The sequence below is a fragment of the Prinia subflava genome, chromosome 1 (assembly GCF_021018805.1).
Source record: "Prinia subflava isolate CZ2003 ecotype Zambia chromosome 1, Cam_Psub_1.2, whole genome shotgun sequence".
Taxonomy (NCBI): domain Eukaryota; kingdom Metazoa; phylum Chordata; class Aves; order Passeriformes; family Cisticolidae; genus Prinia; species Prinia subflava.
This window is the reverse complement of record NC_086247.1, coordinates 141,765,361-141,837,449: the sequence shown is the minus strand read 5'-3', so window position 1 is coordinate 141,837,449 and position 72,089 is coordinate 141,765,361. Positions and strand designations below refer to the sequence as shown.

The 72,089-nt window shown below is 37.0% G+C and overlaps 1 long non-coding RNA gene across 2 annotated transcripts; it reads right to left on the bottom strand.

Annotated features, from left to right (window-relative positions):
- Positions 1–19,347: 19,347 nt before the first annotated feature.
- LOC134559964 (uncharacterized) lies at positions 19,348–52,229 on the bottom strand. 2 transcript variants are annotated; one of them, XR_010082654.1, is made up of 3 exons: positions 51,858–52,229; positions 40,359–40,489; positions 19,348–20,316 (listed from the first exon to the last, which is right to left on the bottom strand). It is a non-coding gene; the product is annotated as an uncharacterized LOC134559964 (long non-coding RNA). The 2 variants fall into 2 exon arrangements; XR_010082652.1 differs by lacking the exon at positions 19,348–20,316 and adding an exon at positions 33,469–35,770.
- Between the last annotated feature and the right edge of the window lie 19,860 nt (positions 52,230–72,089).

Here is a 72,089-nt window from a genome sequence, read left to right as displayed (position 1 = left end):
GGCACCTCCAGGATTTTTTTTTAGTCATTAACAGTGGAGTCTATCACACCTGACTGCTGAATACTTCAAGCAATATCTGAGGCTTTCTAACCTTTGCATTGCAGTTTTCCCTTCCCTCAACGCCTTCAACTGCTTTTCTGCTGTGTCCTCTCCTGTTTTACTCCTTAGGCTCTCCAGTTTTCCAGTAAAGATAATTATTCTCCTACATCTTCACCTTCTTTTATAACTTGGGCAGTGTCAGCTCCCTTTCTGTGCTGAATAATGCAAGCCCTGCAATTCCATCTTTAAATGCCTGTCCGTAACCATTCCCCTAAGCATCTACTAAGTATCACTCAATAAGCTTTTGCATATTCCATCCTCCAGTGCTTCCTTTCTCTAGATGCTCCATTAAGAAATGATTGCTCTGATCTTACAAACTCATTGATCATTCATGACCGCCCTGTGTGGCTGTGACTTTGCAGAAATGGTGCTACTTTTGAAAATCTACAAGAGGAAATCCGGACAAGTCGCTCTAGTGCCAAAACTGTAATCCTCATGCCCTGGGAAATGTGCCTGCCCTGACTGAGACAAGCTTAAACCACAGGCTGTTAGAGGAAATTCAGGCACCGTGTGTATTTAACATTAGACACTTTTGTAGGAAAGCCTGCCAATCATATTGATTTGTGTGAAATTAGGTGCAATGGGATTTTTTTTTTTTATCTATGTGGACAGCTTGGAGGCAGGAAATTAAACAAACCTTTTTCAATAATCATCTTGGCTGAAACTAAATTGTGGTCTTAATAATCAGAGAGGGACAATCATGTTATAAAAAGCTATCCCTCAGGTGCTCACCAAAATTAAACTCTCATAAAAAACAGCAATAAGAGAGGCAACTTAACAGGCGTGATCTTTACAAACAATACTCTAAAATTAAGGGTGAATTCCACACATTCATTGGGTTTCAATGAAGTTTTGTATCACCTTGTACTATTGACTAATTATTTTTAGAGTTCTCGTGACTGAGGGAAATACCCTAATTTTAAAGAAATATATATCCCATGTTTTTTGGGTTTCACAAGTCTATCAGGTTCTCACTTCAGTACTAAATTCTTCAAACACCCTTTCTACTTATTAAAAAAATACAAAAAAAACCCCTGAAAATACTTCTCTGCTATGAAGTATTGTTTTAAATGAGGGTAAAGTCAGCAGTAACATTGTGTATATTTTGCACAAAATTACCAATGACTTAAATCAAGGGGATACATCTGGAGATTTCCAACACAGAGCTTTTGGGACTCAGAATTGCACATCCTATGAAGGTGAAGACAAAGACATTTCAACTTTAAAGTACATTACCATCAGAAGTCCTACTGGAAGTATTATGGATGGCAGCATTTCTTTCCCTCTTCTGTACTATGCAGTTTAGATTTGGGACTGCTACATGACTGATGGCCAGTTTTGATACCCAGAGCAGAGAGCAGTACATCATTTGTATGAGCTCTGAGGGCTGGCAAAATCCCCACTTGCAGTGATTGGAGAGCACTCAAAGGAATCTTTTCCATTCCAGCTTACTGGGATGTAGAATGGCAACACTCTTCACAGCCTCTCTTGCTAAGGTGATAGAAAAGGAAAGCTAAATCACAGCTAATCAAGTATGTTCCAATAAGAAATAGTAATAAACTTTTCCATATATCTCATCTTTCCATGAAAGAAGTGTCAGAACTTTGCTTACACTCGTGATTAATAGAGGTGACCTGCACCCAGCTTTACTTAAAAGCAAATTGAAGAGGACAAGAGAGCCCAAGAAATTCCTCACAAAAATAAACATTTACTGAAGGTGAAAAGCTAAGACATCAAGAGATGTCTCAGTATTTGCTGCCAAGAAGGATTTTTCTGAGCTTTACACATTTACATGGAAATGATGACACTGTAAGCTTATTTTATAGTAAATTTGGTTCTAAGGCATGATTAATCTAATGTCTTTTAGGCATTTACTTTAAGATAAATAAATTGGGTCTTAGACACAACTTATCCTTCTGATCTGATGTTCAGAGACAGCAAGGATAGTTGAGGGTGACTATATTGGACATCTTTACATCCAGTGAGATGAATCCCATCTTGGCTTGCTGCTGAAGTCAATATAAAAATATCAGGAATATTAAGGAGGTTTTCGTCCTTCTTTTGCTGCACATGAGCTCACTGCCTGTGGCCACACATTCCACACTAAAAGTGAAAACCAAGAATAGCCTTGAACATGAAATCACTTTTCCGTGGTGCATGGCGTTTTCTGATTGTCACAGTTGAAATCCTTTGTCTTTCAACCACTCTGAACAGGTATGAGAGTTTCCCTGGTGCCCCCTCAACTCTCAGGGAAAACAAGTAACAATTCCAGAGGGACAAGGACACTTCTAAATGTTCCCTTCTTAGATGACAGACTACTATCTCAGTCCCTGCCATCAAACACTTGTCACCATTTTTTATTAGAAAGACACTGAGATACCTTGCCTGTGTAAATATTGTGCAAAGGGAAATCTTCCTTTTAGGAATGTGTTTCACTGCTGGTTTTTGTGCATCACATAAAGTATAATGACCTATCTTTGAGTGTGTATCTAGACCTGTGAAGGACTACTTCCCATGTTGCATTATTGAGAATTTTGTCAGATATAGTTTCTACAACAGCATTTTCTTGTTTAATTTCAAGAACATATTACACATACTCTATTCACAATTAACCTTTTGGAAGTTCTGCTTAGATGGATATAATTAAAGGCTCTTTGGTGACTTTGGCTGGTTATTGCTTTGTATAAGCTTAATTTGAAAATGTTACTGAAATATCCAACTGGTTTTTTTTGTAGTATCTGAGGGTTTACTTAATTTTAGCCTAACTATTCTACAGTTACATCTTAGAATTCCATTTCTTTCCCCTTAAGAAAAGCATACATATGTATATATTTGTCTTTGTCATTATATATATTTTGATGTATTTTTATATTATTCACACAGAAAGTGTCATGTTGTCAGAGGTTTATAGACATTCTAGATTGAGGCCTTCATAACTTTCTATTTAGTCTGCCTTCATGTTAATACAGAGCATATGTGTTTCTCTCCAACAAATTTCTATACTGTGTATTTTCCATGGCACAGCAATCTTCAAGATGCATACATTTTATTTTCTTGAAGTGGATTTTGATCTGATTCTCCCTGCAAAGTGATCATATTGCCACTGATTTCATGTAGCACCTCTGCTGATACAAGATAAGACAGATTTCTCTGTGTTGTGGCCTTTTCTCAAATCTGTAAAACTCACTGGTCATGAACCTTCCTGCTGCTGATAGGGCACACACCATCTTTAAAGGAAAACTGTGCCACAGGCTAATGACATTTGCTAATGAAACACTGGTAAAACTTACCCAGTTAGATGTCTGGCTCTACTAATACACTGTCAATACATTATAATGGTTGCTGGGGGGGGGGGGAGGATTGTTTGGTTTGGGTTTTTTTTTTAATGGTTTATTTTTGTTTGGTTGGGGTTTTTTTCATTTTATACTGGTCTCCTGAGTGTCAATGACATTTAGTGCTCCTTGTGCTCAGTACTACTTGAGATGAAGTAATGCCAGTGGACAGATAATATAAAAATTGTGTAAGCTATTTTAAAAGATATCTGTCAAATCTGAAGGCAGGCTGCCCTGAGAGTGTGCTAGGTGTCTCTGCCTCTTGTCTTAAACAGACAGGTCACAAAAAGCATTTACCTCTTCTGTGTAACACCAGGTGCAGCTATCCAGCATTTCTTGTTGCTCCAGAGAGCTTTTTGCTCAACTTCCCAACTGCTGGCTGCAGAAATACTCCAAGTTCTCCCCAACCCCATCCCAATGCCTTAACCTGGCCAAAGCTGGTTGTCCCCTCTGCTGAGGTGCAGTCTGGCTAACGTGGAGGAAAAGCCTTTCTATCATTATTCTCAGTACCAATACCAAGTATAGCAGAGAGGAGGCTTTGTCCCTGATATCATCTTTTCTTTTAATCAAGACCGTGACTTCTTCTCCTCACAACTTTATAAATAGATCCTAACATATAGAAAGTTTGTTTTTAAATTCTACACACAAATACATTTTATTTAAATCCTTTACTGTCTCTTCCTTAAGGGTTTAGTTATGGTCTCTCTTTCATGTACACCATAGGTAGATTACTTGTACTCATTACAGTTTATATTTCAATAGAAACAATCTCATTTCAGATCCTTTTAGTCTTGAACATCCTGCAGTGTTGCACTAACACTTTAAAAATAATAAGTTCAGGTCTATGCAAATGACTTGTGTTCCTAGCCCAGCTAACACTGAGAAAGACTAAAGTGCTCAACAGCAACAGTTTCAGCCCTAAGCCATCTGCAGGCTTATTTTTAGGATTTGAAATTTTAAAATGAGCACTTTGCTAATCAAAAAAATCCCCTTGAATGCTCTTCAATATTACCAGGTCTTGCAATTTTACCATAAAAATAGAAGCATTTCAGTGAAGTCAAAACTTTGTGTTGACTTCCACAGGGTATAGCACTTGCTAGTGCTGTCATTTTTCTACAGCCCCAGATTTTGGCAATATTAAACTGTAAATGGAACTCAGCTTTTATTTTTTCAAGTCAGTTTTTACAGACGCAGTTCTTGCAATGAAATCCAAATGTCCAAAACAAATAAAAACAAACAAACAAGATGGCAAACAACCATCTCAAGGCAAAATAAAACAAAAAAAACCCTGCTCCTCAAACAAAAACCAGAATGTAATTGGAGGGGATTAAAGTTGCATAAAATTTCATCAGACCCATTTTTGGGAGCCTGGCAGAAAACACATGAACACTTCTACTTTTCAAATCCGTATTTTGAAATATGTTTTTAATCTTACATTTGATTTTATTCTTATTCTTATTTTGAAGTAGACATTTCATTTTATTGATGTGCTTAAGGTATTTACTGTATCTCCCCAGCGTTTTCTTTTCTAAGCTATTTTGGTTTTTATTGCCTTCTTACATTTTTATTGATTTCCCTGTTCCTCTTTTCATAAATTTTTTCAGTTTATGGTTGATTCTTTGTTCACATGACAGTGGTTTATAGAGCAAAAAAGATGAGAGGTGATAACAGGGCTTTTGAGTGGTCACCCCATCTAAGCCTGTTTGCTATCTGCACAAATAGATCACTAGCAACATATTGACTGAAGTGTTTAAGCTTCAGGAGTTTTATCTTGCACCACTGACATCAATGGAAGTTTGCAACTGACACAGTGGATGGTGAATGAGAGTTTGTATTGCTACTGTATTGTACCAGTCCAAACCAGACTTCAATCCCTTTTCTCTTACAGTCATAATCTGCTTGATTGTTTTTATGTAATGATTTCAATACATTTTTTACACCCTCATCACAGAATTAAAGTTTTTCTGCAATATTTATTCAAAGAAAGGCAAAACCCCAGCTCACAATAATTTGCATTCATCTATTTTTGGAATTTCCACAAATAATTGTCAGTACACAGTTACATTTTTTTACTACATTTTGTAAGTTTTGAAATACCTATATTAGAATTCCTGTGGATACCTGTTTGATATTCATGTTCAGTGTGAGCAGCTGTGTATGTACCCCTGAGAATAAGATCTGAGATGAGCTTTCAAGTACTTGATCATGCTTTGGCTTCTACTTCTTATATTCCTACCCAACTGAAATGTCTGTTTCCTAAAAGCACGCCAGTCACTTTAAACGTTAGAGAAAAACAAACATCACTGGATTACCTGAAGAAATTTGGAGTATTCATATTATACACAAGAAATCCAACAAGCAGACACTATATGCCTAGAAGTATTAATATATTTAGATAATCTGTATCCTTGAGCTACTCTAGCATTTCAAGGGTTAAAAAAAAAAAATAAAAAAAAAATTAAGAAAATAAAAAGGGTGGGGGGGGAGGGGGTAGAAATACCAGCATCTAAATATTTACTTAATGGGATTTAATTACAAAAATTCCATTGCCATTTGAGAAAATAGAAGGGATTTTTATCTGTTTTATTTCTAGTACCCACTGACAAGATATTTTTATAATATTCACAAAAATTAATGTTTAATAAGATAGGAAAACTTGCATAGACAAAATATACACAAGTAGATAGAATTTACCCTCCATTTTTAAATATGTGGAGGAAAAGTTGTGTTTGCAATAAAGAAGGATTTTGCTTTGATGTACTTCATTGTACTTCAGGTTGATGCTTTAAACATGGCATAAAGTTTTCCAAGTTCAAGAGGGCACTGATGCTGTTGTGTGTCTTTCCATTCACGTCTGTGTGTCTTTTAACCTTCTTATGACTTTCTGACAAGCCACCACTGATCTGGAGAACAATCATGTTTATAATATATATGTTTCCTAACACCAATACATCTTGCTTCTTCCTTTGGTGAGGATATGTTGGTTTCCCATCTCTTCATCCTCCAAGTGAACAATGGAGAAAATTATTAATCTTGGTCTTAGCTGAAGGTTCTTTAGTAAATTAAATGTTTTCTGTATCTCTAGAAGCATTAGGTTCTCATTCATTGAATTCTTGCTCTTCATATTCCTGAAATATTATCTATCGTAACCACTTTGTAATAATCTTTTTGTTCTCCTTCTGCTTTTGTTATCTATTTTAACTGCTTTTTCCCTTTTTCAGTGTTTTAGTCTTTCAGCAAACATGATGTTTTACATCTCACATTTTCTGCTGCCTCATATTCTTGATCGTTTTTGTGATGAATCATTCTTTTGTTATGAAATATATTTGTCATAAGCATGTACTCTATTTTTTCAGTCAGGATATGTGGAAGCCATTTCCTTTGGAATGCACAGCTCTGAGAGAGGAGGAAATAAGGACTTTAAAAATTGTTGTGTCCTTATCTATGGGTATAGCATTAATTTTATCTTCTGGATTAAAAAGCACATTTCCAAAAATGTCTAAATATACAAATGAAGACACATAAATAAACTTTATAAATTATGTTGGCATATGCTAGGAGGAAGCAAATAGAGTCAAGTACTCAGTAAAAGATGCACCAGACCCTGTATTCTGGGAGTTTGCTGAAGTCTGAGAGCTGGGCTTGCCCTGTTACAAGGTCTTTGGACAGGAAAGCCTCTGAGTTTCTGTGGTTCAGATGTTACTTCTGTTGCTGGAGTTCTTCTGTTTCTATCTTCTCAGAGCAAAGTCAACAGATGCGATTTCAAATGGGCCATTTTTTTCAGAAGTGGGACTTTAAAACACGTAAATCCAGAATCAATCACCTATACAAGAGCAGGCTGGAATAATTCTTGTTTATTTTGGAGCTCCTTCTCAAAGATGCTGCAGAAAAATACAACAATAGAATGTATTTTCTATTGTGCTCGACGTAGGTGGTTTACAATGATGAGTGCACATACCTTTAATGACATGAGAATCTTGCTGTGAAATCTATAATATGCCTCTGAAATAAGTACAGCAATATTTTAGAAGTTTTTGAAGGAAATTACAAAGGCCAATAAACAAAGGGGCATATTTTACAGCATTATTCAGTATTCATAGAGATAAATCTTCTTTACCAGTTGGTAGCTCAAACTCATTGTTGTAAGGCACAAAGAAAAGGTGAAGGAATCACCCTGAAAATTACATATGTTGTATTTTTTAACTGTTTCCTGTCTTTTCTAAGATCCTTTCAGCAAGTCTGCTTTCCAAAATTAAGCACAACCAGATGCAAATTAGTTTAATAATCCTATCCAGTTAACTTGGAGGTACCAGGCTTGTTTGTGCAGAAAACTGAGAAAGAAATGTTTTGATGCTCTGAACAGTCAAAAGGGTATTTAATAAACCTCTGACGTATGCTTAAATTCAACAATATAAAAAATTAGTTTTTCAAGACACATGAGTTTAAGCTCTTGCTTTAATTTAATTCTTCAATGACATATTCTTTCAAATGAAGGTTTAGAACTCTGATTCTGATCCACTTGCTTCAATGGTATTATTCATAAACTCGAAAAAAATCAGGACAGGAAACTAACCTGAATAAAAAGTGACAACATGGAAAAATATTTGAAAGGTTTAGAACATAACAAAAGCTGAAGCCCTTACATTTGAGCATCTCCTCATGAGTTTATTCTTCCATTTCCTCCTAGGTTTTCTTGCCAGCATATCCATTCTCAACTCAGGACATACAAACTATCACAAGGCAAGGAAAGACAAATTAAAATATATATGTGAGTGAACTGAAACAAATAATATTACTTCAATGTATCTTCACTCTCACAAAAAAAAAAAAAGAGAGATTAGCCTGCATTAGCCATTAAAGTTAATATTTTTAGGGGCTTTAGTATAGCAATAATTAACTATTTTTTACTACCATTTGGCTTTATTAGTTTATTTTATTATTAGTTTTATTAGACATGTGCAAGTATATAGATCCTGTCTGCTTTGGGACTTGTATTCAATAAAAGGGAAGAGGTCAAGACATCATGAAAAAATGTGCTGATCTGAATGACTCCTGCAGTTGGTCATATCTTTTATAAAAAAGCATAGGAGAGATTTCTATATTTAGAGGCTCAGAACAACTTTTTCTTTTTCCTGTCCTTCAGCAATTTAGTTCTCCTAAGCCTCTATTTTTCTTTTGATTGAAAACAGCAGACTCCACTCTAGTTGTCACATATTGACCTAAAATATGACATTTTTGTCTGTTTTTTATTTGATTAATAAATCATGCAGCTCACCTGATTGTGATTTTACCTTGCATTCATACTTTTATTTTTTGCTGAATACACTCGATGAAAAAGTTTCAGTTCATCCCCTATTGAGAGCTCAGATAAGAGTTGAGGACTGGAAAAATGAGACCAGCACAGGCTCCAGGAGGTGGCTGTGGAGATCTGTTAACATTTGCAGTTGTACTAATGGCTTCCTATTTTTCCTGTTCCATTGTGAATTGCTGGATTTCTCATTCATTAAAACACTCTCTGTTTAACATTTTTTGTTGGTTGTCCACCATATTACAGTATTGGGAGAACTCAGCCTTGAACAGAAAGACACAGCTTGTTTTAAACTGGAAAAAGAAGATTAAATATAATCACAGAGCTTTTCCATTACTGTCAAAAACTTTAAATGCTGGATGTATTATGAGTATTGTTAATTGTTTCTCCTAATTTTTTTGGTATGTTTTCCCTATTTGATGTAGTTGGTTTGAAACAATTTAGTCCATCTTTTTCTTCTGGAAGAAACCTGAGCAGAGAACTTGTATTGTTTCATTATTCCACTTCTGCTTCACTCCCCTGCACATTATTTGATTTTTTTTTTAATCCCTATTATATCATTACTTCTGAGGAAAATAACTGGAGGATATGTTCTCCTTTTAATCTTCCTTTGCCATGTAATAAGAGGGTGGTTAGAGACTGGGCAAGGAAGAACAAAGAAGATATTGTAACAGCAGGAAAGTCTTATTCAGATCCTTAAATGAACAGAGAGAATTGGGCCAAGACTTTGCTAACATTTTCCATCACTTTTTATTGACCTCAGCTTTGAATCAGAAAACACCACCTGGACACACTGTCTGCAGCATATCCCAAAATAAACATTGCCAGTTACCACACACTCAAGGGATTCCCTCACCTCTATAAGAGGAAACAAAAGCAATAGCAAGTGCAGAAGAATTTATGTGGTGCTGTAAATCTTCCACTCCCAAAGTCTGGAATCCGCACTGTGACATTACAGCTGTGGTTACTGATTATCCAGTGTTTTGTAGCTAGGGCAATTGTCAGCCTCCAGCCAGAACTGCATTACTTTTGTCTGATTCTTATTTATGTTGACATTTTCTAGCTCATTAAATGTAGTCATGTGGTCTTGTAGCCAAAGTCTACAGCAGGAGGAGGTACACAACTCCAGAAACAGAAGTTACTTCTTTAGAAGTTCACGGATATAACACTAAAATTCAATGTGAGATGGTTCCTAGTCAATGATTCTCTTACAAGACTTGGCCAAGAGAAATGGAACTCAGGGGGCATTCAGAGACCCATATTGAGAAGACATAGTCAAATAAAGGCCAAGCCATTCTTAAATGGAGCAGCAAGCAGACATATAGGTAAATATGTCTGTAAATAAGTAAAATTCTGCTTTATGCTTGGACTGATCATCCAGATTTCCTCTTTGTTTTTTTTTCTGGGATCTTTAAAATATTCTTTGAGAAGGCTATAAGGCTATGTGATTAGAAATACACTGAACGTATTTAACTGCACGGTTCTGCCAACCTTTTGTATAACAGCCCTCTGATTAGGGAGTTCAAGATAGAGAGCAAAAAATTGGAAATATGAGTCAAAAGGGAAACCTGAACTTTTCTTCCAGATTATGTAGGTAGGAAATTACATCTCTTCCGAGGGAGATATTATAAAACACAATTCAAGAGGGCCTTTTATCAGTTCAGTTTTTCAGGTTATGAAGTTTTCATAGCAAAGTCAAGAATACAAAAATACCAATATTTTAGAGACTTTCAGCACAAGATATATTCCTTGAATTCAGGAGTATTTCCTGGTGCTCTTCAGATGCAGCCTGGGGACCAAAACTCTCATCAAATCACACCAGAGATTCAGTCCAGAACAACCTTGGAATTAGGCCAACAGAAACTGCAGGAGGTTCAAAAATAAAAGTACAAGGTTCTGCATATCAGAGAGAGTAATCCCACAGAGTAGTAAATGCTAGGAAGTAACTCTGGGAGGAGATTCTGGGAAGAGAGGGAATAAGAAACAACCTTGTGGAAAAGGTCCACTTCATAGTCTTAATGGAAGACAAGCTCCTTACCTGTCTCATCTGTTTGCAGTGGTTTTACATTAAAGAAACATTGTTTTAACTTCTCATCCAGAGTGGACAAGGCTCACTACGGAATATCCTTGCCCTGTTAACTGTATTTTAATGCTTTGTATTTTATAGGCATGTCTTTATACTTAAGTATCTCTCGCCACTAAGTGGAATCCTCCAGTAGAAGTCAACAAGAAAATTTTCTCCCAAATCCAAGTCTCATTATCAAGGTATTGAAATCTTCTACTATGAGCTTGGAGACAGAAATTTAAATCTCTAAGTGCACAGAGAAAATGCATATACTCAGTACACTTATGTATCTGCAGGTGAATGTCTCTTGGTTTCTCCCACTGGGAATATTTCATTTTGCATGAGATGAATTTTGTTCAGAGAGCAAGAATGACCCTCTCAGCCTACGATTTCCATTTGTGATGTGAAAAACTGTGGTTCCTCTTTCTACTCTCAAAAATCATTCCAGGAAAAAGTGAACATCTTTAGAAGGAGAGCCTGAGAGCACACTTAAAAATATGCTAAGACAGAGCAAAGACACAATTCTGGGAGAAAGGGGAGATATAAAATCCATCAATCAGAAAAGGCACTAAATCTTTACTCTCCTTCACCTTAATTTATTCTTTCCATTCTGGACCGCTGCTTCGGAGAATGACACCACCCACTGCTTCTGGCCCATTTGCAAATGTAACCTAAACGTGCAGAAACTTTTTCTGAAATTCAAAAGTGTAGTTGACATTTTTTCAGTCAACTCTAACTGCATTTCACTAACAAATGTCACAGCATGCTGCTTGAACAGCCTTGTTTCATGAAGGAAACAAGCAGAACCATCATGCTCAGCAACCTCAGGAAGAGGGATGCAAAAGGAAAGCAATTTCTTTTTATTGTCCATGAAACTCCATGATAAAAACATGTCATTCAACATGCAACTTACATATGTGCCAACACTCAGATTGACAAACAGCAGTATTTAGCAGTCCTGTTAATATCTTAAACAGGCAGAGAAGGGGTTAAAAGGGCTCCAGTACAAGTATTTCTCATTTACCCATCCTGTTGATCTCTGAATCAGAGATGATGTCTTGAGAAACACCAGTGGGTTCCTCTGTTATTTCTCTCTATATTCATCTTCACAGTACAGACATTATTTTCACCTCAGACAGTATCAATCATTACAGTCTCACAATACCATTTTATAAAAAAAGACACATTTTTGTTTTCTTAGCTAACTCACAGAATGAAGGCTAGTCTTTTTTTTTTCCTTTTCTTCTTTCTTTTTTTTCCTTTCTCTTTTTTCCCTTTTTCTTCTTCTTTTTCTTCTTTTTTTAAAATTTTTTTTCTTTTTCTTTTTCTGTGCTAGATGTTGCTACCAATATATTTAACTGACTTTGAAGGAATCTGTAATAGTAAATATTATGGTTTATTATGGTTTCTTCTAACATTTCACCTATGAAAATAAACTGCATAAAATGGAGTTCACATAAAAGATATCAGGGTCAAAGACCATTGGAGTAGGCATTGTAGATCCATTACAATACAGTACCCATAGGCAGTGATTATTTATTGGAATATGTTATGAGTCATGGCAATTCATAACACTACAGTCGCTGGAAAATTCCATTTTCCACTCTGAGCCAACATTAGGCTTACAGTACACACATTTTGATTAACTGAGACACAAATGCATCCCAGCAATTACAGGAGAGTTGTTTCCTTTCTTTCCTAAAATTGAGAGATACTTACTATTTCCAGGAAAATAAATAAGGTCATGTGGAATGAAGCATTTGTAATTCTTGGCAGGACACTTAAAATGAATAAGATTGTACATGAAAGCTTGTTTGACTGTCTATTTAGTTTCATTTTAAAGATTTCAGTCTTATCATTCATGATTTATGCACAACATGTACTGCCACTTGCTGGTCTGTTCTATAAATACCTTCATAATTTGAATTAAGATAATCTGTTATCTGTGCTCGGTAGATGTATTACAGTTTTGTACTCACTTAAAGTTCCACCAAACCATAAAGCCTTTTTGCATTTCAGATTTAGCTAAAAATATTCACCCATTAAAATAGCAATCATCATTAAAATTAGTTCCCTGATTCTACTGATTAATTTTAAAGCAACAAGCAAAGTTTCTGAAAATTTACAATTAAACATATTTTTAGACAAAACCTGTCAATTTTTAAGAGTCTTAGAGAAGCAATTACCTGGCATAAAATCTGCAGGACACATTTAGAGGGAAGAGGAAGTAATTTGAAATAAATACATATATTAATATAGACATGTCATAAGAATATTGCCAGAGGCAACAGAACAGTGTTGCTAAAAAAGTTTTAAATGAGTATATTTAAGACCTTTCCAGTTCTCTCCAGAAAAATGTAGATCCTCCTATAAAGGGGGCAAGTTGTTCCTTTGTGAATATATAATTTCTGGTTAAACAAGTTTCAAACTTTTCATCCTCTATCACGTCTGTAGTTTCAGTGAGACAAATGTGAGTAGTTGACTTAGGAGATGCAAGATAAGAGTTTATAATTACATTTGGTAAACAAACATTTTTAGTCACATGAGGAATTTGAATCTTACGTTCACTTTTGGCTGTCGCCAGAGGAGGGGAACAACCTGCTCTCCATATCAATGAGACAGAGAATAAAAAGTGGGGGAGCTAAGGTGCAGTAAGAACTACAGTTTATGTCTATTAGGAAATGCTAAATCACTGGCACAGACTGCTCAGAGAATTTGTGGAAATGCCATCACTGGAGATCTTTAAGATAAGTTTGACAGTAAAAGGTCATAGCTTGATGCCTTTATTCAGTCATTCCAAGTATCACATAAATGTTCTGGAAATCATTTAAGAGCTATGTAATGCCTTTTTTAACATAAAACCGCAAAAGACTTTGTATGTTTCTTCACTATTTATCTTCATTTGCAATCAGAAAAAGTTGAGATTTGAGTCTTTATTATTTTTATTTTTCCTATTTTCTTTTATTTCATTACCTGGTCTTAGAGGAAAGTTTGGATACTTTTCCTTTTTATTTATGTTGTGGACCATTTCTACTGTACTGGAGTCCATCAGTTGGTAGCTACTGGACTAGAAAACCTCTTGAATCTCTGTCATTTTGTTTACCATAAATAGTTTCTAAAAATGGTCTTTCTGTTTAATATTTAAATTATCCTTAAAAGTCAACTGAGTAATACAAATTCTGATTTCAAGTCTAAAAAATAGCCAAAGTCTGTAACTGCCAAGTACTGTCATAGTTTAGGAAATGTTAACATGGGTGCAACCTTAAACTTTGGCACATTCTAAAATATTTTTAACAGTGGGATGATATTCAAAGAAAGTAGTAATGGCACATATTTTTAAATTAAGGACTGCCATTACCCTTAGATTATGGGGACAAGGGGAGGCCGTGCATAGGCCAATAGATTTTTTGTTTTAATAGGAAAAAACAAAATATCTCTTTGAGAGGAAATGAAGCATATTTCCCTCTCTTAAATAACCAGTGTGCTAGACAAGATTTTAGTTTGTTTATCACCCTTTAAAATTATTTTATGACTTTATTGCTCATGAACACTGAACATTTTACAGTAAACCCAGATTTCAAACAGCAGAACAAATGAAAAATAAGCAAGCTGCAAGCTCCACTAGAAGAGTAATGGGGCCCATGAACGAGTATTTGTTGTCAAGTTTGTGAGTCAAGGAATTAAATATTCTTCAGCTGACAGTACCTGCAGATGCAGTCATAAAATATTGTTGATGGGCTTAAATTGCAAATAACAGCAGTCTACAAGCTGTCACAGGTGACCACTGGACAGTAACCACTCTTGAAATGCCATCCTTGAGCCTTTCAAATAAAGAGCAGCAGTAGATTTTTTTTTAAGGGTGTGGGAAAGGGAAGGACGAACTTGTAACAGACTGTTTTGATGTGTCAGGGCAAGACAGAAATAATTAACTGGGACCTACCTGTCTCTGCTGTACAAGGAGAGCATTGTGCAGGTCTCACAGCTCTCTCTTTGTCCTCCTGAGCACTGCAGGGATAAACAGGAGTGACTTAAGCTCTAAGAAACAGCTCCAAAGCCTCCTGAAGCCAAGAGACTCATGATCAGCTCCTAGATTTGGCTCGGATTCTCTGTGTGCATTGTACTCACTCAGTAAAAATACCTGTCCTGAACCTTCAAAATAAGCAAAACACCTAGTTGCTACCTGCCTCAGTATTCTCTGCACACTATATAATAGAATTTGGTTTCCTTTTTGTTCCATATTTTGCAATAAGGACTGGTGAACAATAAACATGTAAGAGTTTCTGGCTTCATTCCCTCACTGTCCATCATACAAAGCAGGTCCTGTTCCTTCCTCACTCTGCTGTTCCCCTACAACCTTCCCCTGATCCACATCCTCATATTTAGCGGATAAAGGAGATCAATACAGCTGAAACACTGTTTTGCTCATCAATCAAGAAGATGGAAGGGCCTCATGAGCTGTATTGCTGCTTGAGTTTATGGAAAAGACAACAAAATTCCCAGTTCCTCTTTAAGAGAAAGAGCTCTGGTCTGCTCACAGCCGAAGGCAGCATTACTTCCTTCTCTATGACCATGCATTGTGAGGGCTTGTAATGATTACAGTTTAAGTAGACTGTGAATTGATATATTAATCCAAAAATTATCCAGTAAAGACTCACTTCTGACTGGGAATGATTAGTACATTCTCTTGACTATTTGAATAAGAGAAAAGTCTCTGTCCATTCCCTCAGGCTTCAGCCACGTGAAAGTGACGTTACGGTTTAAGCAACTGCCCGCGTTCTCATTGCTGCTGAAAGAAAAGGAGTAGGTTATATAACACCCATTCTGGCAGTAGATACATCACTTTCTGGAGATGTCAACTTCTCTCCAAAGACAATACGGGCTCCTGGAAGGCAAGGCTGGAAAAGGGCCCGTCCTTTTAGATGGTGCGAGTTAAGTCAGATGAATTCTGCCAGCAGGCTGCTGCTGCTATAAATCACAGCGTGCTTGTGCCCAGTCCCACACTGACACAGCCCTCTCAAAGCAGCTGTGAGAAGTGACAGCTGCCTGGCAAGATACTAGACTTAAATATGAGCAGATAAGAAGTGAGATGGAGTGATTCTGGACTTGGAAGAAAAAAGAAGAAAATATGAATCATCCATTTTATACAGTATATTATACCTTCTATGGTTCAGAGCAACGTTTGTGTGGCACCCCCACAGAGGTTAAATTTCAAATAGGTTCTCTCAAGATGCTTTTCAGCCATGTAGCAAAAGTGTTCTAGCATTCATCTGAAATGCTATGCTGCCCCTCTACTTTACTTCTTAAAAATTTCAAGTAAAATAGAAAATAGTTAATAAACAAAAATTTTGTCATGAGACTTGCATTGTTTGTAAGCATCAAAACTAAGGAGAACTTGTTATTTCAGTAAGATTTTATGGTTACCTGTTTAAATCCTGGGGAAAAAAAATATAGAGAGGTAGTATGGGAGGGGAGAGGAAGAAGCTTCTGAACTGATTAAGGATGTAGATTTAGGTGAAATATTTTTGGATTTATGACAGTTTTTATCTGTGCTTTTTATGGTTTTATTTACCATTCATAATTCCCATTTTATATGCATAAATCTTCTAAAATACCTCAGAAATGAACAGACACATTACCTGTTTCTGTGTATCATGAGTGACCATTATAATCTATCTGCTTCACAAGGAAAGTTTGGTAGTTCAAATCCTTTTGAAACAAAGGGACAGCAGACTAGACTCAGGCAAATGCTCAAATGCCAATAATGGCTAAAAGCAAAATTACTGGCAATGAAAAAGAGTTAATGAAGGGGTTTGTGATTGAGATGTAAATAACCTTTTTGTTCTCTCTTGCTTTCTGTTGCTCAGTATTTTGTGAACAGAATTAACTAGGAATATTTGAAAATTCTAGGAGAAAGGCTGTTTTTTGATCATGGTTAGTTCTGCCTGCCATGCTTGCAGTGCTCTGAAATTCATGCTTTAATTTTCATGAACTGAGATGATTGGCCTGTGTAATGATTAATTGAGTATTATTGTTAGTTTGGAAAACATTTAAATAAACTTTAAAGAAATGACCAATAAGATATAGATGGCAATGGATATATTGAATATTGAATGGTTTCAATACCTACTGATTAAGTTGCACAAAAATTGCATGTATAAGGAGACAGAGATAAGACTAAATAGGAAACTGTCAACAACAGCTGGTCAAGCCTGTGTTACTGTTTTAGATCTACCTTGAGATCACACCAACAAAGTTTAGTTATATGAACTCTTCATATAATATTTTGTAGCACATTTGTTTGCATTTAAAATTGGGTGGTTGTAGGAATTGATTCATCTCCAGGAGCTTAGACTCACATAATCCTAGGATGATATTTCTCTCTTTTTCCTCGTTTTATTATACACAAGAAGAGGAATCATGGTTCAGAAAGACTTTTTTTTTAGGTACCAGGAAGATGGCAATCCAACTGGTGGACACCCTGTTCCTCAAAATCTATATCTGCATCAATTTCACACACACTGCAGAAATGGGAAAGGTGAGAGACCTCTTCAAATCTGGTAATGCAACAAAGCTTCTGGGATGTCAACCTAAAGTGCTGGCAACACATAAATTATCAAACTAATTTTGAATTCTAGGAGAACTTCCAGACTGACAGATGTAACCTTAGTTAGAAAATCAGGCACTGTGATGAGTAAACTAAAAATACAGAGAAACTTGAAACAAGATCTTGTCTTTTGAAAACTAAGTGAATTGTCAGAATTTATTCTAATTTCTCTCTAGCATGAGAAAAACATTAAAAAATCAATAAAATAGAGAAAACTGTGATATTAAAACTTAGGTTCTACCTGAATTTCAATATGATTCTTGGACCTGCTTTGCAAAAAGTAAACTCCAAATATTTCAGCAGATTAGAAACACCATTTTAGATCCAGAATAAAAACCAAAACCAACCAAACAACAACAACAAACTCTTACATTTTTATAAAAATGTGTGTTGAGAGTTGTGCCATCCTGGGATTTTTTTGATTGTTTCTTTTTTGTTGCTGTTATTTTGTCGTTGTTGTTGTTTTTTTACATGTGCAAATTTTTTTCTATGTAATTTACATACATAAAATTTAAGTACATAAAACTTTTATGTATGTAAAATTGCATTTTTAAGTAATCAAGAAGGGAGAGTTCTTAAACACAACAGTGATTTACTGTCATTATAATATGGGTTTTTCTTGACAACTGACATTAAAAAAGGAACTTTGAAGTTGGTAAAAAAAGATATTCCTTCAGAATATGTGAAATTGGGCCTAGTGTGCAAATTTTCTTTCCTTTCTTAGTCAGCGATGCAAAATGTCCTCTCCTCTGCTGGATATTGTTCTACAAATTTCTCCCAGGCAGCTAGTTTTAGTTATTTATACATCTACCCACTGTTAGCAAAGTGTAAGTATAATTAATAAAATAAAAAATTTAACACAGCCACAAATACCATTGTATAGAGAACTACATAAAATTAGATAAATTATTATTATTATTATTATTATTATTATTATTACCCATGTCATATGCATTTAAATGGTGTAACCTGTGCACCTTTATTCCCATTTGCGTTCCTTAGAAGATAGATAGCATTTTTCACCCCTTTCCAACAGAAGTGAACTAAAAACCATACCTATTCCTTAAAATACTTACATATCTGCTTGACTTTAAGCTTTGGTTCAGCATGTCAGAATATTCAAAGGGGCAGAATGGTACTTAGTGTGATTTTCTGAAACACAAGAGTAAGTGTCTCTCAGGAAAATATTAATGAGCATCAATTTCAATTTTTAGCTGTGTAAATATATCAGAAGATCCTCTGCATAGTGTAAAATACCTTGATGCTCTCATGTATTTTCAGATTCACACTTCTGTGAGCAGTCAACTGTATCAGGATCTGTGTCTCTGATTGCAAAGTCTGGGTGAGACCAATAACTCCAAGGCATGTGAATAACCCAGACTCACATGAACAATTCTGTTGAAAGCAACAAAAATGAAACAACTGCCCTAGGGCAAAAACTCAAAAATAAAGTCCTCCTGCCATCAGAAGAATTCTGGGAAAGCATATTCTCTTATCAATGTCTTTATAGCACTAAAATTTGTCCATCAGTTTAAAAGAAATTTTACTTCTGCTTTGCCGTAAGCCCTTAGCAAATGACTGCCCAAAGCATTTGTACCTGATCAATACCTGAATTTCTTCAGAAACATTGCTTTTCAAGCAGTAGTTTTCAGCTCTAAACATTAAACCATTTCCCCTCATTTTCCCATCAACTTAAAACATTTTAATCACAATTTTTTTGCTGCTAAAAAGGAATGAGTGCTTCATTTCAGTTTGCTGCTATCCTTGAAGTCTCGTGATAGCAGCACTGCTCTTCGTGCCAGTGGACTTTCATAAAATTAGCAGCTGGTAATCCTTCTTAAGCTTTGCCATTTACATGTGCCAGTTGCTGCACTCTGGAGCACACCAGGCTTCCACTGCAGTGAAAAGCTCTCATAAAATATTCCATCAATTTTCTGAGGAAGTTATTCAACTTGGTTCCATCCATTGCAAGGTTTGTAGAGGCCGGATTATGTAAAAAGCACATGCTGAATAGACACCATGCAGAAAAAAAATGTTTTATTGAGAATAGTAAATATATTTTAAAAAACTTCAAACAACAAAAAAAACCAACAAACAAAACCATGCAGTAAGAAAAAATATTTACATAAGGTCATGTTACTAAGTAGTGAACAGATTTGTGTTGTCTTTTGGAATTCAGAAATCAGCTTTGACTCTTTCCATTATTTCTCATAACAAATTTCTGTCTCTGTGAAGTTTTTCAAAGAGGGAGAGCTGTAATTGATCAGTCTTCTTCATAGCAACATGAAATGCCTGCAGAACTCTTTTACTTCAGGGCTATTAGTCTAGTATGGAGAAATCCCTTCTCACAGTCCAACACACATATGCTGGCAAACAAAACTTAGCAGTTGGATCAGGAAAGCTGTGCAGATACCAGATTACCATATGGGGGAAATGAGAAGATGAACTGCTAGCATGGGAGAAATTCTGCTAATGCTCATCTTAATTCTGTGAGCTTACTTGGCAAGAGTATAAGCATATCCAGAAGAACCTCCAGGCAAATCCCCACTTGTGGACAAGTAAGGAATTCTACCAGCTGAACAAACTGTAGGTGAGTGAAGCACAGCCTGTCTGAGGCATGTGCACATGAGCAGCCATGGAACTGAGAAGGGATTTTCTCACCTGATGCCCTTGCTGAATCTCTGCTAAAGTTGCCCCTTTCCTTGGATTTGCCATTTATGCTGTCTTGGAAACAGAAAAGAAGCTGTAAAGTGCAACACCAGCTTTGTCCTTTGCTGTTGTTTCTGTCTTTTTATCCATCTGGTTCTCAGAAACAACCTAATTCTCTCACATTCCTGGAAGTGAACAGATCCATCTGCTTGATAAGAGGGTGAGTCAGCATGAGAGCTCAGTATCTGTATGAAGGACCCTTAGAAACAGATATGAAAAAAAAAAAGATCATGTTTGCAAATTATATTACATTTCATTGTTATAACAGAGAAAAAAGTCTTTATTTCTTTCAAACATTCATCAAATACATTTTTATGCTGATAATTTTGGTTTTATCTTAGTACCTCTGAAATGAATTCTGCCACTACAGATATCATTTGATGTATATGACATTTTTCTTCAAAACTCATATGGATGTACCTTGGAGATACCAATTTTTATCAGTTTAAGCATTTTAAAAGTTTCATTGAATCTCAGAAAATACATCTGCTCTTCCTTCACTTGGGATGTAGTTTGAAGTCATCAGCAAATACTAGTTCTCCTCCCTTAGAGACAAAAACATCAATGTTAAAATCTGACAGGGAGAGCCATCAAGAAAAGGGACATAACTTTCACAATCACTAAAGTTCATTAGTTCTAGAAGATCCTAAGTCAGCTTGAAGAGAATTTCACTGGATAAAGATACAGAGAGAGCTTTGATGCTCTTTCTGGCAGGTGAGTACCACCTGTGATTTTATAGCAGCAGATATCTCAGCTGTATCCACTTTACTTCACAGTGGAGAGAAATTACATTACTCTTGTCTGAGAACAAACAGACCTCAAATATGCAGTTCTGTGTAAACCATGCAGTTGGTCATTTTGTATCTTTAGTATCTGGCTGGATTTCCTTCTTAGCTCTTTACCTGCTTATTTCCACTATTTATGTTCGGCTGTGCTCTGTCCACATCTGACAAAATAAGTTAAATTTGGCTAGTGAATGCAGAGATAGATGCCTAACAGTGAATTTTCTATTGAATGGTATGTCAGCATGACTGGTTCATGTAGGGGTCTCTATGTAAATCTGAGTTTCCAAAATGTGTCCATGACTCCTCCTCCCACCATGCAGTCACTTAGCTGAATTAATCTACTCTAGTTCAGCTTTCAAGCACTCTTGATAGAAAGCCATGTATTTATCTGTGAGTGGGATATCTCCTAATTGCTCAGTTCCATGCAACTTTCTAAATAGATTTTTAGTCATCCCTTTAAGAAACAGAAGGCTAAAGTAGAGATTTATGGGTCTGATCCAATGCAGGGAAACTGCCAGGTTCATTGAGATCTGTTGTCAAACAATTAGTCTTTAAATAATTTACCTCAAGGCAGAAAAAGCCACTTCCAGAAACAGCAATATGTTTCTGGAAGGCATTGGCTCGGTGCATGATGGCTGCTGCAACTTTCCACTCCTCTCCTCTTGACATGTGCCCCCCACACATTTCTTTGAAGCACTGAATAAAACAGCACAGAAATTGCCAAGAATAACATGGTTGGAATAGATTGGTCAAACCAGGAGAAAGCACTAGGAAACAGCAAAGTGTCTAAATCATTTTCCCTTTATCCCCATTAGACAGGTGACACTGTTCATATGCTCTAACTAGATACAGTAAAACTCATTTGGTTATTTTTATGGCAGGAAGGGTCTATTTAATGCCAATTTAATGCCATTTAGGGTGGTATTTACTATTCTACTCAACCTGACAGTGGTATAATGTCATTCCAAAGCAACAGTACTTACAGACTGGACAGTTAAAGAGATAGCAGACCAGTTTGAATTGCTGGTTCTACACACAATCTCTGGGGCAAACATTGCCCATTTATTACCAACAAGATTAAAACACTCTCTTTGTGTTGTATCCCATGGAAGACAAAACTGCAATGTTTACAGAAGAAGATCCAGGAGTCTGTCTCCATAGGAAGAGCTGTACACCACAGTGTTAAGCTTTGGATATCAAACTGTGACCATAAGAAACATTCCTAGGAACAAATTAGTCCTTCTAGCTACAAACTTACACAAATGAATCACAGCTACATTTGTTGTACTTTCAAACATTTACTTTTTCAGACACAGCATGTTTCTTTTTCATGTTTTCAAATGCACTGCCTGGTCCTTTGTATGCTGCTGTCATGGTGTGATTTGCTCCAGGTTTGTGCCTCAAGCCGCATCTCTCTGTCCATGTGTGCATGGCCTTACTACAGATTTCAAAGCTACACATTTCTTCTTTTTCTTTCTCAAATATGAATATCATCACCATGTAATGCCAAGGTTTAATTTTCACTCATTCAAAGAGTTTTCTATTCATGATTACTTTTTTACGCCAGGTTTGCTGGCGTATTTTTTTTTTTCCTGGAGCCAAATAGATAAAAATTGCAATCACTGTATGTATATATTTGTATATGGGTGTGCATGTGTGTATATGTACAGATATCCATATATTTGTGAGCCAGAAGGCAGTGGAAGATTAGAGATTATGCTTCATGACTATGGGACTGGTACTTTCATAATTAGTAATTCTTGGGACACATTCTTATATGGGCAAGAAGGCAAAAGAAGCCTTGTGCTAATGTCTTGGTAATGGAATGCTCACAGGTGAAAAAACAAGAACTTTTCAAATGAAAGCACTGGAATTTCGTTGGGTTTTTTGGTTTGGGGCTTTTTTTGGGGTGTTTTTTTTTTTTTTTTCCTACATTTGTTTCCAAGAGCTTGAAAAATCTGGGAAAACACATTCCACCCACAAATTCCTGTGATATTTGACTTTTGCAGCCAGGACTCTGTTCCAGTCCAGTCTAATGTAGTCACTGTTTTGCCTGATAAGTCCTGTACAACTCATGTGCCTGGTACACTAATGGGGAAACTGTCCAAACTGGGAATAGATGACTGCCAATCAAATGCAGATAATTAATATTATAGAGAATGAAGCAAAGATTAACAAAGAAGTCTGCAGTTGGATCTTGTCCTAGTGTTTATTAATGACAAAGGCTTTGCTGCACCTTGGACATTTTATTTTATTTAGTTTTTTTCCCACAACAATCCCATTCTCCAGGTTGTTGTTACTGCCTTCTAAGGTGGACTTACACAATAACTTCATACAGATTAGAGCTGTGTAATCCTCTGTCTTCCTGATTTATTTGGACAGATCCTTCAAAATTTATATCATCAGTATAGATTTTCATGTTGTGGTTTAGGATGACTTCTTTTCTACCAGTGTTTCTTCTTTAAATGTGTGATATGACACCAGAAAACTTTATGTGTTCTGAGATAAAGAGAATAAAACATGTGCATTACTTATGTATTTATTGTCATTATTTTTTATTTTATTTTGACCTTTGACACTTTCTTGCTTCCAGACATGGGCTCATGTTCAGTTCAAGAAAATGCTGACAGTCAGAAAGGATACTTAGGCATGTGTTTAACATTAGCACATCTTTAATTCCTTTGGGCATTCAAAATTCAAAGTATGTTTAAATATCTTCTTGCTTGGGACATTAAATCTCTCCTTTCATTTTGATTTCTGCAGCCAACCTTTGCCTGTACCCAAGGCATCCTTTGTGCTCATTTCCATACTACTCTTCAAATATTAGCATTTCTAGATTTACCCTGAGAGACATAAGCATATGAGGATATGTTTATGAGAAATGTATATGTGCATATGAGAAAACAAGCAGGACCATTTTTGTTTAGGTTTCAATGAATAGCGTATATGATAATACATTATTTTTTTTTAATCTGCTGATTTATTTTTTTATGAGATGGAAAAGATTTTTAACCTCATCCAAAAAATACTTTTCTTATGGTATTAGAAGAAAAATGACCCTGTGCAATTTGATAATTTTTTGTAAGATCACAGTAGTTACAGAAAGTTCAGTTTTGAATACTCAAAGGTTAGGATACATCCTGGAGTTACTGATAAAAGCCTCAGGAAAACCTTTGTTCAGATTATTTAACCAGAAAAATCTATTTTTAAATATAAATGCATAGTTTAAAAGCACCATGACTGAAATCTCCTTCTAAGACAGACAGATGCCTTGAGTGAAATTCGCTTGACCCCTGAAAGATCTAAACTGTAGATGTCTAAAAATAGTAGGTGAAATAAATTAATTTCTATAGTCTGTTGAGACAGATTTTAAATATAACAAATGTTAATAATGTCAACAAAAACTGCCTTTCAAAAGGAGATGTAATCCAGCCTGGGGATACTCAGGCTCTAAGAAGTACTACAGACACAAAAAAATGACTTTCTGTGCCATTGTTTTTTTGCATTTATGATTTTTTGCATAATGGTGTTTTCCTATTCTATTCACTCAGATATTACATCAGTTTTGGTGTTGTGTTTACATGGCTTCCACCTGGTCTATCTGCAGTAATCATATGGCTCCCTCTTTATTCAGTAGGACTGAGGCAGATCTGAACTCTGGGGGTACATGCCTCTCTCTGCTACACGTTGAGGATACCACAGTGTTTAACCCACAAGATACTCAACCTCTGCCCTTAGTGTCAAATAATATAGACTTAAGTAAATAATTAACTGCTATTAAGTATATCACAGGAAGTAAACCTGATTTTTTAGCAGTTTTGGTGATGTTTAAGTTTTCCCTTTCCCTGTCCTGAGTGTGAATTTGACCTTCTCCATCTTTTTCTTTAGGATCCCATATATTACACCAAACATTGTGTGATCATAATCTCTTGCCTGACAGCTGCTCTGGTGTGATTTATAAATGTTTCTCTGGTATACCTGGGTTTCTGGTGAATCTCAGATTGTGCACACTGCGAAACTAATGGCAGCAGTTTCGCTTCCTCTCACTCTCTGCTGGATGCCAGCCCAGGAGCAAACAGCAACCCGTGCCAAGTTTCAGGAACATGTTCCTGAGTTCAGAAATCTCTCATACACCTGTCCACTGTTATTACAATTCACAAAATGCATTTTTTCTTTCAGCTGTCCTCCACCATGCTGGCATGTGTTGCTCTGCATAGCAGACCTCTGTTAGATTTTTCAGTTGTGCAGTAGAAAACACAATAGGAAAATATTTATTTCACTTTTGTATGTCCTTATGGTTCTCTCTGCTCACTAAAAAACTAGGCATTTTGCAATTATCATTGATTTCCCGCTGTTCTCAGGGAGAGAAAAGGAGTGGATAATTCAGAATCATCTATTGAAAGTATCTTTGGGTTGACTGTGCTTGTCTGTAGTGTATTGCTTATTTTGAAGAAAAAAAGGAAAGTGGGTTTTGATCCCATACATATTTTCAGTGGTCATGAAGGCAATTTTTTTTGTATTCAATCCAAGACAAACTTACACAATTCAGTAGAAGAATGGGACCAGGGAAATATTAACTCACTCTATAGAGGTCAAGTCCTTCAGATTTTAAACAAGAACATCTAATGTAGGAGTCTGTATTTTGCCACTGACTATACAATGGAACTAAGTTTCTGTTTGTGGCCCTTAGGTGCTTAAAAATAGATATCTGCTCCCCACTAAATGATGCACTTGACCTCCTTGCAGTAACAACAGATCTCCTGCAGTCTACCCCCCAGCTCTTAACCTGCTGCTCCACCTGCACTTATACTCCACTAAAATTCCATGGGAGGTGTTTGAAGGGAGATAATTCCTACAGTGAATTCTGGTTCACATAAAACCATCACTGAAAACCAAGGAAGCATCTAGTCTATCTTGGAATTTTTATTGAAATGCTGAAGCAAAATTATTTCAAGGTTTATGGATTAAAATTGCTACTAGCTCATTATTATTTTATTTGGATTTCTTTTCTTACCTGCTATTATGTTGCTCTACCTATGCATCTTATCCCATAAGTTTATTTTAGCAGAGTTTAGAAAGTCAATCTTTCTGCCCAGAACAGATAGGGGACACTAAAAGGAAGTGCAATTTAGGAGAAGAAGGTCAATTCAACAAGAATTGTTATTATCCTTCCAGATATTATTTCAAACCTTTGGAATTATTCACATATGGAGAAAGCACAGAGGTGAATTCTGCAAAGCAAGCATTACATTATGTACCAGATAACAAGATTAACCTGGGATTTAGGCTTTGGCTTTCTACCAGGCACAAAACCTTAAAATCCTATGAAAGATGGCAAAGAAAGCCTGTCCTGCCTGCACATCACAGGAATGAGGGGAGCAGGCTAACATGCTGGGTCTTTCCCCCAAAGAAGCATTTCCTCAGCACTGTACAGCTGACTGGAGTCATAGCTTTTCCTGGTGAGAGGAGAGCATAAAACACTTCATCTGTGAGGTGAGTGTGCTCTTTGTACAGCACAGAGAATGACACTTCCCTTGGGAATGCTCCCATCACTGCAGGCAGTGGGGGCTCTGTGAGGACAGAGGTTCCAGTGATGCAGACACCATCCCAAGTGGACAACGCCCAGGGCACAGGCTGAGCAGGAGGGCAAAGGCTGAGCAAAGGCCCCATCCCATTCTCCACATCCACAGCATGCCCCAGGCACAGCATCCCACAAGATGACATCCATATTGTAGAAAGTGGAGTAATACTTTTGTGAGCAAAGAATATGGTGGAATATTTAATTCCTCCATGGAGGGGTGATACTCAATATATTTTTCACCACTGTGGAAACATGGTGTTTCTTTATTTTTTTTTTTGTCTACCTTAATCTCCCTTCATCTTCTAGACACCAAATTTTGTGTCTGCCACTTGGAAATTCATGCTAAGAGAAGTAAGAGCAAGTGACTTCAAATTGAGAGGTGTAAGGTTAAGTCTTATTTGTACTTTATTAGTTTTTGCTTTATTAAATGAAAAACAGTCACACTCAAAACAATTTAGAAGGGTGTTTTCTCCATAGTTTACATAAGCATGGATGCCTTTGGCTTCTTGAAATCCAGGCTTCTTTAATGTGGATATCTGGAAAAAGACCCACTCTTACATCTTCCTAAAACAGAATTTTTGTTGCCTGTCATTCAATGTCATATATTCTTTATTACATTAACATATTAAAACTAAATAGTCTTTTCTGCTTGTGTTAAGTGTTTCAGACACATGAAACTCCTTCTTCCTAACTGCTTCATGAGGGTGATGATGCTATATTTTTTTTTTTAATAACATCAACATAGGTTAAAATATAGCTGCTAGTGACAAACATTTAATGACATTAGTGTTTTGTATTTCTATGCATAATGTAAGTGGGCTGTACAATTTACCACTAGTTTACTACTGGTGAGACATTTCCAGGAAGAAAAATAACAAAGATCCTCTAGTCACTTAAACCCTAATTAAGAAAACATGTGAAGAAATTCTGTTGGATCCCTGGTTGCAGAAAGATTTTTAGTAAAGTGAAGGAGGATAGCTGCCCTAATACAGTTTGAAATAGTCATAAATTTCTTTATTCTTACTTCTATGTCCTCTGAGGCTGATATAGGAAAGGAGAGGAGGACTGGTGGTATCTGAGCAATGCTATCCAAAGGTATTACACCTGCAAAAGGAATGTGTTTTGAGTATGTGTGCTGTTGCTTTTTGAGAACTACATTCAGTTCTTGTATGTAGAATAAAATATAGTGCTTCCAAATGCTAAGCCAAAAAAAATTATGGGATTTTTTTGAGGAAAAATAATCTGAGATTTTAGGTCCTTTTTAGATAGCATATTGAATGAAAAAGAAAAAGAAATTAAAAACCCACTGTAGGAAATCAGACAATTTTATTTGGTGGAAAAAAAAATCTCTGTTTTAAATATTTTATCCAAAAGTTTAATGGAAGTTAATCAAACAGAGAGAAAAAGAAGGGAAATGGAGAAAACAAACCCTTGCTGAAATCAAACACATTTTGGTTTTCATCAAAGAAAAAAATCAATTCAGATTTGTTTTTCTTTCTTTTCTTGTTTTGGTGAGAAAACCAGAAGAATTCAACTGCTATCATTGAGATCAAACCAGAACAACATTTTGGTCTGATGTCCATCGTGGCCAGTGTCAGCAGCTGCTGATCACTGTTAGTGCACAGCAGTTATTCCACAGCTCTGTGGTGCACCCAGGGTTTCTGTCGTGCAGCACTTGCCTGCCCATGCAGCAGAGAGCTGGGATGGGCTCCCAGCTGCCTCAGCAGCAGGATGGGCAGTGTGGAGTTTAGGAGAAGAGACAATTCTGAGCAGCAGGTTACCATTAGCACGGTGTTTTTGCAGATTTTTCAGATTTCTCAGCTGCAGGTAGGGTTTGTCTTCCCCTCTTGCCCCAGACCTGCAGCACCTCTAGGAAGAGCACAGGATCTGTGCCAGGGGAGGACAGAGCAGCTGCCCCATTGCACTGCCTCTCTCTCCTGACATCTGTCTGCATTCAACCTGGATCCTGTCCACTTTTCCTGAAATAGTTAAGCTGGCTGTGGAAACAAGTGATCATCTGTGGCCAAACTTTGGGCCATATCTACCTGAGACAATCTGACTTCTACTCTATGTACCCCCACACCACCAACATGCATTGCCCTGATTCAATACCCAAGAAAGTCTTATCCTTCAATTCACAAAGCATCAAACTAGGGAGTAGTGATTTTCCTGCACTTCAAATATGAGCTAATACAATATCTGTAGCTTTTTAAAGCAGTGATTTGTATTGCGGGTCCTGCTAAAAACAGCCAAATGTTATCCCTTTTACATCCCTTTCCCATATTCTTTACATGTAATATATATTTAATATTTATGATGAAGAAGTTTAGATCTTGAGAAAGAAAGAAAGAATAAAAAAAAAAATGTAGTGGAGCTCAGTGTTAAACATCTGACATAATCCTGCAAAGTACCTCAATCCTGGTCCATGAGATTTCTATCATTTCAGTTCTGGTACCCCTTTGAAGTGAGACTGATAACTGCATCAAATTCCATGGCACTTCCTTGAGTTTTGTAAATATGTACCAGGGTAAGATGGCCAAATTCATACCCAGTGGTGACTGAGAACAAGATGAAAACAGACAGATATTTAAGTGTGGTAGCATTGTGCACTAATCCTCCCCAGCTCTTAGCTGCCCCTACAAATAACTGCTATTTGATACAATAAAGATTCAAAGATCTCAATAAGCAGCATTACAAATGGACACTCTGGAAGAAAGGCTACTGGATTTAAATAGATAAAATGTCCCATTACAAATTGCAATACACATCTACTGCATTAATTTCTGTCAATCAAATCATCCTAAAGAAAACAGTCAATAACAAATAAGATTCCATAGTCAATGGGCCACAGTCATTTCTGTTGTTGATCCACTGAGGGTAATAGAGTTGGAGGGGGAATAAATAAGACATAATAGGGAAACAGTATGTCACCTGGAAAATAAATGGAGGAAATAGAGGGAAAACGTTAATCTAGCACATCCAGGGTTTCAATTTCTCCTCTGCTATCTGCACTATCTAATGAGCAGCTGCATGAAGTTATCACTGGTTTTCAGGAAAACAGAATCTTATTTCAGGGCAGCCCACAGGTCTGAGCATTACTCCAGCTCTAAAAGTCTCTCTTCCAGCTCATTAATTTCCCTTGATCTTACTGTCCATTCCTGACTTAATAGATTCCTCTTTCCTTCTGTAAAAGGAATGGTGACCCAGGGAAACATTTCACTTTAATGCACCCTGTGGCTTAGTTTTTTCAGCCATTTCCTGGTCTCCCAAGGAAAATATTTCCCATAGACCTTTTACTCATACTACAATAACATATTTCCTTATGAGCTCTGAATCACCATCCTTTAAGTATACATTTTCTGATCTCTTTGTTCTGTTTTCCCATAGACTGATGAAGAGACTGTAACTCCCAAGATTGCCTTCTTCTATTGTTAGTAAAGTTTTTCTACTCACCTGTAATTTGGTGGGTTTCCTTATATTTTATTTTCTGACACCATACCCTACCCAACCTGTCTTGTATGCTCTGACATTGTTTTGAAAATAATAAAAGAATTAATAGCTCTTTTGTGTAACTATATATACACATTTACAATTCAGAGTTTATATCTCTAGATAGTCCACAGTTTGGTGTCTGTTCTATTATTCTCTATTTCTGTATATACTTATGTATCTTCAAATATGCAGGCATGTCCAAGTAAAATAGGGATAAGTACAAGATATTCTCAAAAAATTGTACTAAGATCTTCTGACTTGGAGATTACAGAAGAAGAATATATAAAGTATCACATTTGACTAGACTCTTACAGAGATCTCTTACAAACTTTAATAAAAAATGGAAAGCAAGAGACTTAGCTAAAATATTTGATTAAATTATCAAAGAAATTTCAGCTGTGGAAGTATTCTACAAAAAGAGGTCCAGCCTCTGGATGTAAAATTCCAGAAATTACTTTTGATTTCAGAGGTATTCAGTTCTAACAGAATGTTTCTAAACCCTGAGAGTAAAGGGAGATGTGACAGACGTACTGCAAATCTGACACTGTGAAGGCTCCTCACCCCAGATAACTGCAGAGGCGTAGAATTCAGCATCTCCAGCTCAGCTGCTCCTCTGGGGTTGCAAGCAATTGAGAGGAATATGCTTTTCTCTTTTAGGGAGCAATCCATCTGACCTGGCGTAACTGCATACCTCATGGGGAGATCAATTTAGCCTTAATTCTTATTGACTATATTTTCTAGATCTCTGTTGGCTTAAAGAAATCCGTGTTGACCAGCTCAAATTTAATGAAATGAATCCCAACACTGAATTATTATCTCAGCCTCTCTTATATGTAGAAGAACTATTTTGTAGGAAAAACTGGAATTAAAGGTAACATAGCCTGCCAAGGGAGTGCAGGAAAAAAAATCTGATGATTCATTAGGTGGTTTGCTCATCTGAATCAGCCTTGACTACATGGTCAGGGAATGTGATGAGGATAACATTGTTTTCAGTTTAATTTTCATCATAGATGCTGAGCACATCTTTAAAAAATAAAAAAATGGGACAACATTCATGTAGAAGCAGTGATTTTAACAGCAATGCTCTGGTGAAGCTCTCTCAGAGATTAGATTTCAAATAACAAAGTCAATTTTCTCCCCTTTATGTTTGATGGATATAACATGGCATCTGTCTCCTGTCCTAAACTGTGATAGTGTTTTTTCACTGTGCAAAAGTCCAACAAGCTTTCAGAAGGGAAAAGCTTTGTGAGTTCTTAGTTTCTAAACTTTCTTTATCTAATTTGGAATTTCAGGAAATTTGATCTCTGATGCTGAAATCTGTTATTCTCATTTGGCATGAAAAAAAAATAAGATCTGGTAAACAGCTGTCCCCATCCTTTCATACCCACCCTAATGAAAATTTGGGTCTGCAATCTGAGGGGCAATATTTTTTTTCTTACAAAGCAGTTTAGTACATTTAAATATTACATACCTGATCTCGAGGGACTCCAGTTTAAAACCAAGATGAATTTTACAATCAAGCCCTGTGAGAAAGTTGAGAGAGTTGGGCTTGTCTGAATTATATCTGTATTCAATGGACACACAAGCTTTCCCGGCTTCAAAATAAGTCACATTACATTATGAACATTTACGTTATAGAGACAACAACTGGCAGATGCTCCTTCAACCAACAGTTATAAATCAATCCTTCATTGGATTTTCCTGCTGAAGCTAATTCTGTTGAGGAGCCTTGCCAAGCTGTACTCTGTGAAACAGTAGCCAAGGCAGCTCAGGAGCCAAGGCAGCACAACATCCATTTCTACATTATTTGTCTTTTTTACTCCAATACTGATTCTGTTTTTTCCCCAGGACTTTTCTTTAGCAGAAGAAAAAGGGGAGGTAAGGGTTTTGAGAAGCTGTATTTCTGAGATGTCTGGCTGCAATTTGGCTTTGCTGCACAGTCCACACCCACTCATTCTGATGTTTTACAGAGGAGCTGCACAGGACCAGTTTCACTGTGGCCATAGGACTCTGTGTGGTACCAGTGAGGATGCACTGCCCCACTAGGCTTGTGAAACTGGACCTGGGGTATATTTCTTTACTTGGATAGTGTGCCTGGGGATCATACAGTCCTTGGTGATTAAAGACCTGCTTATTTCCCAGCTATAAAAAATAAGTAGAAAAAGAAAGCAAAAGAAAATTAAGAAAATTAAAAAAAAAAAAAGAAAAAAAAAAAAGGAAAATAAATTGATGTTTCTGTATGCATAAATGCTGTGCTCTCCTATTGTCAGGCCACATTATAATTAGAGGGTCCAATTAACAATTGTTACTCTTTCCAGGTTCATTTCTGATCAGCTACACTAATATAACAATAAGCCACTGGCTTGCTTGAACAGAAATAAAGACACAGAATTAACATCCTTTTCTGCTGAAATCAAAGAGGTTTTATACTTTAGCCTGACAAATGCATACAGCATCCTGTCCAGAAATATCCCTTTAACAATAAGTACAAAGTTTGATTTTGCTCACTTAATTAATTCTTTAAGTAATTAACTAAGTGTTTCTTGAACACATCGTTTAATAAAATGGAACATAATTCTTAGTGGAAACAGTTATTTTCTTCAAAATCACACCACTACTGATTATCACATTTCCCTGGTTATGTTGCAGTTACAACAGAGGATTGCATATCATTACCCACTATTTCAGTAAGCAACCCAGACATACGATATTACCTAAACCAAATAGTGTTGGGTTTCTCTTTTTCCTTTGTTTGAACCAACAACCAGGATTGTGTCAACCCTGTAGATAGTAGGATGCTCTCTATGTAGTAGTGGCCTTACAGTGCAGTTCACAAGCATTACTGATGTGGATTTTACTTATTCTCATTTCCACACATCTAAGATGTCCCCACTCTGTCAGACCCAGCAGTGATCAGTAATTTATTACTCAGCATCTGAGCTGTGTGATCAAAGCTTGTGGATACAAAGGGAAACCTCCCACTGATGAGGTCCCCCGTAATGGTCTCCCAGCAAGTGTTCCATTTCCTTCTTCTCCCTCCTGGCAGCTGCCTGCCAGAGGATTAGCAGCACTTCATAGGAAGCAGCTAGGTTAGGGGGAGGCTCCTGATACTGTCATCGGGTACCTGGACCTCAGCTGATGGTGGGAACAGACCCTGAGGATGGCTTGGAGACCTGTCACACACAGAGATGCTTGCATGTCCCCAGTGCTTGGCCTTCCTGCTCCAGTATGGCACTGGGACACCTTCAGTCACCAATACTCATGCACTGCCCTCACGTCCCTCACTGGCACAGTGTTTCTGAAGTATCTGACAGCAACAGCTATTAACTCTTACCTACAATCTTAGCATAAAAAACATCAGCTAGAACAGTCTGTAACCAAACACCTTTAGGACAGGTTTTAGGGAGTTTACCCGCGTGCAATTTGCTCATTATCAGTCCTGTCCTGCAGGCTCTGAGCTCTGGCTCCATTCTGTGGAGAGTCACAGCCATCACAGGGACATCCAGGGAAGAGGGGCAGCGACAAAAACTGCTGTACAGCTGTGGTCTTGCCTCCAGTGATACCAGGGTGACCTGAATTTCTGATCCTTCCTTTGAATGCTTTTCTGCTAATCTTTGAGAAAAAGGGCACAACTCTCATTGTGCCCTTATCAACGCTTCTGGGAAAGTAAACTTTACCATCCTCAGAGAAAGCCAGCCTACAGGTGTGGAATAATGTATGAAGCCACTTCAGCTTCTGTATTCCAGGTGAGATCTTCTCGTTCTTTGAAAACATCAAAAAATCCCACTACCTGACCAGCATGAACACATGGACTTTTAGCACTGATGTGTCACCTCTGAAGCATTGCTTCTGTGCCACAGGGCAAAAATATGGAATCCAGTGTGTATATAATTTCTTTTTAATGGAATTAGTATGTTTACGATTTCCTCTAAACAGTTAAGGCAGAGGAAACCCCATTTGATCTGGTTGTGCAAAGAAAACTAACTTGGTTTTTAAAAGGCTGCTTCTTCCAAGATAGGAGTGGGAAGAGCTCATTGTTTAATAAAGATATTTTTGCATCCAGTGTTACGTTTTTACTTCCCGAGAGGTGCTCACGCAGGCAGATCCAGATAGCCTGTGGTCTGAGTCACAGGTGCAATTTTTAGGGAGAGTGAGATTTGGTCGTCCTCCTCCACACCTGATGCTTTCCAGTAAGAGCTGAAACAACCCCACAGGCACTGCTTTTCACGTAACCCAAATGGAAAGGAGCGTGTTACACGGGAGAAGGTCACAGTTTATTTTGGGCCTGCTGTGTCACTGGGGCTTGGCCCGAGGCTCACCCTGGAACCGCGGCCTTGGCAGCAAGGCAGGCTCAGGCCTCGCTCAAGCACCTGCAGTCAACATTTCACAGCCAGAGAAACGACACTGGCTAATCCCCACCCTTCTCTCAGCCACACTTTCAGTCAGTTAATTAACTTCATTTTCCTTTGATTTGTTTGCAGACAACAGAGAACTATTTAAACAAAGACTTCTTCCAAGAAGGGTTATTGATGTTAAAAGAGAAAGGAAATTGCTTAGCATTTTCTGCAAAGAACTTCAAAAAGAAACGGTTGAAGGAAACCACTGAACTAATTGTATTCTTTCAAAGCCAACACTAACATCTTTCAACTTTCGTATCATTTTAGGAGCACTAATTACTAGCTGTGAGCCACATTTTTTTTTTTTTTAAGATATAAGCAACAACGTCCAGCTCTTTGTGGAGCTCTCCCAGCACACAGTGTCCTCCAGCCCCAGAGGAGACACATGGTACAGGTTCACCAGCCCCAAGCAGGAGCTGGTGGTCACCCACAGCTGGGTCTGTCTTACTGGGCAAGTAGACACTGTGCTGTCCAAATGCCATGCAGGGTGTGAGAAATCCCAGCTGGCATTAAGGTAAGTGAATTTTGTTTTGGTTGTCCAAGTCTGTGTTATCTCTTTGGCCCTAATAACATTAAATAGCATTAGTTGCAAGGCTTTTTTCTTTTTCTTTTTTTTTTTATTTTTGATGACTGATTTTAGCTCTGGTGAGAACATTCATAAGCACATCACAACAGCCAAGATATACTGCTAGTTCACATGTAATGTTAATAGTAGAGTGAACTTCGGTGTCTCAGGTCATCCTTCATTAGTTTATGATTAGCTACAAATAAAGCAGACTCTTTGGAGGTGGAGGGGTTTGAAGTTAGACACCATATTTTGATCTCATAACTTAAAATACTTGTAGCATTTTCAAAGTTTTCTTAATCTGCCTGCTGCTGACATACCTTGTTTAAGTAAATAAAAACACCAGGCTTATCTTTGAAGCTGATTACTCTCAAATACCAATCAAAGCTTTTCCTTTCATGTTTTCAGAACCAGCTCACCAAGGACAACATATTCTTTCACCTTCTGACTGAGGTTTATTTACTTATTCAATGGTCTGTTCACTGCAATTGCTCACAGACAGCTTATGTAATGCAGAATTTAGTAATGTTGTACTTTAGTTTATCTCAGTTTCACTTGAATTAGGCAGATGCCTAATAAATAAAATGGGCAGTGACAGAAATATAGTATAATGAGAAAGAATATTTTCAAGTGCTTATTCAGTGAAAAAAGAGGCTACAGGCAGAAACTAATGCCCAGAAAGCTTCACCTGAACATGAAGAAGAACTTCTTTACTGTGCAGATGACCATGTGCCGGAACAGATTGTCCAGAGAGACTGTGGAGTCTCCCTCACTGGAGATATTCCAGAGCCCTCTGGATGCAATCCTGTGCCATGTGTTCTAGGAGATCCTGCCTGAGCAGGGATTTGAGAAAGAAAGACGTTAAATTAGCAACAATGGAAATAAATTTAACTTCTAACCAGAGTGAGATTCCCCTAAAAACACAAAACAGTGAACACTGTATACTTCTCAGAAGTATTTTAAGGTAATTAAAAATGTCTTCCACATAATACAAGTCTCTCTCAATATCTTGACAAGCTACTTCATGAATATAGGCTTAGTTCAAAGATACAAATCAAATAATAAAACGTATTTTGGAAGGACAGTTTTATGTTTATGAAATAAATTTCTATCCATTTCATGTATGTAGCTTATTTCTCTTCATCAGATTGCTTTCTAACTTTAATAGAATTGAATTTTCCTGTCTTGTTCAGCCAAGTAAATGCTGCTGATTTCAGAGGAGTGCTCTGACATGGTCAGTTAACACTAGAGATTGAAGTCAAACAATGGCTTTCCTTCATTTTGGGTGAAAAAGGAACCTAAAGAACTGCCTTAACACAAGCTCTGCTCATACTGTAGAGAATAGCATTTTCCTAAGAGATTTTGGGTTGTACTTTCGCTGTTTTTCTACATTATTGAATGTAAACTGAATAACCACTGCTTGTTGTTGAGGGAGATTTTAGTATAAAATGTCATGCATGCATTGTAAAGTGAAAGCATTTTTGAGGAGATTTTTTTCCTTCTGTAATAGTTATATTGTTTATAACTTGTATTTGACTGGAACAGTTTAAAACCACAAAAAGCCATACTAGTGCTCAGCCCCTGAATACCTTTCAAAGAATCTGTTATGTTTATATAAATGTATATATTATTTTGTGCATATAAATGTCTACATGTAAATATATATTATTGCTTCTACATAAATAGCATTTCTTACATTAGTGGCAGTTTGTGTTAAAAATCAGCTAGACAGGGATATTTCTCAGAAGTGTTTCTTGAACTAACCTGCAAAAGCTTTAATTCTAGGTGAAAGGTCCTAAATAACTAAAGGTAACTACAAAATGCAATAGCTCTCATATCTCTTCAATTCCATTACAGAGTAAGTATCTGAGATTCTTGAAACATTATAATCAGTACAGTGCAGCTTTTAACATAAGTTAATTTGCCTTACCTGAGGCAATTTATAGCTAAAATACAGAAGTAGTGAATGATAAATATGTCAAGTCTTGGATAGCTCGCTTCATCCATCCCTCTGGTCATCCTGAGATACTTTTAGAACTTTTCCTTAAGAGCTTACTGTAATAGATGATACCAAAGTGCCATGGGCACCATTAGAGCTTTGCTTACATTACATACTCTTCCTGATATCTAAAATGGGTCCTCCCTAAATTCAAGTTCATGTATTTCCTACTGGTTTTGTCTTGCAAAGTGAGAATAAATTCTTCCACTCTTCTGTTGCAGAATGTTACAAGCTCTGTGGTTAGACCCTAAAACCCAACTATGATGGTGCAGTGCCCTGCTCCATCTCCCCTTGGGCCAGGCTGTGATCTCAGAAAAGTTCTTTATGTCTTGGCCTTTATGAACAACACCTGGGCTCAGGTCCTCTAGGTCTTACCAGAATCACTGTCTGCTGTCAGGAACTAGTGCTGTCTGTTGAGCACAGCCTTGGAAACTTGTCTTTCTTGCCTGAATGGTAACTCAAGTGGAATAACAATTTGTTACTGAATTTTCAAAGCAAGTTGCCCACCTGAGTTGCAGTCAGGATGGAAAACTATTATGTCTAAGCCAACTCTTGTGTAGCCCTATAAAGAGCCTTCCTGAGATATTTTGAACTCTCCTGGACTGCTGAGGGGCTGAAACCAGCAACCTTCCTCTGAGTGGGTCCTCCCAGAAGAAGAAAACTCTCAAGTTTGCTATACCTGTACTACCCCCACTGAACAATAGCAGTGCAGCCTGGGCTGATTCCCTCACTCCTCATGGCAAAGTCCTTCACCCTCTGAGAAGATGCAAAGGCTCACACAAGCACTTCACTGAGCTTGAGGGGAATTTTTCACAGGTAAGTATTTTATGCAGATTTTATGCACATTTCTGTATTCATGCCAGTGTGTCTAGGTTACAGCAAATGTGCTATGAACTTTGTTCTCCTAGATTCTTAAATACTTTAGATTTGTGAGTTAGGCCCGTAAGTGGGTTATTGTTGTACTGTCATTGTAGGATTAGGGACAGCAGTAGAACAATGACACACTCTCTATTCTCAGAAGGCAAAGAGAGCCAATCTTTATTTTTTCACTATTCTTTTATAGACATTTCCAAGAAAGAAACACTATTGGACACTCAGAACAACACCCCTTGACCATTTCTTCCAAGTAAATAACAAGTTAGAAAAACACCACCTGCTAATGGTTTTCCACCTTAACTGTTTTCCACCTTAACTGTTTTCACCTTTCAAGGACTGTTTTTGATTCTTCCTCACAATTTCTCAGGCCAGTGTGAGAAAGTTAGGTGCCTCGATTTCTCATAAAGTCTACTGCTGCCTGATTTTTCTCTAATCAGGTTTTCAGCATCCTTATTGTGCTATAGTAAATCCTATAGAATCTTTTGTTAAACTCTTTGCCTTAAGCTATCCAATAAGTGCTGTTAAACATTTAGGCCTAAACTGTTGGTGAAGTCCAGGGCTCAATCTGGCAAGGTGTCTACTCTAAACCTTGCACCTAAATGAGAGTATCTCCCTTATTCCTTTTTGTCCTTATCTTTTCCTACCCTACCCTTGCCCTTAACCTTTCCCTTTACCTCACCCTTACCTTTACCTTTAATGTTATCCTTACCCTGCCCCACTCCCTGTAGATAGTTTTTGTGTTGATTTTGGTTTTAGGTTGATTGATTTTAGATTTTAGTTTGGTTTTTCTGCATGTGCTTTAACCATCAAATAAAAAGTAGAGTGAACCTTGCCAATTAGCCTTGTCACGCTTTCACTTTTATATGAAACATGTTTTTCCAAAACCTTTGCCAGTGACTCCTTAAACAAACTAGAACACTAATTCACGACACCAGCTGTCTCAACCTTTCTTCGAATGCTAGTTTGTCCCAGTATTTCCTGCCCCAGTCATGTTGTCTCCACCTTGTTCTGCTCTGGCTTGTCTCTGCACCTCACCTGAAGGGAGGTGTCCAAACCAGTCCTCGGTTTCCAGAGACCTCTCCAGTGCCAAGCACAGCCCGAGGTTTACTCTGTCTTTCCTACAGGCAGTAGGAAACCTGGGCTGGATGCTGACATGGTTCTTCCACTTCCAGTTCCAAAATTATCTCATTCCTTTAGATATCTCTGACTGTTGCCATGCTGCAAAGTAGGCAAAATCTGTTCAGTGCTTTTGAATTTTTCCTGTTGATCTGAGTGAGTTTGGGATCAAAGTTATCCACATCTTATGACCAATGTCCTTAACGGAACTTAAATTCTAGGTAAAAATAAATAATAATAAAAACACCCCTAGTCCCCCACCTCCAAAACCTCAGAAAGTTTTGTACATACAGGTAATACAACCCAAATATTAATGTTGAAAGAAAATCAAAAGAACATTATGCTTTTAAGAACCTCAGAAAGGGTAATGTCCATCTGGCTTGTCTGTGTATGTGTGTCAGTTAGAGAGTCAGCTAAATATTTTTTCTTTTCCAAGTCTAACATAGTGAATAACCATTATTAAATATTTTATTCTATTATTCTGGTGCAGTGTGACTCTAGATCTTGTTTAGAGTATACTAGCAAACCTCTGAAGGAAATACAAGGTCATTATAGCTATTTCTGTGATCTTTGGTGCCAGGAGGTGACATACTTTACACAGGAGGTGATTTTCACTTCACACAGCCCCTGAGAGTTTGATGGGCCTATTATTCATATACTACGAGCAGAGAGCTGAGGCTCAGATAACTTCAGTGCTGTCAAGTTTATAAACTTGTTTTAGATTCTCTATACACCCTCTCAGGAGCAACAAGACTTTTCAGAACACTTTTCAAACCTAGCTGACTTTATTTGCAGCAGTGAGTGCTCAGTTTTGGAAAATCTGTCCCCATATGACCCAAGATGAACAATCAGAAAATGAGTAATGTGCAGTAAAGGCTACTGACAAAAATTTTGGTTTAATTGTTTGGTTCCATCAAAAATCCCACTGATGCAAAGATCTGGATTCTCACAGCATTTAGTTATCTTAATGATTAAACCATCCTTTCTTGACACTTCTCTTCCATTTACCACACAACTTTGAACTTCTATGTGTAATAAGGCAAGAAGCCAATTTGCAGCACACTCATTTCCTGCATAATCCTAATTCATTTCTCAGTCAGTGTTTGCCATTGTACTGGAGGAAACAGGTTCTTAGGAAAAAAATCTATTGTAGGTAAATCATAAAGATAGGCCTGTGTGGAGAAATCTGGCAATCATTGAGATCATCTAATTCCTCATAGAGTGTAGGTCAGACTCATTTCACCCCGTTTTAGATATCTAACTCTGAAGAAGTTCTTTAGGCTCTAATTTTCTCTGAGTTGTTGGGACAAAGTTAGGTTAATCTGTCCAAAAGTCTATTCAGGGATGTCAAAATGCTGAATTCTCTCCACACACTATAAAAACAGAGTTGATAAACTTTGTTTGTACTTAAATACGTAGTACTTACATACCCATCTACTCCCAGTTGGTCCCTCCTTTTCTCTGTTTAATTTCTTCTCTCAGTCTCCATGTTTTCTCCTGTTCAGGTGTCCTTGCCTAGCTCTTACCCAAAGTACCTTTCATCTCTCCCATCCACTGACCTCTGGAAAGAGAAAGGTTTCAAAAGCTGTTATCCTGCAGATATCCAAATCTCTATGGCGTTTGGTGATGAGAACATTTTTGGATCATACACTTGGATCATCTTTCTGAGTCCTCTCAAGGTCACAGTGCCAGGGTTTTCCAGCTGTTTTTTCTCCATCTAGATGGCAAAAATTCTCTGCCTGGCAAGAAAAATAGGTCTACTAACCTGTCTTCAATTATCACATTAAAGGAGCCTTACTGAAACCTTTTTTTAAAAAAATTATTTTTAATATGGCAATAAGAGTGGGTTTTTTTCTCGTAATATTGTTCTGTGCAACTGATGAATATCTTTCCTTTTAATGCCTTCCCCCCTCCCTTCCCAGAAAAGTACCCTTTAGCAGAAAATTGACTTGGACAATCTGACTTTTGAATTCATAATATTATTATCAGCTGAAATCAGGGAGAACCAAACTTATCTGTTTTGCTAGATCAGCTACAGATGACAAATGATCATTGGAAGTGAAATATATTTTCTGCAATTCTGTATTCATAAGCTGCACTGAGACAGGAATAGATACAGAATTGATACAGGATTGGTCCTAGAGGAGAGTAGGGGGTTATGAGGCATTTCCTGGGGTTATGACCTGTGCCATGGGAATGCACATGCCCTGTGGCTAATGAGGGCTGGGGGAGATGCTGAGCACAGCCCCCTCTTCCCGCTTTGCTCATTAGCCTGCATCTCTGGGGAGAGGGGAGGAAGGGGGGACAAGTACCCAAACAAACAAAGGAAGTTTTAACCCCAGCAGACTGTACTATTTAAGGTTTTATAAAGCACTTTGAAGCACTAACAAGGAAGTTCCTAAGCAAACAAATACTGTTATTGTATTGAAAACGTTGCTAAGCTGATGTGGCTCTGCTTATGATCTGAAGCTGCCTCAGGAAACTCAGCCAAGGAGCCATGTTTGGTGGGAAGGGTACAAAAGCAAGAAAGGAAATTATATGTACAAATGAACACCAGTTCTATGTGTCCTGCTAGAGTATGTAAACAAATGATTAAAAGGTTGAAGTTGTTTATTTAGTGAATTTTAAGGTAGTATTTTGCAATAAAGAGGTACTTACCAGAAAGCCAAAACAGCTAAAGGTGCTCTAAGTCACAGTAAAACTGATACACAGGCACATGAAGAAATTCAACGAATTTAAAAAAAAATTCCATCATCAAACATCCACATTTTTGGATGATTCTTAGAAATGAATCAGTGGTAAATCTTGAATCTTGTGATTTTTACATGGCAATGAAAACAGAAGGACAGAAATAAAAAAAATTGATTTGATTTTTCCCTTGAGGGATGCCTTCTAAAGTAATTCATAATTTTGATAAAGACATAAATAAATAAAAAAAAACTTCAACAAATCAGATGGTTTGCCTTGTTGTCTTAATTCCAGCACCTATTCTCTGCAACTAAATCATTCAATTCCTGTAATCCATAATGTACAGAATTCTACTGACATCTGCACTGTTTCATTTGTGATGATGATTTTACTGGTCCGAGGTTACAACAAGAGCATAGTATTGATTTGCAAACACTGATGTTTGAATGCTCTCAAATTTTATGTAATATGTACATTTCACCATAATAATGGGAATAAACAAAATAGGCTGATAAAAACAGTGCAAATGTAAGAAGGAAAAAGTAAATTGCCTGAGTTTTGGGGAAAAAATTACAAGTATAAAAATTAAAAAATAAACCCAGAGACATAGAACAGATGCTAATAAATCTGCAAGAAGCACAAGTGATAAACCCAGAAGAAAAATCTCCCCTTAATATTTAGTTTTCAGCTGGAAGTTCCAAATATTTATAGATACATAAATTTATATATACACATCCTGTAAGGTTTTGAAAAGAATATTTTGCTGGTTGCTGTAGTATTGAAAGAACTAGACACATTTTCAAATCAAAAAAATCTCATTCATTTCATTACAGAGGAATCTATCATAGTTATACATTCACTGAGAATTTTTGCCATTAGTTTTATTTCTGAGAATATTTTTCTAGGAATAGCTGTGATTTATATTTTCCTCTGAATTACTATTGAAAAAGGAAAGTGTTTGTGAAAATTCATGTGCTTATTCGTTTTCTAAAATATTTTAAAGATTGCCTGTAGACACACCCTTAGGTGTAAGTCTTGAATAAATCTATTGCTTTTGGGGCTTATCTTTTAGAGGGGAACAAAGATTTCTACACCTTTGCAGAAAATTCAGTGCTTCATGCAACACTTTCACAAAAAGCTGATTAGAATAGCATTAAGAATTCTGAATATTCAGCATTAAACCCAAGAATTTCTCGCATTTGTTAAAAGAGGAATTTCTGTAGTTATCCAGCTGTAGTAAATACTTTTTAAAAGACCATTCCCTCCTGGATAGAATCTTAGGATTTAATAATAAGACTTGCACACCTCAGAATTCACTTAGAGAATGTGTTGGTGAGGTTGGCAAGGGCTCTCTGTGTGGATGGAAATCCTGCAGACTCCATTTTCCATTTAACTCATAGATCACAGTGATCACCCTCCAAGGCAATGTTCTGAGAAACAGCCAGCTTTGCCCAGGGCTACAGGACTAATCAATACCTAACGGCTTCTAGGGAAATTTAATATCCTAAGACAAGCATCCTCCTGCAAAAATTCTTTGGACAGGAATTTTATTTTCAAAAAGTCAATGTACATATTTGCAGGCTGCAATCAAGAAGCTCGTAGCTTTTGAGATTTGTTTCTTAGCTGTAACAACTTGAACTTGTTCAGGTTCCTGAAAGCCACTATAACATCTCAAATCCTTCCATTATTCATTTTAAATTGCATTTGAAACCATCTTTAGGATTTATTTCTCTGCTTTTCCTTTGACTTTTCACAAAAATGTTCTGGGAAAGCTGAGAATAAGCACATTCCCAACACATACTACTAAGCAAAGTGCCTCTCAAGAGTAAACCACCTTTGAATTTAAAGTCAGATATGTTAAGTAAAAATTGTTTTAAGTACTTTTGTGACATACATTATGAATATAAAGCCACTATATCAGCTCTTAGTAGGTCTGTATATAAACATTTTAAATTGTATCCTCCTTAAGACGATAGAGGAAATCTTTGCATGAATTACAGCTTCAGGCTGCCCAGAGGGAATCTGTTGCCCAGAATGTGGTTAAACAGGTTTTTTTTAAAGTAATTCTAAAGGCTCTGAAATAAAATTGATTTTTGAAGAGCTCCCCCTTCTTTTTCTTCTGTTCCAAATTGTAGTGTGTGAGATTAAGGCTCAGTTTCTGATATCTCCAGACACCTTTCTGTAGTTTGAAAAAAAAAGAAAAAAAGTTTTGAGATCTGCCAAAAGTAATGTAACTCAAATTTGATGGCAATACTGATTTATGAGCTTTCTGTATTCACACCACAGAAGTAACTTGCTAAAAGTGATTTTCCACCAGTGAATTTTCTTATGTTTTCTATGTGTCTTCAAGGAGGCAAAACTTTAGCAAAAAACAGATCTTAGCGGCTTTTTTCATGTTAAAACACTGAGTAGTAAAAAATAACCAAAACACACGTCACCAAACACCACCACCACCACCAAGAAAACCCCAAACCAAAAAACAAAGAACCAAACAAAAGAGAAAAATCAAGGCTATTTATTTTTCTCAAGCAGTGATATTTTTTCAAAGATTGAAAAAATGAACTTAAAGCGTAGATCCAAAAATTCCCATAAGATGTTATGATTGTATTACTAATTATATCCTAATTTTCACAGAATCACAGAACTATAGAATCACAGAAGATGTTGAGTTGTGAGGGACCCACAAGGATCACCAAGTCCAGCTCCAGTCCCTGCCCTGCTCCATCCCCAGGAGCCACACCATGTGCCTGAGAGCATTGTTCAAATATTTCTTGATCTTTGCCAGGCTGGGGCTGTGACCACTTCCCTGGGGAGCCTGTGCCAGAGCCCAGTTTTGAAATCTGTTTTTTTTAATGAAAAGCTTGAGTTCAGACACAATATATATTTATGGTAAATATAGCCTACATGCTTAAACGTGTTTTAGGAAAGCTCTTGGCCTTGACTTGAAAATGAGTGGTTATGAAAGCAGATAACGTGAGCAAAATGCCAAGTCTGTGCATTTTTTTCCTAGTTGGTAGTGAATGGCGAACTTATTTTGGAGTGAATTATTAGCATGATGCCAATAGATTGGAATGCACAGTTTGTTAATCATCCTTTGCATGTCTCAAGCATTATCTGTAAAACTATTGTTGAGAATGAAAAATTATTACTCATCTACCTCTAAGTCTTCACAGCCGTAGTAAATGTAAAGCAACTTAATTTCTAGGGGAATTATTTTGTGCTTCCTACAATTTCTTCAAAATTAATACAGTTATAAAGAATCTTGTATAATAATTAATTTCATATTTTATTTCATAATGTCTTACTAAATTCTACCATTTCATAAATAAAATATGGAACTATAGAGAATTAAACAGCCAACAATATTTCTGACTCTGTACCAAGAGTCCCCTTCATTCTGTGGGCGTGAATCAGTGACTGACTACCAACAAATCTATATTTTTTGTTGAGAAATAAGATAGATATTAAACATTTTGGATATGAGTTCCCTTTTCAAGGGTCAAAATAACTAAAGATGAATAGTCTTACCACCAGTAATAAGATGCCAGATTCACAGATCACTTATTGAGACAGAAGTTGTTTAACTGGCAGTAAAAATAAAAGTTATGACAGATCAGTGCCTCTCTCTTGGTTAATTTTTACTGTGATGTTTGCCAAAATATTATTAACACCATTAACATTGATAACATTGTTACCTAGGAAAATATTGGTTCAGTTGTCTTCAGTATAAGACTTCACTTCTATTATACTCAAGTAAAGCTAAAGTCTTGTTTTCTTCATTTAATTGAAGTGATGATGAAGTGAAATTCATACTACAGATAAATAAAAGTCACTTCTGTAGACCTCAGCTTGTTTCATTGACATTTTTGTACTGTGTGATTCATTTTCAGTCTAATATATACTGCCACCAGCTCTACACCACTAGTGCTGATTAAAATGACAATTGCAGCATGTCTGGCTCTCCAATTCACTGAGCTTCTGAGTGGATAATAGCATCCAAATACTGAAGAAAGACTTGTCAGGAATTTTCATTCTATAATGTAGCTGTTTCTTTCACTTATCCCTACTGAAAATATTAATAAAAACATAATCAATTTAAAAGGAAAAAAAAGGCTAATAATTTTCAGCTGAAAATTAGGAATTTTTAGTCTGAGTTCAGTTAAAAAGATTTGTGTGCAGTTAATGCCATGACTATATTCTTCTGTCAAATGGCACATCCCAAAATGTCTCACAGCATTTTCTCCCAGCTGAGACAGTATTGTTAATACATTCTGCCATAGTGTGCAATTCAGAGAAGGGAATGAAAATCTGGTACAATTATAGTTCCATAAATACTATGGGCACTTCTGAGATAATTAATTTTTTCATAAAAAATAATTTATATTTCCAAAATTTGCCATCCTCATTAAAAAAAAAAAAAAAGGCATTTCCAAATAAATAAAATATTCTGTAGTCACTATTCCCTGGAAAGAAACCAATTTCCACAGAAATTTTTGTTAGCACATGGATATGTATCATTCTTCCCTTAAGTCTTTCAGTGATTCAAAATATAACAGATATAAATGTCCATTTTCACTAATTTTATAAACTGAATTTCCATCATAAATAATCCTGTATACGTGCTACTTTAAATGTGGTCTTTTCTTGAAAAATATAATTAAAGGTAACAGAAATATTAACACAAGTGCCAATGGCAGAGATCATAAGCAATCTATGCTATCATGGAAGTGACCTATTGATCAACCAGCCATAAAGTTAAATCATTCTTCTATACCACTTACCAATAACAAAAACACCATCAGAATTAAAGATTGTCCCAAATGATTATGAATTGACATAAAAGTAATGAAGATTGCATTTTTCAATACAGCAATTTCATTGCAACACATAATCACCCACTCTGTAGCAGATCAGAAAAAGAAATAATTTAGCTAATGTGCAGAAAGGACAGGAGTGTTAGGATCAGAGAATTGTAATTTTGCCATCTATGCCCATTGTTCGTTCAATACCCACTTTATAGGAGGATTCCCCTGGTATTTCATGCTCATCATGCAATTACTGCACCTGGCAAATGGCTATGAAAAAGAGAATTTCATGCCCATTGTGATTATGTTTTGTAGTTTGAAGCAGGATGCACAGTGGGACTCAGTGGCCCAGAGGAAAGTTGAGAAGCTGCTCTTTCTTCCAAAGGCAATAGAAAAGAGCTGGATGAAAAAGTCAGAGAGGCAGAAGATAGGAAGAGCTCACACATTTTTACTAACAGACTCCTAGGATTACTATAATGCTGAGATAATAGACAGAAGCTATTGGGAATATGCTGCAATCACAAGACCTGCTCATTAAACTCCATTAAACCTTTTGTACTTTTTTTTTGTCTATCAATAATGCAAATTAAAATTGCTTTTCAAGTAGGATTTCCCTAAGTGCACTATTCTGTCTACTTGTCTCCTTTAAATATACATCACCAAAAATCCTAGGCAAAAGGGTCCATAATCATAATTGTCAATTTAAATAAAACTACACTGCAGCATCTACTTAACTACTGTGGTCAGGCTCAGATAGGGAATAAAATACATAAAGATTATTTCAGAAGGAAAATAATTAAATATTGCAGAGCTCTGCTTAGCTCTGTTTAGTGATGTACTGTCACAGTAAGATCTAATAGAAAATGTGCAGTAGCTTATCTCCTGACAACTTTGGAAAAGATGATACTAATAAAGAACTTAAAAAGAAATACCTTCCTTTGGGTCACAGCTGGCCACAAAACAACTCCTTGTAAATTGTATGCAGTTTCAGCTTAATGTACAAGACAACGACATTTGAATTACTGAGATTTTCCTGTGAGAACTCTAACCACAAGACACTAAAACTTTTTGCCTCTTTCTGACCAAAGAAATCTGACTTGTCTTTTGCACGTTCGCTGAGATCACAATAAATTAGCTTGTCATTCTCAGCCCTCCAGAAGAGACTGTTGTTTCATCATTCAGGGAGTTTGGATAATGAATAAGGAATTAATCCATAACCTTCCATTTGTTTTGTTTGTTTTTTTTTTTTTCAGGGAGATCTCTCTTATGCTCAGACTTTGTGCTGAAGTGACCTCACCATTTCCATAGCAATTGTCTATGGTTATGTGGAATCCACACAAATGTAAGTTCTGGGTTCTTTTAAGGCCTGAAAAACTTATGATAAGACATGTTTCATGGAAGGTGGTTAATTCCATCTGATAGAGAGTCCTGTTTTAGAGTATTAAAGATTAAAATTTTCATTAAAAAAAAGGAAAACTTGATGAATCATATAATTGTCTGAGAAGCAGAACATTTTTTTTTTCTTTTGGATAGTGATTGTAAGGCAGTTGGTGGAGAAGAGTACAAAAGTCAGATGTATTGAAGAATTCTTCCTCTTTTTACAAAAAGTGCTGGTGGCACAGGGTAGACCCCAGATAATGGGATAGGATCCCCACCAAGGTCAGTTACAATATTTAGGGTTCAGGTCCCTGTTTTCAGGTTGGCTAAAACTAGAATATGACCCTAACAAGCACGGCTACTAAGATAGCCCTTTCCTAGTGCTGATAACAGAACATCCTTATTTCTAAGGGATCACGAGAGCTGAATAATTTCATGAGGGAATTGGGTTGGGAATAACAGAGCGTGGGAAGTGAGAAGATCCAAAGCTCCCTGGAGTGTCACTTTTGCACTGCTTTTGTTTATTTTTCAGAACTGACTGCCTTTGGAACACATCAGCTGGTTTCAGGTCCAGAATTCACAGTATTTTACAAACATTCCAGCTTGGAAGACTTCATAAATATTGGGCCTGATCCCTTTCTCATGACATCAACTCAGTTCACGCAGTCATGGCCTCTCTCTGAACAACACTGTGGGTTTTTTTGTTGTCTGTTTGAGGCTGTTTGTTTGTTTGTTTGTGGGTTTTTTTTTTCCTTCACAATGGTGGGATAGAGGAGGTTCAAGTTCTTGTTTCAGATAGAAACCTTGCCCTCTGGCTAAAGCCAGAATTGCTACTTTTGCTTAAGGATGTCTCAGCAGCAGCAGTTAAATTTTGAACACCATGAAGGATACCTGTAAAATGAACCATGAAGAGTGTCACCTGTATAACATTTACAAATCAGAAAATCTTTACTTTTGGGTGCTTCATCCATCCATAGAAGCTGATTTTTGTTTTAAGTGGTACCTTGCAACTTTCTGTTTTTTTTACTAACCACTTCACTCTTATCATTTTCTGCATACTGAGGCTGAACAAGGACAAAAGTGTGTTTCACTGGACTTTGGACTAAAACTGTTCTTAATATAGCTCTTGTTCAGTTGGAAAAGGACACTTTTCAATCTCTGAATTTCAAGGTGTAGGACATGGAAAGCAAGGCACTTGGAGCCAGACTATTCCAAAGCTCATCAAAAACACAGGAAAGAGGTTTTCACTCAGGCCCTTTTATATCCCTAATTCTAACACAAGCATAATCCCAGTGATTTTTAAGGAGCTGTTGAAATGTTTAAAATTAGGTTTGTGCTTACTCAGTTGAGGCCTATGGAGGCAAAACACATATACTGGAAGAATTTTTTCCATTAACATCAAACATTTTTTGCATCCCCTCCTCTATAAAAAGAAAAGGAAGAAAAGAATTGAGTAATGCTTAGTGTGACTTTCCTCCTGTGGTTTGCCTTGTTTTTCAGAGACATTCCAGAAATGTATTCCAGATGTTTTCAAATCCTTGTAACTTATTTTCCATCCTATATATAACCTTTTCTACCATATCTATTTTCTCTCTCCCTTTCACAGGTTACTGTCTCTATCTTTTTCTCTTAGTTGTCTTAACAAATTTTTTTTCACTCCAAATACAGAGGAGTTCATGTGTATTCCTTCAGAGGTTCCACTTGGAAACACGCTAGAAGACATTGTTGAATGTACTAATATCTCTTGCTTTGTGAAATTATTAATTAAATAACAGTTTCATCAGCTGGATTTTTGTAATTGTAAAGGATATCAGGTTCTTGCTCTCAAAACACTAAATAAGCTTTTGAATATTAAATTTGCATCACATATAGGCACACATGCTGTCTGATAAAACACAAATTGCAGTCTTATCCTGTACCTCCAATGTAAAATGTGTCTAAAAAGCTGTCTCTTTTGTTTAGCTCATGATAGGGCAGTTGCTTAATAATTCTTTCCATAAAGATTGCTTCAGCATTTTTCGGCAGTTTAGTTGTTGAAAAATGCTGCTGTCATGAAACAGAAAGTGGCTGTCAAGCTCTCAGAAGGAGAAAGTAATTTTAGTGGAGCCCAAGATATTTTTCCAATCACTTGGATGAACTTGGTCAACATTCCTTTCTCCACATGAACTAAACACGTGAAATTTCACCCCTCTCCTCAGGAGCTGCTGCTTGGCAGTGATGTTTATTCACTCCTTCCTGAGGTTACAGCTCTGCTCCACAGAGCTGATGGGAAAGTGCCACTCTCGAGTGTTATTGCTGGGAGAAAAGCGTATGGGAACGGGCCAGAGCTCCACTGGGGGTTCCAGATGCTCACTGAGAAGAAACAGATTTTTCACAGCCCTGGAGTACCTACTCAGGACTTGTTAAAACTCTCTTTATTTAGGGTGGTGATATTTTTTTCTTGGTTGACTAAGTAAAAATAGCTCACAGCGGTACTTACAACAATATCTGAGCTCCCTTTTTATTTAACAGGCAGAGAGCCAAACCTAATACGGTGTAAATCAGAGCAGCATTGACTTGCATCAACCAAGGATCCTGCCTATCACATTCTAACAAATACAGATGGCAAATGTTCATCATAGACATATTTTTAAAAGCTTAAAAGAATGGAAGAAATCACATCATCAAGCCTTTTACTGCAGCTGAGGACTGCCTGAATCCTGATCTAAGCTCCAAATGTGGTTCACTGGTGACTGGTACTGACTTTTGGAAAGTCAGAGGACATTTTGCCATTGTTTACACTGTGCTTATTCTGTGAGAGGGGAAAATGCTTCAGATGAGAGATGAACTTCCACTAATCTTGAAGTTCTTTAGGATTTGGGATTTAATTATTATTAGCTATTTTATCGCAATGGCTCATGTGAGATCAGGAATTCACTGGGGTAGTTCTTGTACATAGATGGAGCTTCAGCTGCTAAAGTCTTCAAATACACATAAACTCCCCCCAACACAAAAACAAACACAAACAAAAAAGCAACAAAACTCAAACCAAAAGCACAGAGAAATATTTTCTTCATTTTACAGGTGAAAAACTCAGATAAAGTTATTTGCCAAAGCCTAAGAGAAGACTGTGGGGAGCTCTTTAATCACAAAAACTCCTTTATCCTCTAATTTAACCCCACGCATTTTTGCAATCCAGAAGGGAATGCTTCATTATGAAATGAATCGATCCTGAGCAGTTTCAAAATAGAATAGCTTTGCCATGACTTGTCAAAGGCATAGTAAGTACAACCCTGTAAGGAATAGTACACCACTCTGGAAGTGTGCCACCATTATGAGTTTACTTCTGAAATAAAGAAACAAGTTGCCTTTGTTCTAGGATTGAAATGTTCAAATATCAGAGCCAACATTTGTAATGTTTGGAAGGAGAGGGGGGAGAAGGGAAGAAGAGCTTTATTTTGCAAATTCCATTCAAATTCAGAGTTCCAAAAAAGAACCAAAAAAAAAAAAAAAAAAAAAAAAAAAAAAAAAAAAAAAAAAAAAAAAAAAAGACTGCTTAGGTGGTAGGCAGGATGTACCATGAATAACAATGTATCCTGTGGATATTTACTATCAAATCATGTTTAACTGAAAGGAAAGTGGGAGTCACCACAGCAAGCAATTCCCATCCGATTTCTGAACATGTAAATCAGGAGCACAGAAAGGCCATTTATGGGAGTCTCAGCGAGACAATGACTTTCCCAGTGCCAAGTGGTGACATCACACCTCACAAAGGAGAAGGAAGAGGGCTGTAAGTGCAGGGTGCCTTGCCAAGAGCTTTGTTTTGTTTCCACAGAAGAAGAAAAAAATGAAAAAAAAAAAGGAGAAAAAAAAAAAAAAAAAAGTAAGCAGCAATTTTCTCAAGAATATAACATTACAGACAGGAAAAGCTCAAACGTTCAAAGAAGTCAACTGTGACTCACAGAATGTACTCTGCAGCTCTTACAGTGGCTTCAATAGCACTTGTGAAAAATCAAAACTGATTTTGCATTTACCGTATCCGAGCAAAGTGAAAGCAAACACAAACACAGAGACACTCACCCACGCACCAACACACCCTCAGAGATGACCCCAAGAAATGCCCTTTGTGAGCTGTGGTGCCGAGTGTTTCCCATCTGTAATGCCAACTCCAGCTGTATTTTGTAAACTAAACTCTGAAACATTATCCCTCTTGAAGTAATGAGGAAATACATGAATAGTTTGGTATTTATGTCTTCTAAGGAAGCCGGAATTGTTAGTTTAGTGTATAAAGCTCAAGATCTTGAAGAAATTAGGTATTTACAGCACCTACCTCCTTAGCAGATTTGGCTCTTAATCACTTTTAATGTCAGGAATCCCAAACAACTGATTGGTTTTTTTCTTCCTGGTTCTTAGAAATAGTGTAAATATATTCCACCAATGGAACAGAAAAGAACTGGAAATTTTCAAGTCTTTTGATTCATAGAAATAAGGAAAAAGAAGGTTAATTTTTGAATTTACAGGAACCATCACTTTTCCCCTTTTCTGTTTCATGGTGACTTATCTAATATCATAATATGTTAGAGATCCCACAGCAATGATTTCCTGTGCAGTACACGTGACATTTTAATTCCTAAGAGTGTGGACTGTTGCAATAGACAGTACATTTTGCTGATACCTAAGAGTTTTTGTAAGGAAGAAACACTTTTTTTTTCCTAAAAATATACATTTGATACCCCATGATTTTAAAAAGCTTGATTCCATTTATGACTTGTACACTGCCAGCAACACAGATGTAGCAAGGCCCTCATTTTCCCCACACATTAAAGCATAATACAGATCTTCACTGTGATTCCATTTCCAGCAAGAGCAAAGATGAAATTAAACACACAGAGAAATGTATCAGAATGTTTCCCAAGTGATATTTTTTATAAATTAAAGAAAAGAACAAAACAGAAATGAAAGGAAAACAACAACAAAAGCAACCAGTCCAAAAGCCCTAAACAAACACTAAAACCACCCTACATTTTATATACATACTAATTATTTTGATTGTGTGCTGTTCATTTCACAGTTCAGGTTAGAAACACTGAGATAGATGGGGAACTGATAGATGGAGCCTTTTAAAGGCTTTTGTAAAAGCCAAATTTTGTTCCAATCTTTCTCTGGTTAAGGAAAGTTGATACAAAGGGAGTGATCCAAAATTGCACTTAATGAGCAAAAGAGCAACTCTGGTGGAACTTGTATATCTTCATTTGTGAGAGAGACATCCAAAATCATCCTTCCAAATCCACTTTAGGGCCTGAGAGACTATCAGTGTTCACACATCCACAGGTGCCTCCATTTCTGCTACCTTTCCCACACAACTCCTAATGAGTTTATAGGGCAAGATAGAACCATATTCCTGAATCATTGATTTGGTGAATGCTTAATACATGCCTAAAATGCAGAGTCCTCCAAGTCTGAGTCAGGGAACCTGAGAAGAGGAGTATGCTACCTACTTAAATGGGCTTTGGTCTGAAAGTTAAAGCACATGGCAATATCTCCAATATTTGAATTTCTAATGACTCAGTAGAAAATAGCTTTAAACAAAAGCCTCGTCAAGAAATTTTAAATTAAGCTCAGAGTCATACTGAAAAATGTTAAATTAAGGAGCAGCATCACTGAGTCTGGAATTACCTGGCAAGTAAGCCAAAAGTCTTAGAAATTGATGATACACCTTCTGGAGTCTTTTAGATTTATGAAAAGGTAAAATAAGCAAATTAAATTGAGAGACAGGAGTAAGCCATGCAGGGGAAGTAGTAGGATTCATTTCTCCAGTTGAGAACAGTGTATTTTAAACTACAGAGGAATCCTAAGATGCCTTCAGTCACATGGGAACAACACTTCAGTCATATACAATGAACAGAAGGGTGACAGCCTTCTCCACAAGCCCAAGAAAAGGGACATAAACAAAATTTCTGCATTTGAGTTATTTTGTTGTGCTTCAGGTTTTTCCCCCGAAGAAGATCTGAGACAGCAACTACAGCAGATTGAGGTGGCTGAGCATCAGAGCATGATACAACCAGAACCAGTGGATTTGTCACTGATAACAGCACTCTCAAAAGAAGACAGGCCTATAAAGTAACACTGGTAACCTTAACAGTACATATACAGAGCAATTAAATTAGTGAGAAATGTTTATGTGTTTATGTGTACAAAATATCTTCTTCCTTTTTCATAGTTTATTGCTATTATTATTAACTGACAAAGAAAGATGTAGGCAGCTGTACCTTTAACAGATTCTGGGAAAAAAACATTTGATAGGGGTTGTTATGACATGTGGAGAACCATGTTATGCAACACAGAGCAGCTAAAATTTGAATATTAAATATAATGAACTCTTGTCAGATTCCTTGGGTATGAATGATTTCTGAATAACAAAATGTGAGTGATAAAATTTCAGATTTGAACTTGCTGTGATATCTCAAGTTTACATGTACCTTCCTCCACCACCTCTGTTCATGAAGAAACCAACATTTTTAGAAACAGGGCTCATGGGTGACTGGAAGATTTAAATCAAAATTTGAGTATACATTTCAGAGCCCATATATATACAAAACCATTCTCACTTGAGAACTTTGTAAAATTTTAACATCAAGGTAAGCAGCACTGCCCACTGTCAAGGTAAACTACATTTACATCCTGTACATCCCAATATGTCCCTACCATGGAATATTTATAACATTTACTATTTGGGTTTAAATTTCTCTAGGGGTAATGTTTTCACTTCATTTATCCTTTTCTATGTTTTACCTTTAAATAGTAATACTATTTCTGTATGAAACCTCTGTGGAAAGGATGAAACTGAAATTGCCTTACCTGAATGTTAACTATATTGGATATTGATTCCATACTTATCTTTCAATGTAAAGGATATAAAGGCTCATCTTTGAATTCAGAGAGCATAAACACAGCCAAATACCTCCCTGAAATTTTCTGTAGAGGGTCAAATCCAAAATGTTTCTTAGCACTAGTTTTGCCATTCTTTGTACTACTTCTATTTACAATAAGATAAATTGAAACTAATCCTTGTTTTTATTTTATTTTAATAATGAATGTTAAAGATCTTAATGCATTTTCTGTCAATAAAGGAAAAATATGATATTTGAAACTTAGAAACAGCAGAGTTGTTTGTTTGGAAACCTTGTAAGAGGGCATTAGAAAAAGAGACAACTGAACTGCCACAGAGTCACTGTAATTTGAGATGTTCCTGGACATTTGTTAGGAAACTGCAAACAGGATGCAGTATTCTGTAAACTTAGAAGTTGTATTTTAAAAACTTCTGTGACATAGCTCAGTGATTTAACATAGTTAAATTAAGGTAGTAAATTAAAGCACACACAGAAGGGTAGAACAAGGAATATTAAAAATTTACATCATCTTGGAGTATTTATCTACACACAGTGTGTTTTCAGTAACTTTAACTGCTTTGGCAGTTACACTTTCCCTGCTGAGTATGAGGTATTTGAAACTCATTTACTGAAAGTTGTGTTTTGTGGATTTCCATAGATAACAGGCATAATTCTAAGTTACTAAAAATACCACCAACTGGCTGTCATGCGAGTTTCTGAAAAGCTGCAATAACTGTCTCTTATCTATTTTCATATGAACCTGGGGCTGCACACTATTTTCCTCACTGTGACCTCACTAATTCTCCCTGTCCAGAATTTAACAGGCAGTGACTCTGAACATCCCTGAGGGTTCCAAGTCTGCAGGACAGGAACCTTGCTGACACTGCTGCTCCACGGATGCTGTGTCCTCCTCTTGATGGGTGCTACGCTGCAGCACTCTCTCAAATGTTGGCCATTTCTGTACAAACACAAAATGTGCTGCACACTGATGGAGATGGTCAGCAACCCAACGTATCAGGTGTGTGGAGAAAGGTATAGGTAACTTAAGAGTAATATACATTGGGCTGAAAATGCAGCATTTAAAATCTGTTCATTGTTTTAGAATGTGTATCTATTTTAATACACAGGCTTCACCAGACAGTGGCTAGAGCATCATCATTCATGTTTCAATGGCAAAGAAATGACGAAGGAATAAGGTCAGGGAAAAACGACCAAAGTCAGCCAGAAAACCAAGGACAAGTCTGGAAATAAGGCTCACATTTTCAGACTTTTCCTCAGCGCAGTATTGACCAGTCCAGTAAGTCTAAATGGCAAATTCCATGTGAAATCTGAACCTCAGCTACCTTTTCCTAAATCTTGACAGTGTCAAAGGCAACTTTTTTTTTTCAAAGATATATCTCTTATTCCAGTCCCCCAGGCACTCTGCTGAACATTGAGGTGCATGAGAACAACATTATAATTCCCACTTAGGTGGTGACATGTGGTTACAGAAAGATCTGATGCATGGTATCACAGTCCCCCTTGACCAAAATAAAGATGAGATGGATAGGCCAATGCTAAACCATACTACCTCTTTCTGCTTCTGCAGCAGTCTTTTTTCTGCCATGATTCCTCACAGAAATGAGCAAAGTCAAGGTTAATTTGGACCTCCAAAAACACCATATTAAATGTGTAACATAGCACACCCACCTAGTGACTCCTGGCCTATAATCCTTTCCTAAATGAACTCTCCCAGCCAGCTCAAGGAGACAAAGACCCATAGAATACTATTCTGGTTAAATCAAATTGTACTGCTAGTCCATTGCTAGCACTGAAGGAAAAAAGTTATTGTTTCAACAAGCCTGAGTTTAATATCTTTCCTGAAGGGTAAATATATATTAATATATGCCTCTCAAAGAATGAAATGAGTAAATTAATCTCAAGCATTGATGAGATCTGCTACAGGTAGTGAACTAAGTTCCTCACAAGGTCTTTGAGAAGCCTTTTCTCATTTCCTGTTATTTTAAAAGAAATAAAAGTCTATGCTCTGTATTGCTTTTTCTTTAGGTAAACACATTTTTATTCTACCATAAAGAAATCTCCTCCTGCCATTTTTCCCTGCTGTGAACAGCAGCCTATCAAAAAATAAAACCTTAAAGGTCACACTGGAAGCAAGACATATATTACACTTTCAGATAAAAGTTTCAAAGACCTGAGAAATGCTTCATTCAGATTCATAAAAGCTACAACAAAAAGAAAGGAACTGCAATTTGTTGATATTAAATCTGTCTTCAACCTTCAAAATAATTATTTTAAATAAAAGGTTTCTCTTGCTAAGTTAACTACACAGTATGCCTAGATTAAGCCAAATGAATTCTGCTGATTCAGTGAGACTGTTTGCACTTTCAAAGGTGGAGAAAGATTTTATAAGTCACTTTTAAAAAAGGAAAAAAAAAATCCACTTGTTAAAATACACAAAATTTATATTTCCCTGAGCTTCATCAGTAGATATGGTCACTGAGCCTCTGGGGCACAGTAAATATTTTAGCAATTTATTTTCTAGAGATGAAGTGACTACACGAATCTACAGGTGAATTAACATGTGTTTTCACTCAGAAGTAGTTGTGATTTGTATAGTTTACTAAATTAGCAGTGAAGCAATCAGCTCAGAAATGTGACAGCCTCCAGTCCGGGGTACAGAATGTCTCCACTTCTGAGCCCATTTTGCCCAGAAGGTGAGCACAGCACTGTGCATTGTTTTCTTTCCTTAATGAAGCACCCAAGTGAATTTCAGGCTTCTAACCTGGTTGTGAATGGTGGGATTTTCTCCCACAGAAAGAGATAAGAAGTCCTAAAGAATAGGAGTAACAGTGCAGTTGAAGCACTAGCAAGTATTTTTGCCCAGGATGTTAAAGAACAGGATCTGGTGAAAAATGGATCACCCTCACATTCATCTCATTTCTCTTATCTGGGACGCCTTTCTTATCATGGTATGAAAGGGTTGCCATGGAGTTGGTGTTTGTGGTGCAAATTAAACACAATGACCTTTCCAAATCCTGTTCTACCTCAAATGTCCACACAGGAGGCATTACTACACTCACTGATGCTGGCAACAAGAGGGAGGGGGATTCAGCCCTGAAGAGATCAGCAAGAATAAACAGAGCAGAGGAGTTCTGTGCAAAAGCTATTGAAGTACTGAGTATCAGAGCACTTATTTAGCTTTTCTTGACTTCAGCACTCAGCTGCAGGTTTTAATTTTATCTTCCACTCTAAGTTCATTTCAAGTACAAAAAAATGCACTAATAGAAAATGGTCATAAATGTAAAAGAAAAGGGAAGCAACCATTATATGTATAATTATCATTACTATATATAGATAAAATTATGTCTAAACATAGATGTAATTACATATGTAAATATAATAATAAACCCTTTTTTATCAATAGTGTTGGTAATACATAACAAAAGGATATGGGATTCCATAGCTTAGTGGTTAGATAAACCTAACTTTAAACAGGATTTGTTATGTTTCTAGGAGTGCTGCAGGCTGTAGAATTCCCTACCCCTACTCTAGTTTCAGAAGGCTTAGACAAATGGAGACATGCACATGGCTGAAACCTGGAACCAAAACCTCTCACCATGGACGAGATTAAAAAATCTCTCAGCACTTGTCTTTTTATGTCTTACTATTTACCTTCGTGTCAGGAATATCTGATTCAATTCCTTGAGAAAAATAATGATGATGATGATGATGATGATGATGATGATGATGATGATGATGATGATGATAATTTTTAGTGATTCCAGTTTGTCCCTGGTGAGTCTCAGCCTAGCATTTTTAATCTGACTTGGATTAGTGAACTGGTGTCTGTAGGTTTCTGTTCACCAGCTTCTTAATTCAGATCTGGTGCAGACTGGTGGAAGTAAATGTCACTCCTCTGCTCTAGTCTCGCTTTGGTACACTTAGATACTTTGAATCTATTTATTTTATAGAACTACATCAGCTGGACAGAAAAGGTAACAGCTCCAAGCAGAAGAGGGAGGAAGGGGAACGGAGGAGGGAAATTCAACTGGTAAAATGCCTTCAAAGTAACAGGCCTTCCTCACTGAGCTGTAAAAAAAAAGTCCTCTTCAGTGTCCAACAGCACATACTACAAGACTGGGAATATACAAATAATATATCCTTTCAACAAATAGAGCTACATAGGATTCTTGGACACAGACTTTGTCAACAGTCTTCATGGGAATAGGTAAAGGTACAATTTGCCTCCATTCTCTACATTCTCTATTCCTGACAATATTCTGTGCTCAGCTTCTCCCCCTCTACCCAGGGATTAAAGCCAGAGAAAACAGAATGAAATGCAGAGAGATAAGAAAAAGACAGTGGCTTTGATACTTCCTGAGCGTTCCTCTTCTTCATGTGTTTGGGAAAATTGAGTGCCACAAAAAATAGATGATGAATTAAAAACCCCAACAGTAAAAAACATTAGATGAAAGACTTCTTGATCTTCTTCACTCAGACTTCTGCCTGAAAAATAATGTTTCATCTTTCCCTACTTAATAAAAAGACAGAGTAAGCAAAACACTGTCCCTGAAGCAAAACTCTCTTTTACAGTATATTTTATAATGCTTCATCAAGTGTGGTCTCAGAGAATGGACATTGTATCCAGAGCTAAGCAATTTCTTGTCTTCCTTGTCTGTGCCTAATTTATTTAACCCGGAACTGTTGATGGCCGTGTCTAAACCTTATCTTCTTGTCACATCACCAACAATAGATATAGTGACATATTAAAGCAACAATGCCATCACACGAAGAAAAAATAAAGAAGAAAAATTAAAGACATAAAGGTGGGGCTTTTCCTTCGTGGAAAAGAAAGAGGTGCCACTGGAAGCTTACCAAGAATCTAGTGTCATGCTACTTGTTCTTAAAAAGAAACTGACACTTGTGGTGGAAGGAGAACTCCAAAATATCTGCATTTCAAGTCTCTTCTCTACACAAAAAAATATTAATATGTAAGGGAAAAAAATCTTCTGATAAAGGATCTCAGCCAGTTGGCAGTGACACAACAAACTTGAGACTTTCAGAAGTCTTTCAAAAGTTATTAAAAACAACAAGAAACGGAAACTGCTCATTTAGATTCTCCTATTTGTTAAGGTGGTGTTCAGAGGCTGAGCTGGGTGTGAATTGCTACAGTTGAGGTCATTCTATTTTGAGGGCAGCCTTTTTCTGAGGAAAAAGTCGTTCCTGAAAATGTAAACTGTTTTTTTCTCACCTTGGTGGGGAGCTAGGAACTCCTATCATGATCAGCCCAGAGTCAACATTGTTAGCTGTATTTTTTTCATCTCAGAAAAATAAGGGCTTTTGGTTTCCTATGAAAAAGCATAGTGGTGGAAGAGGGACCACCACATTAAAAAACCCTCTCAATCTCCCTTGGATAGTGCCTCATATTTACAGTGCCATCAAGAGACAAGCTTGTGAAGGCCGGGGTTTGGGAAAGCACTCTTTTGTTTGGTTGATTTTTGGAATCCTTTATTTTCCCAACCAATTTAACCTTGAGGCACCGTTTAAAGGAGAGCCAACATTTGTCTCTTTCCTAAGCCAAATGAATATTCACAACTGGAAACAAAAGAACACAGAGGATTAAGAGAGAAACAGCCTTTTAAATGATGAATGATGAAGAAATAAGGAAGGATAAGAATAGCTGTGAATGAGCTGCTCATCTTCACAATGTAATTGAGAAGTGTTTAAACTAGTAAGAGATCTACTGTCACAGTTTTTAAAAGGTGAGGTTATAAAAAATGGAACAGAAAACTAGAGATGTACCTTCAGGCTTTTTAAGGAAAGTAACAATGGAAACTGGTATTCCATTGGAATAATGGAACAAACACAGTATATTACCTTTCCCATAAAATGTCAAACTCACTGGAGGCCAAGAGGTGCATCAATTTATTCATGGTGTAAAGTCAGAGTAGTCTATGGAGTAGTATTAAAAATTAATATAGCCAGCTTCAAGGCTACAGGTTTGATTTGTAGGTGGGCAGTACAATTTAACATATGTTTAATCTGATTGAAAATGTAAATGGTTCAAACAATGACAGTCACAGCAACTCCAGGGACAGCATTTGGCACTTATATGGTTTTGTTGTAGAATCATAAAACCAAATAATCATAGCTTAGTTATAAAATTCTACATGATCTGAAACAAGTCATTCATTTTGTTTCACTGTTGCTTTCTCCATCTGTGCAAGGGAAATTATGACACACAAAGAGGGTGGTGAGACTGGACTCCTTCAGTTTGAAACTGTAAAATGAAATCCCTTGAGAACAAGAATTTGTTGCATTAAGTTTGCTATATTTAAGTAATATTTATATTCAAGTATATAAGGTATTTATATTATGATGCTGCAAGTTGATCTGCTCTAAAGTCTACATAGACGAGCACGGAGTGTGCCTATGGTGTTCCTTTAAACTTTAGTAGTTAATTGCACACAACCCACTTGCAGAAGTGTCTGCACCTCACCCCACCTGTCATTGGGAACTGCTGCATGGCAGGGTGGTTTGCCTTTCTCTTTACAAAAGTACAGCATGACTGACTGCCCTCTAAGAGCATTATTGTCACCCTGCTTTGCAGCTCCCAACACTTGTTGAGCCCATTGTTCCAGCCTCCATAAAGAGAAGGAAGAGAGGGAACATGAGAGCCATGGGGGCTGTATTTGCGGTGTGTAATGGAGCAAACTGTGGGTATTCCTTAACTGCTGCTGGCTAAGGCTGCCCTAACACTGGAATATAATTATGCTAACACAGAACGGATCTTGTGCTAGTAAAACACCTTTTCTGTTGTCTCAGGCCTTGAGACAGACTGGGGGCTGCAGCACTGCAAGAAGAAGAGTGAATCACTGAATGTTGCAGAGACTCAGGCACAGCACAGCCAGAGATGGGATTTCTCCATTGGCACTTTGGGTGGTGTCTTCCAAAAGCTGCTGGGAAGGGGCATGGCTGTGTCACACACAGGTACCACAACAGTGCCACACAGAGTGCAGCAGTCTGAACAAGCCTGAAAAACCCAACAGAAGGTTATTAATTTGTGCAAAGCTTTGGAAATGCTGAAGAACAGCCTTCAGACCAAGGCAGTATTTTCAGTTGCATGGTGCAATTCATGTCCCAGGCCAACACCCCTTCTCTGCCTTCCCTGCAGCACAGTGAGACCTCAGGTCCTGGCTGAGCTGTTACACAGACACAGCAGTGAAGCTGCAGGTGTCACATTTTGTCCTATTTGCTGAAAAATTCCAGTGGCTGCAGTGCTATCAGTCATCCAAAACTCAGCACAGATTGATATCCCCTTAATGCTCCTTGATTACTCTGTGTACTCCCACACAAGACATAATAGCCAGCATGTGACTGTGCTGGTTTTCCATTAATTTTCTTTTTTTTTTTCCAGATCTCTCTGTCAAATTAAGAATATGTGGGAAATTGCAGCTTTCCTGCCTTCTCTAGAAGGTATTTTCATTATTCTTCAAAGCATAAAGAGAGTAGAGATCTGCAAAACCCAACAGTTTTATAAAATTCTGATTTTATTACAATTGTATTTCACTCAAGTTTGATACAGCTAAAGTTATCGTTAATCTCTTACTTTCAAAGATTTTTAAACCCAAAAGAGTAAGGAAGGAGTTCAGGTCCAGTATAAATGAAAGTTTTATTTTAGTGACTTTCAGGAATCATATCTGTAGTACCGAATGAATAAAAGTTAGAAATTATCCAGATAAAATATCTAAAACCAGAATAATATTCTTTCTGGGGAATAAAGTTATTAGGATTTGAAAATTTGACTGTTTATCTACCTTCTCAAATTCACCATCACTGAATTTGATTTTCCTGCATTGTTTAAGATCTCTCTTTCCCGTGAATGATTCATTTGGTAGATTATATAAGATTTCCCTTTACAGTTCTCATAGGAAAAAAAAAAATTTGAATGCATGGCTAGGGAACAGATTGACCTTTTATATTTCCAGATTCTTCACAGATGTTTTCTTTAATGCTGTTTCATTTGCCAACACTGTATCCTAATTTCCTTTGTTCTTGTTTTATTATTTTTTTTTTAATTTTGTTATTTTATTCACGAGCTCCTTGCACCTGAAAATCTGAAAACACTATAACATGGAGTGACATACTCACAGCCCAAATCTGTGAACAGGAAACAAGCACAAGGTGATAAAGTCACTTGCCAAACGTTGCAGGGTTGTCCAGTCCTAGGAGCACAATCTAGCACGTTATCTCTTGTAACACACTGGAAAATATTTCACTACTCTGCTGGTAGCTGAACCCTTCACTCACCTTATATCTAAGCAATTTCTGGAACGTGGAACTGGGGTCTTTATGTGTTAATACAGTCCTAAATTATAATAATCTCAGTGATTACTGTTGATAGTAAAAAGAAGCTTCTTGAAGCAGCTGTTTTTGATATTTTTGACTGCATTTATTTTTGCATGTACTGGTGTTCTGCAGTTCTCCTAAAGAGAATGGATCAGCCTCTTTGTACACAGGAAAATCCTCCCCTGCTGCAGACTTCCCATGGCGACACCTGAAGTGAGCTCTGTGTGCAGAGAGGCTCCAGTCCCTGTGAGTATTCCTTCCCACAGGAAAAAAATCTGGCTGGAAGTGGGGGTAGGAGGTGGATAGGATGGCAGGCTTTTTCCACGAGTGAGATGTGCTTCTGCATCCTACAGCTGAAACTACTGAGTAAAGTCCCCAGAGCTGACCAGCCTGCCACTGAAAAAGGGAAATTCATTTCCCTATCTTCCAGTAGGTGGGACCTCAAGGGTGTTAGAAGCAGCAGCTGTGGATATTATGTCACTTGAGGACTTAAAATAGAAAGATTGTTAGTTTTAGCAACATTTTCAAATATTTCAAATCAGTCTGTCAAATATCCATAGAAAATATTTTTAAATTAATATTTTCAATATTAGTTCTAAGTGACAAAATCAGTCAAAAATGAAAGCATATTATATGCCATTAAGGTCTAATAAAGAACACTTAAATTTCAGTTATGAGCATTTTTCACAGACAGCCAGACTGGCTACATGAAGCCGGCAAAAGAAAAAATCCAAAAAAACTAACAAACAAACCAAAAATTTCTCACCACCTCCTCCAAAATCCCAGCATACAGATTTTGTATCTACATTAACTTTTCTTGGATAGATGTCTGTGAACACACTGATGGAAACTGCAGTTAGTTTTGATGAGCTACAGAACAGATGCATAGAAGGAAGGAGGGAGGGTGAGAGATTGCGCAGAACTTCATAAATAAACGTTTTATGCTTATTCATTAATGTTGTGCAAAGAAATATGATAAATAACAATTACAGAACTATCAGTGTCTGTAAATATAACTGTGCAAAGGAAAAGAGGAGAAATTTGTTTCCAACCATCTTTATGCTTAATGAATGTCTCATCTCTCCAATTAACACTTCCAGACTTCTGTTCTGAAAAAAACAGCTGGATGAAATGACTCTGCCTTGAGCAGGGACTGGAGGACGTGCCTTCTAACATGCATTTTCCTTGGTCTAAGTGTCACAATTCCCTGTGAATGACGCCACAGATCTGATTGACGTGACAGTATCTTAAAACTAAACAGAAGCAAATTGCTGCCCAAAGGCATCAGCAGTCAAAACATTGCTGGTAATTACTCTTGAAGTTAGAAATTCCTCCAGGGATACCTTTCCTATCAAACAATTAAAATCACATGTTATCAGACAGAAGTTTGGTTTCTGTGATTTTGTTTGGATTGAAAAACATGGAAATTTCTGCAATATTTCTCAGTTTTCTGAGATGTTCCCTTTTTTTTTTTTTTTTTTTTCTCCATTTCCCTGTTCCCTCCTCTCCATCTTCTTTTCTTCTCTTAGATACAGAGAATTGTTACAATCTGGATGTGCAGATATGTACATTTTCAGACATGTGACAGAACATGTCTGCAGCACATGAAGGAAATGCAGCCAGTGACTTCGGGTAGGCATAAAACATTTTTAGGCTGGTTTTCCTTTCTTCGTCCAACCTACAGAACTTACAAATTCATTTTGTTAAATGTGGTACTTCTTTGGTCAGCTTAGGGTGTGGTTTCTCCATATATGCTTCTTACCATGCAGAGGGGCAATGGCAGAGCCACCTGAAGTGGTGGGATATCCACACCACAAGTATTGTATCCCATCACCACCAGCACATCAGTGTATCAATGCCCATCAGTTACACAAGTTTTTGAAGCACCAATCTGGTTCTTTTTTTCTCCTTTTGGTAGAAAAAGATATTTACACCACATTTCAAGTGTAATCAAAGTTGAGGTACTGCCACATGAAAAACACCTGCAAAAGGCTGAACCCTTAATTACTTCTGAAGCCTCTGCCAGTGGTCAGACCTGCTGGCCACCAGGAGCCACCGCACCAGGGAGCCTGAACTGCAGCTCACCTTGACATCACGTCTGCATCAAAGCCTCTAGAACACTCCTAACTCACCCTCCTATTGCACACACAGCAATACAACAGGACAGTTTTAATTAAGAGGATGTAATTGTACATTTCAGTGAAGAAGGATGAATTCAAGCACTCATGAACTTTTTGCATTTGTTTATCTCCTGTCAAGCCCCCAGGGCTTTTGACCCCTGCTGGAGAGATTGCAGAACATTAGTGGAAGCAAAGACACTGTTTAAAATCCTCATTGCAAAATTGCTTTAATGAGTAATCAGCAGCACATCTTTAAGCCTGTCACACTGACCTTTCCCTGCATGCTTTCTCTCTTTTTTTGCATTTACAGCATTTTTACTTAATACTTTGTTGAAAAAAAAAAAAAAGGCTGCAGAGAAGGATTTTAAAGCTTTCCTTTTAATTCTAACTATGAAATACACATATTTCACTTCTAAAACTTGCTGATACTATAAATTACGTGACTGTAGTGAAAAAAGATACTTGGTCAGGATGGCACCTTGACAGTGCACATGTATTAGCCTACTCCAGTGATTTCCTTGTCGTGTCTGCCTAGGCCAACAGCCCAAGCAAGGTTCTCCCCTACCTTTGCTTGCATAGCTGTCTGCTGTCCTAGGAGGTCAAAAAAGGTGACCAATTCTTAAAAAGTATTGAAAATATAAACCAATACAGACCTCAGCAATGTCAACCATATCAAAAGCAGAAACACTGAGGCATAGAAGATTGTTTATTCTCTTTGATTTTGAATGTATAAAAGGTCTGATTTTGCTGTTAGCACATGTGCATCCGAACTAAAATAAGCTAGACATGGACAGAGGCTGAATAGAGGACTGAAAATATTAAAATGATGAAAAAAAATAGTAAAAATAAGTAGGGACAAAACGACACAGAACTGAAAATAATGGAGAATATAAACACAACTGGATTCTCACATTTTGTCCGCAATTTCTAAACAGGCTGTAATTTCCTAATTGTGACTTGTAGAAGCCTTTCTGGGAAGAATTTTGCATGGGAAAAATAAATGTACAGCTGTACTGAAGTGTTTCATAAATTCATATCTTAGTTAATTTTCCTTGTTAAAAATTCAGAAGAAAGAGAAAATATTTAATTTCAAAAATTTTTGGAACCAAAATGTTTTGGTTTTAATCAATACTAAATGTCCTTTGATGGTTGTGCATTCATAGATTGGGTCTGTTTTTAGAGCTGCCAGCAAACAGAAAAAAAATGTTATTCATGTAGGTCTAATAGAAAATGCATGTGCAGTTGAGAAAACCATGCATATTTAAGACAATTATTTGTGCTTGGACTTCTTCAAGAACTTTTCTGAAGACTATCTTTTTAGATGTGTATAATTTCATTCCAGAATTTTTTTCTCTTGTTTGAGTACTGTTCTAATATTATCATGCATTTGTGAGAAGAGAGGAAAGTAAATTTAGTGTAAAACTGTGAATTTGCAGTACCAATGAACCTTAGGCTTAGTTAGAGATGTTTGCAAAACTATTCTGTGTTTTTTCTATTCTTATGTTCCATCTTACAGGATCAAGTGGATGTAAATAGAAATATGCAAATTCCTCCCAGTTGTGAGGAGGGAATATAACACAATCTGAAGGTGGGCTTGTGGGCACTGAAGCTTGTGCAGATGCTTACTCATATTTAGGTCTGTGTGTTATTTTTGCTCTATATATTTATTGAAATCAAGGCTTTCTTTCTTTAGCAGAATTTGAATTATGAATAAGGGGCAAGCTGAAGCCATCAGGAATTATATTCCTGAGCAAAACCAGCTTTTGAGTGGCCTTCTTGACCAAGCACTCATTAATACAAATTTATCATTATAAATTTTTCATTAAGACCTATTTCTCTTCTTACACATCTACCACATAAACACTTAGTCCTCTCATTTTTGGGCTGTGCCAAATTTCCAACAAGAGATTTCAGGTTTCTTTGGTTTTAACTCCTGCAAGAGGCCTTGGGCTGTTGGCTGTAAAAAAGCAAGAGAAAGAACTCTCAAGTAGAAAGTTTTCACTCGTCTCCTGGCCCCTCATGCATTTGGATTATTTGGTGAGTTTAGAAGTGTTCAGTGGTTCCAGTGAGTGCTCTGAGCCCTCGCTAGGACCGGGGTTGATGGTGGTGAGGAGGGATGTGAGGCAGGGCTGGGCTCTGATAAACAGCTCCCACAAGGCTCTTAAGTGGCATTCTGCCTGCAGGCTCATTTATTTTGCATCTCTCTCTGTGAAGCTGCACTACAGCACCTCTTCCAAAGTATGGTCTGTGAAGGATGGCAAGTACATCATCTAGAAAAATGCAGGAGCTAAAAGCTTGCAGTTCACATCAACCTAAGGGCAGAGGACTTTCACAGGGCATCCAGAGTGAGGCAACACAGCACTTAACAGCAGCAGCCTTTCCTCCAAAGCTTCACAGGCATCAAGTGGGAGGTTTTGAAATTAGAGACATTTCTGGTGTACATTTCAAAGTCTCCATCACAGGTGATTATCTAAAGATATCCTCATTTACTCTTTCACAGAAACTCTTTCCAGCAGTCAATTTGCCAGATCTGCCTCTGCAAACATGGCTGCAGCACATCTCAGGTAACACTTTTCCTTCTGACAAGAGAAGTGTGAGCACAAGTGAGAATTTTCATAGGCTACTTTCTTAAAGGTTTATAACACAATCTCAATGCAAACATCAGAATACTTATTAAAGTGTAACTGTGAGAGGGAGGAGTCAAGAGACAAAGGAGGTATGATTAAATTGCAAACATAGAACTGTGGAAAAAAAGGGTTTAATTCTGAAATAAGGATTTACTGAACTTTTTCACTGAGAAATAAAATGAATTACCCTCTGAGAAGTCAGTAGTTTTCCTGCAAAGAATCCAGGATTCCGGTCTGTGAGGGTGAAGATGCCAGTCCATGTGCCTTTGTGTGACTCATCTCACCTGTGAGGAGTTTCAAACTTGTTTTTTTGCAATGAATGCTGGCAGGGAACAAGACGGCAGAGCATAAAATCAATCACACTATCCTTATGTTCAAAATTTTATTTTTAAAATTCTGTTTAGTTTACCTTATTGGTTACAAACCTTATTCAAATTTTCCAAGGCGAATCCCTGCCTTTCCCTTTGTTGTTTCTCAGATGACAGGCAAAGCATGAACAGAGGGGCGTGTCAGGAAAGAGCTGTGAGATGCCTTCTATATATTCTATTGGTTGAATCAGTATTTCTAAAATTATTTTTATCCTTTATTTTCCAGTTTTGTCTGAAGAGTATAACCCTCTTTTGCAACCTGCCAAGGTGCAAATATGGAAGACCTGACATGTTTTTATGTTAACTGTAATAGGTAATGAATTTATTGAATGATACCTTCAGCACTTTATTCTTCCAACCTAAAGCCTGAGTTATCTAAAGGTACTAATAAATACATCACACCTGCATTAGTTGTGGATTAGTGGATGAGCAGGGTGCCCAAAACAAAACTAAAGTGATCCCATGATGCAGCTGTGTGGCCACTTAGGATATGTCAGGTGTGTAGGAATAGCAACTTCCATGAGAAAAGCACAGCTGAGCAGCACTGGAGATAACTCCTTAACCCACATGGGAGCATTCCTGCCTGTGCCATTTATCAGATATCAAATTGTAAATGTGAAACCATTATTTAACAAACGGAAAGGTGTCCATGAATTATGATTTTTTTATTTCTTCAATTCACAGTAAATGATGTTCAATCAGATTAAATCAGAGTGGAAAGTCATAATACTGAGATAAAATTAAGTTCTTATAGGTAGATGAATAAATTTGTTATGGTTTGTTGTGTGTTTATTACAGGGCAGTGGTTGAAATGTCAATGTTAATTTCTCCTAGATTTCATTGTTGTTTATGTTGTTATTTAACGCTTCTGTTTCTAAGACTTTCTCTGAAATCCTGGACCTATCAAACACAAACATTTTTAAGGAAAAAATACAGAATATAATTATTTTCCTTTCAAAAATAATTCAGTCTGCTCTGGAGGTAGGAGAGAATGTTCAGGCACACATCTATGTCATGAATTTGAACACATATAGTCCAATAAAAGATTTGAAAGTCAATTTTCTAAATTCCAAACAGCAAACAGACTCTTTTCTCTGACAATGATGAGTCACTGTACGATTTGAAAGTAAAAAAAAAAAAAAAAAAAAAAAATTAGAAAATCTTAATTCCTATATCCCTATGAAAGGCAGCAGACATCAGGCTTGCAAGATACTTTGGGAAAATTTTGCTTTAACGGTTTCCTTTAGCTGTCCAAATTCGAGAACATGAACTCATAATAGCCATCTTCCAGGCAAAGCATTCAGAAACTGTAACATAGCATTTGGCTGACTCAAGCTTGTCTCCTTCTGTAACAGAAATTGGCTTCCCTGCTACCCCATGACTTACCATCACTGTGGTAAACACTCTCCAGAACCCTTTTGAAAGGGATGATTCATCCCCGGGGTATTTTTAGGAATTTGTTAACTTGCATTTAGCTTAGTGTGCTGGTAGCCAATAAACAGAGTGAAGACAAGCCTTGAGTAGTCACACATAAACCATTTTGAATGCTATAATTGTACAGCATTATCTTGGTCTGTAGACTGAGTCATCTGCTGGTTAAGCAGAATGGAAAAAACAGAATCAGACCATTGCTACAACAGGGATTTTGATAAAACACTGAAGGAATCAGTGCTAGCAACTGGATTAAATTTATCTTTCCAGGATTACACCTGCTTGTTCCAGGCACAACTAGCAATCTGCGTGGATTTTTCCAAACTCACTGGTCTTATGTGTGAATATGACACGAATCTAAGTGCAAATATCACAGAAATAACATGGTCTGATATACTGACATACCTTTCTGAGCAAGTTTGGCTCCAGACAGAATCCTTTCTGTGTGTTGTATTTCAATCCATCTGAAACAAAACTGAAACACAGCAGGCACTGCCTATTGTATGTGGCTGGAGACCCAGTTTTTGCTGACACTTGGAAGTGTGCCCAAACTGGGGTGGGGAAAGGGCTGGGGGATGAGGGGGGGACGGGGCAGGGGCGGGTGTGGAATAAGAGAGAAGGAGAGTGAGAAAGAGAGTTTATCAGGAGCTGACCACCGCTTCAAACCAAGTGCAAATCAGAAACAGGTTTTGCAGCACTTAGCCTAACAGGAAGGTAATAAGTAAGTGAGATTTTACACCATCCTTGGGACTGTGAAACAGAAACCAGCTTTTGGCAGACAGATTAGGGGAATGCCACTTCATGGAGAATGGAAAGTGATGAGTTACAGGAACTTGGCACGCTGATCAGATCATCTTATCCTCCCACTCCAGGCAATGAGATCCTGGCATCCTACTTTACGCAAATATCAGAAACATGATCTTCATGAAAGCTCACATGTATTAGAAGCCAGTGACACAGTCTGTCATGTTCCTCTATAAGAACTCTCCTTCAGTGTGTGTCATGGGTTGTCTGGCTACATTATGTGTAATGAATTAGGCCTGAAAAGTAAACACTTGGCTGTTTGGAAAATATGAACAATTCTGCTTTTTCTTTTGAAAAATGTTGGATTAGTGAAAGAAAAATATTTTTCAAAGATCACAGTAAAATTACACAAGAAGACAAACAGGATTTTGATGAATTTCATGCCAAAAATGTTGCAAAATCCTTTATTCACATGCCAAGGTACCTGCTGAGTTCTTTAGCACCCAATTAATGAATAAATGAACAGGTGAGAAGACAAAGAGCCTTGGAATCTGTCTCCTTTACAACTTGCCTGAAGGCTTCCAGGATTTTCAGATTCATAGGTCAACAGATGGGCTCGTGGATTTAGGAGCCTGGAAACTCTGCCCTGGCTCTTCAGCAACCATGATAATTCCCAGCTTCTCAGAGAATGCTGCTCTCCATCTCCTCACTTTGGACATAATGAAATATTCATTGAGCCAAAATAGTCTGTCTCTATGGTTTAGTAGTTTAGGACACCACCTGATTTAAATCGGGGATTTGAATCCAAGCTGATGGATGCCTTTATACTGAAATACCAGCTGGCACAGGAAATAGGATTCAGATTACTGTCCTAATTATCAGGCTATATAGCAACTTTAATGCTCTGATCAATATTTTATTTTGAAATGTAAAATGGAATAGAATAACAGAAGCGGTGGAAGAAGATACCTATCTCAATACAACACTTTTACATCTCTCAGATGGGTCAGAAGGGTTTGAGTCCTTCTTTGCAAAAGGAATAGAAGCCAAGTCCCCTAATCCTGTATTGATATTTGGCAGCCACATGCTCCTACTTATGGCTGGAACTTTATTATGAGTGTTTTAGTAGAAATTTGTGAATAGTTTTACTTTCCATTGCAGCACATTTTTCAGATCATCAGCTCTTAGGAAAAGAAATAAGATACTCTGTAAAGTTCCCAGATCTAGTAGATTTCCATCAGAAATCAGAAGTTGTTAACAATTTTGTTGTGCAATGTTATGTTAAAAAAAATCTTGCAATTTACCCACATAATTTAAGCAGCAAAAAAATAAAATGTTGAGTGCAATGATAACTAATGGGCACTATTCAACAGCTAATTTATTACAGGTATTTTTAATTTATTTATTACATATACATATATATGTATCTATAACAATAAATACTTCCATCAAAATCTAGTTGTAAGGATTTAAGTTTGTATTACATCTTTTTGAAAGTCGTTTGTACTATGCCAAATTTTCTACAATTTTCAACCTGCATTTTAAGATTAAAATCTTTTTATTAGAGAAAGCCATCTGCAGATACATTTACAGCTGATGCTCCATCAGGTTCTGTAGGTCTATGTTAGCCTTACAGAGGTTACATACAATTATCATCACCAGCTCTGCTGCTACTTCTCTGTATGTTGTGAACAAGATGGCATTAAGAGAATGTTTCTCCAAAGACTTTCTGGTGCTAATGGAGCCTACTAACATAAAGAAGAAAGAATATTACAACAAGCAT